The 72,089-nt window shown below is 33.3% G+C and overlaps 2 protein-coding genes and 1 long non-coding RNA gene across 7 annotated transcripts; 1 reads left to right on the top strand and 2 right to left on the bottom strand.

Moving 5' to 3' along the window:
- Window positions 1-13,371: 13,371 nt before the first annotated feature.
- LOC128280514 (uncharacterized) lies at window positions 13,372-14,837 on the top strand. The gene is made up of 3 exons (XR_008270605.1): window positions 13,372-13,454; window positions 13,916-14,002; window positions 14,629-14,837. It is a non-coding gene; the product is annotated as an uncharacterized LOC128280514 (long non-coding RNA).
- A 5,493-nt stretch (window positions 14,838-20,330) lies between these two features.
- LOC108457157 (CRM-domain containing factor CFM2, chloroplastic) lies at window positions 20,331-27,817 on the bottom strand. Of its 4 annotated transcripts, XR_008270899.1 has the most exons (15): window positions 27,019-27,817; window positions 25,711-26,239; window positions 25,505-25,635; window positions 24,425-24,721; window positions 24,186-24,342; window positions 23,744-24,036; window positions 23,498-23,557; window positions 23,331-23,387; window positions 23,165-23,251; window positions 22,675-22,920; window positions 22,403-22,601; window positions 21,655-21,785; window positions 21,344-21,565; window positions 21,090-21,197; window positions 20,331-20,674 (listed from the first exon to the last, which is right to left on the bottom strand). XR_008270899.1 is itself a non-coding variant. In XM_017756040.2 (14 exons), the coding sequence occupies exons 1-13, from the start codon at window positions 27,703-27,705 to the stop codon at window positions 21,356-21,358; spliced, it is 3,084 nt and encodes a 1,027-aa protein (XP_017611529.1). In that variant the 5' UTR covers window positions 27,706-27,817; the 3' UTR covers window positions 20,785-21,197; window positions 21,344-21,355. The 4 variants fall into 4 exon arrangements, 3 of the variants coding, with proteins under 3 accessions (XP_017611529.1, XP_017611530.1, XP_017611531.1); XM_017756040.2 differs by lacking the exon at window positions 20,331-20,674 and having other exon boundaries at window positions 20,785-21,197; XM_017756041.2 differs by lacking the exon at window positions 20,331-20,674 and having other exon boundaries at window positions 20,785-21,197; window positions 22,708-22,920.
- Window positions 27,818-61,697: 33,880 nt separating this feature from the next.
- On the bottom strand, window positions 61,698-65,229 carry LOC108455929 (protein NRT1/ PTR FAMILY 5.9). 2 transcript variants are annotated; one of them, XM_017754505.2, is made up of 5 exons: window positions 64,865-65,229; window positions 64,606-64,760; window positions 64,307-64,524; window positions 62,741-63,255; window positions 61,698-62,654 (listed from the first exon to the last, which is right to left on the bottom strand). In XM_017754505.2, the coding sequence occupies exons 2-5, from the start codon at window positions 64,658-64,660 to the stop codon at window positions 61,814-61,816; spliced, it is 1,629 nt and encodes a 542-aa protein (XP_017609994.1). In that variant the 5' UTR covers window positions 64,661-64,760; window positions 64,865-65,229; the 3' UTR covers window positions 61,698-61,813. The 2 variants fall into 2 exon arrangements, with proteins under 2 accessions (XP_017609994.1, XP_017609995.1); XM_017754506.2 differs by lacking the exon at window positions 64,865-65,229 and having other exon boundaries at window positions 64,606-64,856.
- Window positions 65,230-72,089: the final 6,860 nt, after the last annotated feature.

Raw genomic sequence — 72,089 nt, 5'->3', positions numbered from 1 at the left:
TGATTTTCCAGTCATACATAATAATCAGATCATATTACATGACATTAACTATATTGTCAATAACCAGAAGTTTACACAAACAAACAAAATGTTCTGACAAACAGACGTATATTCAGATGTGAATAGATGCACAAGTCAAAATCCCACCCCACCAACCAAACACCACTTCGTCCATCCAGCAAACCATATAAGGGCTATGGTAAGCCCGTCCACCATGCACACCACATAGAACTATAATAGGTTCATCCACCCAACACACCGTAATATGGAACTATGCCACTTGAGTAACTGTATACAACTGAGCTGATATACGTATAGGATAGTGCGGTGAACCAGTTTACAAAAGTATCGCAGTTAAAACTGCTAAGTCTATCTTCCTTCTCTTCATAACCAGATCCCAAAATTTTCATGCTATGCAACGATGCACACATTACGCAGACATTATACAGAAACGATGTTAACAGTTCCAGTTGAACAGATTCAGATTTGATTACACTTGTATTCTAATATTCAGTTACAACAACAATAATAAACTCATACTTATTAATCACATAAACGAGCAATAAAATTAAAGCCTATAATATCACATATATACACAAAACAAACTAAATCGAGTCTCAAACACACTTATCGAGACTTGAGCAAGGGTCAGATTACACAAAAACATATAACAAAAAATTTATGACTCAAAACAAAAATTCTGCAAAATAGGGCCATGGCCGTATGCCCCAGCCGTGTGGAAGTGCCCAAGCCGTGTGGGGTGCCTACACGCCCATGTGAAGGCCACACATGCTCGTGTGGAGAGGACACACGCCAGTGTAAGCACCTCTGTCCCTCACTGTTTGAGGTATAAAACCACACGGCCAGGGACATGGGCGTGTGCCCAGGCTGTGTAACTCATTGTTTTTGCCTAAAAAACCACACGGCCAAGGCACATGAGTGTGTGCCCAGGCCGTGTGGCAGGATATTGGGTCTGAAAATTGTTTCTGAGACCGAGAATGTTGATAAACTTTGATATTGGTTTCCTCAATGTACAAATGACTGGATTTGTTTATATGAGAACTGTCTGATACACTGAAACTGATCTGTGAATTACATAATGGAATGTGCACTATAATACCACTTTGTTATTGAACTATTTTATTAATTATGTAAGGTATTAGAATGGCTAAACATGTGTTACGGTAGTTATATTCTGCATTATTATGGGGTGGGATGTTGTGAAGGAAGAAGAAATCTGTTCTGAAATTGTGGCTATGCCACTAAGAGTATATCTGATTCTAGTGCTTGTCGCATTTTGAATTAGCAGCTAAGCTGTGTTTTTGTAAAAGTGTCAACGAACACTTAAGGGTGTGAATGGTTGGTTGGGTATTGAATGCCCTTAATAGTGTGTTGGGATGGCAGGAGATGGTGTGTAGCAGACAGGAATAGAAAAATTGCATCTGAATCTGATCGGTATCATATATGAACTGAAATTGCATATACGTATACATGTAACTGGTCTGCTCTAAATTTGAACTACCACTCCTCTGAAATGAATTGGATACTTGAATTTGGAATTTTCACTATAAATGAATTCTAATAAAATAAACTTCTTTTATGCACTGAGTTCACAACTCACTCCTTTATTGATTGGATTTCAGGTGGTTCCCAGTCTTGATCGGGTTAGGGTCACGAAAGCTCGGTCAAACCTTTATCTTTCTTTTAAGCATTAGTATTAGGGGTTATTGTTTTGTGATGTTATGGAACTTATAAATACTATGTGCTTTAAATTTCATGGTGATGAATGTTATGTAATAAATAGCCCAATTCGACTGCATTATGATAGTATGAACTCTAATACGAACGATGTAACTCTCCAACTTGGTCTGGACGTATAGACCGAGCTTAGGGTGTTACATCAAGATCAGTCTTACAGACACATTATGCCAAGTTGCCAGTAAAGTTCTCTAGTGACAACACTTCACCAATATAACACACATAGTATCCCCGGTAGACACATATCACCAACTTATACATACTTCTCTCAATCATGTATGTTTACCTATGACTTAATATTGTGCCAACCTCGGACTGATATTTCAGAAAATAGGATTGCATATAAACCTGCTCATGGGTTGGGCCACCCAGACCGACCTGAAGCTTGCCCGAAATATGGGAGGGTTTGGGAAAAAATATAGGCCCGAAAAATGGGACTGGACAAAAAAATAAAGGCCGTTTAAAAAAAGGCCAAGCCTCAGGTAAGGCATTTTTGGCCTGGGCCCCGCCCAACCCAAATTTACTAAAGGACAAAAAAATCTAGTTTTTTTTAACATTATTTTCTTGTTGTTTTCTCCCTATTTTGCTACCATTTTACTATTATGTTGCTCCTATTTTGTTGTTACTGTTTGGATATTGTATAAAATTTATTTTATTATTAATTTTGTTATTATTTTAAAGACATTTGTTAATTTTGTTATTATTTTAGAGACATTTGCTTGTTAAGTTGCATCTATCTTAGTGTTATTTAAGCATACATAGTTTTTAAATTTTATTTTTAATTTGTTGAGAAATATTTATTTTATTATTTTAGTATTTTTGATGTATTATATATATTTTAAAATTTTATAAAACATAATATAAAAATTACTATGGGTGGACCGAGTCGGGCCCAGGTTATAGTATTTTTATCTGGATCGGGCTTGGGCAAAATTTTAGGCCCATTTTTTGGGTCAGGCCTAGCAAATAGTCCTAAATTTTTAGTTGAGCCCAGCCGGCCCTGCCCATGCACACCTCTAATTTCATATAAATCATAATCATATTTATATTCAAATTCTTTGTTAAATTGAACACGTGTTCTCTCACAAGGTTAAGCCGTGATCTGCTAGTCTGGTTTGCAATAAAGCTGCCCTACTAGAGGTATCATAAATAAAGCTTTTTTCCACATTTTTACATGTCACAAAAAGTCTAGTACTAGGCTCACACACAAGGTGGGTATTTTCACCTCGATTGTGGCCATGCTCATACATACAACATTGGTTTATTACACACACATCAATTCACAATACATAGACCTATCTTCAAAAGAGATAACTTACCTTACACAACCCACATATCATTGAATTTTCATAACTCAAAGGAAGTAAGAAGGAACTCACCAGAAAACTTCAGAATAGAATCTACTCTACTGGTTATTTGCCTTAATTGCTTGAACCTTCACTAGCTTCTTGAGCTAAATAAGAAACAATTATAATCATTAGACCATTTCCTACTAAAATTTAATCCTACATGCACTAATGCAAGAACGTAAATCCCCTCAACAACCTAAGGGCTTTCCCAGAAATTACTAGAAAGTTGGTACGTATCAATGGCGTTTACTAGCTACAGATACCTTCCTCGTCTTCTCTAGCAAAGATAACTTAAAAATTTCCAAAGGCTCAGGGAAGAACTTAGAGAAAAACAAAGGTGAAACATGTCGATTATAGGCATCCTTATATAACACAGGCAACGGTGATAAAGCTCAGTAGAAGGGTAAAAAAATCTTGCTATAGCCCTGTAATCCGAAAATAGGCTTGCCTAATCATCTACCAAACATAACCATTACCATTAATCAACTTAGTGAGTAGTAAATGTTGCTTGTACACTAAAACAAACCAACTAAACCAGTCATTCAACTACCTAAACATATCAACTGTCATCTATAGCACTCTAGTTCAATTCCAACTAGGTCTTAACTAAATTCTAGTGATGGTCATTGAACCATCATTTTCTCACTAAAGCACGGAAAATAATTCTATGACTTCGTGAACTAAGAAGTTCGCCCAAAGTATCTAGGGTTGGAGGATTATCTCACAAAAGATTTTGCCAAGTGGAGAATTCCAACGATGCATTTCTCACAAAAGAATCCTCGTGTCACGCCACCCAAAAATTTAACGAACCAGTCTTTAGTCTAATCCTTTTATTATCCTTGATTTATACAACTATACGCCAATCAGTATCTATATGGTTTATGCCCGATGGGTTGTTACATTTAATTACTGTACTTATTGATAACAGAGAGCTATAGAAGGGTGGAATTAAGATCGGTTTCAAAATCGAAGCTCAAATTCAAAAGTTATAGCAATTTCGATTTTAAAGACTAAAGTGAATTAAATGCAAAAACTTGAGAGAGCATTCACAAAATGAAATTGAACTGTAATATGCCTATAGTAGGATGATATAAGGTATTTGGAATTGATAAATTGAAATGAATTATCATATAGATTGGGATTTAAGCCAATCAAAGGAAAATCTAAGAAAAGATAAAATTACAGATTAGTCCTCGCCGTTTTGCTTCTTGTTGTTTTTTCCAGGTAATTTTATATGGAATTTAATATGTTAGTTCTTATTATATTTGTATTTAATTAATTTTCTTGTTAGTTGAAGTGTTGTGAAAATAATGATTTTTGGCATCGAATGGACTAAATCGTAAAATATGATGTATGTGACAAATATGAACTAATACGAGTTACGGAATGGATATAAAATGTTTACAGGATTGAAATATGTATATATATGACAATGTTATAGATATTTAGTTGGTATGAATACAATATTTATGCCCGTGTGAACTTAGTAAACGATTAAGATACGAATGGCACGTCATTAGGGTTCAAAAATGAAATCGGGTGTTGGTCAAGGATTTCTTTATCAATGGCTAAGATCCAACATGTGTTGTAGATTCTCGACAGCTTGAGTGAGTAGCATTGAATAAAGTTTATATAAGCAACCTTGATCTATAGCTTGTGTGAGCAGCCCAAATATCACACTTGTGTGAGCAAACCGAATATTATAGCTTGCGCAAGCAAAAATAGTCTTTTGTATCCAAAGTTAATTTACTATAGTTCTTTACGCGAAAACTAGTGATTAATGGAAATGAAGTGTTTGGAACGATTGAATGTGAACTCATTTGTAACGTTTATGAGATGATCTTGGTTTGAATGGTACAGGATGAAAGAATATGATTATATATGTATATGAATTGTATTATATGATTACATTATGTTAATGAACTAACCTATTGGTTGTTGCGTGTGATTGTATAATGATGCCAATGAAATATTGTGCTATGTGACATTGTGATTTCAATTGTTAATATTGTTTTAATGTTAAGGTAAGTTACGTAAGTTTCATTATAGACTTACTAAGCATTCGAAATGCTTACCAATTGTTTTTCCCTTTTCTATAAATTGTTGGTTTGTAGAACTCATCGATCGGATCATCTTGAAGCTCATACTATCCAACTATCGATTCGGTAGACTTTTACTCATTTTAAGCTTGATTATGTAGCATGAACATAGGTGTTTATATGTGTTACTTGTAAATTGTAACACCCCCTAACCCTTTATCGAAATAGAATTACAGAGCATTACCTGTTCACTATGGTTTATAACACGAATCAAATAAAATTAAACATTGTATAGTTTAGTAATATATCTTATTAACCCCTTTTATGTACATTCAAGGCCTATGGAATATATTAATAACAAACCAGAACTCAATCAGAAGCTTATAAACTTATTCATAAAATTTCCAAGATTTCTCTTAATGAACAGTACCATACACCCGTGTGGTTAAGAGACACGCCCGTGTGTTTCTATGACATGCCCGTGTTGTCACCCCATGTGACTCACACGGCTAAGACACGCCCGTGTCCTCTACCTGTGTACTTCTCTGACTTGTTGCTCATTAACAAACTAGTTTGACAAGGCCAAAACACACACCCGTGTGCTTAACCCATGTGGATTTATTTTCAATTCGAACCTAGTGCAGTTTTCACACGGCCAGGCACATGCCCGTGTACTGTGGCCGTGTACTACACACGGCTGAGACACACGCCCGTGTCTCTACCCGTGTGGCGATACCTGAGCATTCTGTTTGCCAAATTTTAAATGCAGGGGAGACACAGTCTACTCACATACCTGTGTAAGGGCGGTGTGTCTCACACTGTTTGATCACACGCCCGTGTGCCAGGCCGTGTAGACTCAAAATGAACTTTATAGTTCAAGTTTACCAACCCTACAAACTTCAATAACAAGCAATTTAAAATCCAATCTTTCAACCAATCCATAACATGATTAAATACGTCCATTTCACATTAAAATCATCAATATTACAATCCTACTCAAGTGTATTAGTAAGAGTTTAACATAAAACTTCCAGACAATGTGCTTTGGTACTAATTGAATCAATTCAAATTAAAATATATAAAAGACTATATCATAAACACAACTTTTCATTTATGGGCTAACCATTATCATTCTTACACAAAATAACTTCAAAAGACAACCTAGGTACATGCCATTTCTCAAAATAAAATACGTAACCGAGTATTTGAGTTCGGGCTTGGCTTGGATGCTGGGTTGTTAGTCGCTTTCGTACCTAACCTGCGCACGGAAACAAACTGTACGCAGATTATACACTCAGTGGTATTTCTATAAACCAACACTTAAATCATTATTAACACAAAATGCATTTAAGCTATTAACTTCTAATCTAATAGCATTACTTATATTCAAAGTTCTTTCTCAGTGAAACATTCAGTTCAATTATATATCAATCAATAACAATCAATTTCCAGTACAGCAGCACAGTCGTTTAGATGCCCAGTACGATAATTACCCCTATTAACATAAATTGGACTTTGGCGGATACACGAATCTAACCAACACACCAGTACGGCACATTGTGCCTCATCGGCTTTGTCAAAGTAAACAGTAGCAGTACAGTACATAGTACCTCATCGGATTAAACTGAAGCATTGAAAATAGTACGACACACAAAGTGCCTCATCGACACAAAGTCGAAGTAATAGTACGACACTATTAGTGCCTCATCAACCCATGGTCGAAGTATCCCAGTACACTTCCAATCCTATGGTATGCCAATTATATCCAGCCTAGCCTGACACTATTAATAGGGTATTCATTTCACTTTAATTTTCAAATAACAATCAATTTACATTTCAGTTTAGATATTCACAACTCAAATCAATTCAATACAATAATAACAATACTTACCTCTATATTACTTATCATATATATATGTAATAAATGCAAAAATAATTATTAAGTTTGGCTTATAGAAATACAAACCGTAAATTTTTCGGATTATTTTTCATCAACTTTCTCTTTTCCTTTCTTTTTCGATGTCTCCGGTACTACGTTAGCTACAGAAATTAAACAATTTATACTATTAATACAATAAAAATTCACAATAAATAATTAAATTTCTATTCAATTCAAACCTCAATTTTCAATTTAATCCTAATTAACACTTTTATTTCTATCGCTCAATTCATACTTCATTACTATTCAATTTCCTATCATATTCACCTTAAACATTAGATATCCATGGTAAAACCCTAGTTTCAAGTTTCTTTCAATTTAGTCCCTCAAACACAAAACTTATAGCTTCTTTTACAATTTAGTCCCTTAATCAATTCTAAATTGAAATTTATTGAATAAAATCCCTAATTCAACAATTTGTTCAACATAACCCATGTCTAAAAATCTTATAACTTTCAAAATTTCTACTTACATCAAGTAATATTTATCTCTAAGACTCCAAAAACATCAAAATTATAAAGAAAGGGACTTAATTGACTTACCAAATTAAGCTTAAAGCTTCAAAACCCAAAATTTCCCTTTTCTTTTCTCCTTTCTTTTTCTCCCAATTTTCGTTCCCCACTTTCTGTTTCTTTCCTTTGTTCTTTTTCTTTTGTTTTCTTTTATTATTATATTATATTTATTATATTAATTTCTTAAATACTAAGTATATAATATATGTATATTATACATATACATGGAATAATATTTTCCATACATTTGGCACTATTCCTTTTTATGGGTTATTTGCTAATTTAGTAACTTCAATTTTCTTTAGTCTATAATTAAACTTTTACACTATATTCAATCTAGTCCTTACACTTAATTAACCTTAATTCAAGTTAATTCACCTAGCCAAAATCTAATTAATCACCCAACTAACATTCATAAATATTTCTAATAAATATTTACGAACCCAATTTTCTGAAATAGTAGGCCAGAAACTCGATTTCTGATACCCATAAATTTCAGGTCATTACATAAATGATGGTTTAGTTTACGCCTTGGTTAATGTTTGATTTTGGAAAGCAAATGTTCATATATGCAATAGTGAATGTTTTGGTAACTTGTGCAACTTTGTGTTTGATATTTAAATGGTAAAATGAGTATGGAATGAGGTAGTATATGTGATGGTAAGAAATGGAAAATACATTGATGATCATGTTGAATTGAGTAAGCAAAATTGATATGTTTTGTTGGTCAAATGAAGACATGTTGGATAAATTGAATTGAAATGATGTTATAAGGTCTTTTGTATGCATTATGGTATGATCTTGTGCAGGTAAAGGTGTGCAATTATCCTCCAAATGTGAAATTGGTTAGGTTGACATCGAATAAGTACCAAATGGCCTAACTTTTACCAAAAATAGAGTCCACGTTGATACAAGCAACTCTCCTCGTCGCAAAATTGGTTGACAGTATGTGACGTCCCGACGTCGAAAGGCGGGATGTCACTACGTGACAAACTGTTTAGCGACATCATGATGTGGAGAAGGTGATGTCACGATGTCGGTATTGAATTTTTAAAACTTTACAATTTGGTCCTAATTCATGCTCGGGTCAACAAAAGAGCTTTCATAAGCTCGATTAAGGCTTGGATTTAGTTGTGAATCATATTATAAATGTGTATAAGCCATAAATATTTGTTTGACTAACATATTTAATGTATTTTGATGGAAGTTACTCCGATAACAGATGTGACATCTTGTAGCTCGGACCCGGCGATCAGGTCGAACAAAGGGTGTTACAATAGAGAAGTAGATGAAGAATTTTGTCTGAAAACAATCATCTATAGGCGATTGATTACAACTTATTTCAACCATAAACGTAAAAAAACAAAGAGAAAGGGAAGAAAATGCAGAGAAATGTGGATTGCCCTAAAATTCCTAAGCGAAGAACCCTGAAATAAGGAAAAAAACAAGCAATAGAGCAAAAACCTCAGGAAGAAAAAGCATTTGAAGGCCAGCAACATGGCAACAAAAAACCAAAGAGAAAGATTTGAAAGCCTAAAGCGACAAAAATAATTTTAATGTTGTAGAAGAAGAGAGTAGATAGGGTTTTTTCAAAATTGTAAGCTTCATCATTTGGATAGTTCAATATTCACAGTTAATGACACTTGAACACATATACCATGAAAAGTTACAATTCATCATTACTTCGAATCCTAATACACGATTGTTCAAATTTTCATTAAATACAAATGTTTTAGAAGCTTTGAGGAAATCTTTCACCTTAAAAAAATACTCAATACGTACACGGAGCAACTCCAAGTCTTCTAAGCAAATCATTACCATACCACCCACTATTTTACCACTAGTAGAGATTGTAGATGGTAACAAGGCAAGCCACTTTATAATCAACCCTTTGACTAGGGGAAAGGGGACAATTGTTATACCCTTACCCAGCTTGGACACATGGCATCATGAGAAGTTACTTGAAAAGAACCTGTAGACAATCCTCCACCTCGCACCACTTGGCTGGTTACTGGGTGAACGGCCACCCAGATAGACTACAAGCCCTTAGGCCACTTGTTTTTAGCATGAACACTTTCATCTCCAAGAAGGACCACCTAGGGACCACAAAGGCATAACAACTCCGTACTACCTCAACAAGGAGAATGTCAAAGCAGTAACGTGCTTGACAACAATCAATGTGTAACAAACCTATCACCTGGCCAACCATATGTTCTCCATCACCTCAAGATTGTTGGTGACATGGCATAAGTTAAAAAGGAACCCTTTGCTTATAAATACCTTGAAGAACGAGGAAAAATGAATCATATCCTTGACTCTCTTACTAGCCTTAGTCCTCTATCTTCCTCAACATACATCCTCCTCCTTCTTCTCTACCTCTTTACACTTTTTGACTCTCAACCTGTTTAGGAGAACCGATCTCCTTTGCACCACTACTTTCTTTTTATTGTCTCCTTTTTTTTTTGATAAACAGTATCAACAAATATATATTATTCAAGAAAAATAACTAAACTAAATATAACCCAATAACTAATAACCTAATTAAGTCGATTAAGTCGATTATTGAACTCTAATTTGATTGGTTCAATTTTGTAGATTATGGTTGGTTAAGTCAGTTTAATAAAAAATTGACTAAACTGACAAAAAAAAAATCAAATGCTCTCCCCCAATTGAAAGTGTAAATATGTGGAAAAAGATGCATGAAAATGGAGAGGAAAGTGGGATATCTTTTTATATCTCTTTATTACCTAAAACTTTTCATTTTCCAACAACTTTTTCGTTGTTACTATTAATTTGGTATTCATTTTCCAACATATATTTATCTGGTATTTATTCTTTAAGAATTAAATAATACATTTTATATATATAATTGAGTTGAAACGATCAAACTAAAAGTCAATTGTAACACCCCTCGCCCATTTCAAACGACTAATATGGATGGGAGATGCCATCGAAGCATATACAACTAAGAAATCTTGGATTTATTTAAGAATTGAAAGTTTAAAAAAATATATAAAATAATTAAAATATGTTTTAGAAAAGATTTAAAGTTTTAAAAACAATCTAAAATTATTTAGGATTTATTTGGAGTTAATAGGAAGTTATCGAAACTCAAAATGAGCTTTGAAATGTCAAAACGACTTAAAATAGTGCAGTGTTGAAACAAGCATAACTAGGATCATTTGACGTTGCGACATGATTGACTGAGTTAATGGGGTCACAACGTAAGAAAACTGAAGTCGCGATATCATGCACCGAGTTTGGGACTTTGCAACTCTATGGTCGCGACGTCACGATGTGACTAACTAAGTTCGCTAAAACACTTAAAAATCACTCTAAAACCCAAACATCACCATATCATTCCAACATAAATCATGTCATTATAAATCAAAACTTAAAATCATTTAAGCTTAGAAAAACGTAGCATGAACACATCCAAAACAAAAGATACATTTTAAAAGAATCACAAAACATGTAACACCTTGTACTCGACCTAATCGTCGGGTTCGAGCTACAAGATGCCACATCCGTTTCTAGAGCAAATTACAATAAAATATATTTGATTTATATCATTAAAAATTTAAATATGAGTAATACATGCATAAGATATGATATGATATATAATCATCTACAAGTCTTATACTAGCTTACGAAAGCTCTTATGCTAACTCAAGATCAAATTAAGACCAAATTGTAAAGATTGCAAAATATTGGGTTGAAGTCGCGACTTTAGGGGTTCCTTGTCACAACGTAACTCACTGACTAGGCCTCGTCGATGTTAAGGAGCTGACATCGCAGCGTGACCATCTGTTTCCAAAAGGTCTAATTTGGTACATATTCAAGTTAGCCAAAAATACAAACCAAATCTTCCATTCATTCAGTCATGCATAAGTATCATAATCCAATGTTCATTCCTAATCATTTAACACAACCTATACATATACATTCATCAAACACCATTCCATTTTATTTACCGACAACACTTTCCATATACCAACTCAATTCATCCACTTAAAATCATATGCGCATATCAACTTCATTTCAATAGTAATAATCTCAAAATATAATTTGGACAATACCATTATGTCATATCTAGCTAGCCATTACTAGCTTAACTTCAACATGATTGAATTATACAAAAATTGACTCAACCTAGGTGCATACCATATATTTAACAAAACAGAACTATACAAACATTGTTGAGTCAAGGTTTATTGTTTGGATGCTCGATCACACCTTGAAACTTTAAAATTTACCTATACCTGCATATAGAGAAAACAAACCTTACGTTGAGCAACAAAACTTAGTGGTATTTCCATGATTCAAGTCAAAGTACAAGTTTAAAACAATTGCATACATTATTATAATATCATCCAACTCATATACCATTTATGCCATTTCTCAATCAACACATCAAATATGCATATACCATTAAGTGTACCAATTTATATCATATGAATAAACCATGCATTACCTTAATTTAACCTGTAACATCTTGATTTTCAGTGGTGTCGGAAAAAATGGTTTCGAGACCATAATTTCGATAAAATACTTTGTGAATATTATTTAATTAGTATTTTTATGAGGTCTCTAGAGTCATATTAAATTTTGGTTGAGAAATTTATTTGTTTGGATAGTTTAATAAGTAAAAAAGACTGAATTGTAAACACTACAAAGCTTGAGTAGTTAAATTAAAGGGACTAAATGGACAAATTAACCATGAAAAATTAGTTAGTGGGATTTTATGAGGTTATGTTTAATAAAGTGGTTTAATTAGGTTTAATTAATGATTTATTAAAGCTTAATTAAGAAAATTGAAGTATTTACAAAAAATGCCATAAGTATATATATTAAATTAAACCTAAATTTTTTTTAAAAAAATCTCATTTTTCCTCATCTTCTTCACGGAAAAGAAAGGAAAAAGCTAGGGTTTTCCAACTTTGATTTTAAACTTTGATTTGGTAAGTGTATTGATGTCAGTTTTTAGTAATTTTTATGTTTTTGAGTTCATATTAGTTTGGTCTATCTAAATCAAGGACCAATTTGTGAAACTGTTAAATGTTATAAAAGTTTCTATTGATGAATGAGGCTATTTCTTAAAGCTTATGATGAAATATGGAGGTTTATTGATAGATTAGAATATTTTGAAAAGTGATTTTTGATAATTTTGATGTTTAGGGACTAAATTTGATTAAATGATAAATTACTTGTACTTGAGGTGAAATTATTGCAAATAGAGATTTATACGAAGTTATAGAATATTTGGGTATTATGGGTGTTTAGGAAAAATTAGTAAATTGCATTATTAGGGCCTAAAGATTGAATTGAATAAAATGGAAAGTTGAGGGGCAATTAGATAAATTGCCAAAAAGGATTTAGTTGCATGATAGGATCTATAACATCCCGAAATAGGGCCTAAACGGAATAGTGGTTGCGAAACCACAAATCCGAGGTAAAAAAATTTATTTTATTATTATTTTGAGGTTCATGGTATGATTGCATGATTGTGTGAAAATTTCGTGATGAAATTCTATGCATAAAGTGCTTAAGTTGAGGTTAGGGACTAAATCGAATAATTTGCAAAACTTGCATTCTAGAAGTTTTTGGTATGAAATTACTTTGGAATATTAATTAGGAGGGTTTAAATAACAGTTTGACCAATTTTAAGTTCATGGACAAAAATTAGGACATGGAAGGAATTTTTGAAAGTTTAGTAAGGAGGGGTAATTTGGTCATTTGGATATTAAATGAATTAAAAAGGGGAAAAACAACACAAAAATGGTCATCTTCTCAATTAGTTTCTGCCGATTTTTTCTCTCCTCCATAGCTGGGGTTTCTTCAACTTTCAAGCTTCGTAGTAAGTGATTCCAAGCCCCGTTTTTAATGATCTTTACGTTTTGGAGTCCCTTAACTTGATTAAGCTTATTCTAGCAATAATTCAACCTAGGGTTCATATTTGGAAAAATACCCATGGCTGAAATTTGTGTATTTTGGTGTTTTATGATAGAATATGAGGTTTTAAATTATGTTAAACAACTTATGCTACTCGGTTTTAAGTGAAAACGAGTAAAAGGGCTTAAATTGGAAAAAAATACCAATAGTCATAAGTATATGTTAGAGTGTGATTTTGATATTTCCATAGAAGGAAAAAGCATGTCATAAAACATAAGAAAATAGGATGAAGTTTAATTTACGAGCCTTGGGGAAAAAGTGCAAATATGTGAAAGTTTAGGGGTAAAAATATAATTTTGCAAAAGTTTGGGTCAAGGACTGTTTTAATAAATGTGAATATTAAATAAGTTAAATTTGCTATTATAGATCAAGAAGAACGAAATTCAGGAGTAGATCGGGGAAAAGAAAAAGTAAAGGACTAAATTGTAAAGTTTAGTCACATTTTGTATCAAGGTAAGTTACAGTAAATAAATGCAATATTCTTTTATTTTACATTATTATTGTCAATTTCCAGCATTTATATATTTATGTTATGAAAATATTTAAAGTCGAATTTAAGGTGAAGTGATAGAGGAAAAGTGTTAGAAAGCCCCGGTTGAACCCTAGGAATATTAGGATATTAGGGTTGACAGGACAGAACAGAAATGATCCATGTAAGTCTATATTAGAAATATGGCTTTGGAGACTGGATTGAGCCATGTAAGTCTATATTATATATGGCATTGGAGACAAGAATAATTGATGTAAGTCCATGTCAAAGACATGGCATTGGCAGGATATTGATAGACAGGAACGACCCTAGTGTCCTTAGTATTTCGAGTGGTTCAACGGGTCAGGATACGAGTTAAATTACAGTGAATTAACAGAAAAGGAAAAGTAGATTATACTTATGAAAAAGGAAAAGTCAGGTAAGAAAGAAGGTAAGGGAATAAAGAAGAAGATAGAAATTGAGAAGTAAAGAAATTTATGGTGTTAGATGATATTATGCATAATTATCCATTATGTTGAATGTTGTGATTTATTTGCTTGTAAGCTTACTAAGCCTAGTGCTTAATCTTTTTATTTTCTTCTTCTTATAGTACTTATCTAGTCACTCGGGGATCAAAGGAAACGTAGGAGGCCGATCACACTATCAAAGAAATAACTCGGTATAACTAGACGTTTTGTTTTGGGTATGGCATGTATAGAAACTTAGCTACTTTTGGTATAATATGAACAATGAATGATGTGTAAATACTTGCTAGTGATTAGCTAATAAAATAGCCGATGATATACATGTTTATTAATAGGTATGATTGAATGATGATTATCACATGAAAATTATGAAAAATGTGAAAGTAACCTAAAAACAGATTCAAGTAACAGAAATGACGTAACTTTGAAAAATCACTAAAAATTGTAGAAACATAGTTTGAAGATGAATAATATATGAAATTAAATATTATTATGTATATTTTCTTATGGAATAAGAAAAACAGGTAAAGGTATTATATTTTATGAGATATCTGAGTTTTAGTGAAACAGGGTCAGAGCGATTTCTGGATCCCCTGTTTCAACTTTGGAAATTCACCATAAATAGTACAAAACTAATTAGAAGGTGTAATTTATATGGTCAGAATCCTTGTTGAATATAGTTTTGGGAGAAACAACGGCTTAGTCATATGAATTTTTTACAGGAATAAAAATGGTTCGTAGTAAGAATAGGTTAGTGTAGTCGAGTTTTGAAACAGGGGAAACTTTAACTAATAAACTGTACTAATTGGCCAAGTCAAAAATTCTAGAAAAAAATTAGTAGATAGATATATGAGTCTAGTTTCAGGAAAAATTTACGGATCTTAATTTTTAGTTTTGAAACTCGAGAAATGAATTTTTAAGCAACCATGACGCAGAAAAACAGTTTATTCTAAAAATTAAAATAAGTGATTTAGAGTTGTTTAAAAGGTAAGATAAGTTTAGTAACACCTCAAGCTTGACTCCGGTGACGGTTTCGGGGGTGGGGTTGTTACAGGATCAACTTGTGTTGTTATTCTAATTGATGGAATGAAATTATTATTTTTATATCAAGAACGTGCTGATAATCATGGAAAAGGTAAAACTGCGGAATAGTCCCTATTTTCTAGAATCACCTGCAAATTAGTCCGGTAAGTTCATATGTTTATTTAAACTCTTAAAATGCTTACATTCTTGTTAATATGCTCTTAATGAATGTTGTTTCATGTACTGAAAGTACGCTCTATCGAGCCAAATCCTATTGTTATACTAAATGAAGCTCAATCGAGCAAATCATATCGTTATACTAAATGGAGCTTAACTAAGCAAATCTTACCGTTATTCTGAATGATGTTCAATCAAGAAAATTCTACTATTATACTGAGTGAAGTTCAAACGAATAGAAATTTATGGATATACTGATGAAAATCTCAATCGAGCATTGCCCACTAAGTATATTGAACTATTGAATTGGTTGTAATTACTTTTATAAGCTGCATATAATGGGAATCTCTATGCTTAATATTGATTAAATCTATGTTTGATTGGAAAGATTTATAAATTTCTAAACTTATTAAGCTTCATTTAAGCTTACCTATAATTTGTTCATTTTGTAGATCATATTTTGAAGGCTAAGAAGATCAAGTCAACGCTAGGAATCACACTATCTAGGAATCTTGGTAGACTTAATTTCTCAGTTTTGGTATATGGCATGTACTAGGACTATATGTATTGTTATGTGAAATGTCTAGCTTTTGAGTAATATGTTGTGATATGTTGTGCACTTGAACAACTTTTGATCTCTTACTTGTTACTTAAATGTGTTTTAAAGGTCATAATATGAAATGATATGCTATGAGTTATCTTGAGCTTGTAATGAAATGGATGTATGGTTATAGAGATAAATATGTTTGTGGCTACAAGTTGGGAATGATTTGTGACAAAACATATTGAGATGTCAAGGTTGATAAATGCTTGATACATGGAATGAATATATGATTATGTTTGAGTGTGTTTAAAGTTGAATTGCACCTTCCATATGTGTATTTTGAACTGTGTAGGTGCCTGTGCAATAAGGGAGTGAAATTGAGCAAGAAATAGGTTATTTTGGGTTCACACAGCCTGAGACACGGACGTGTGACTTAGCCGTATGAGGCACACAGCCTTGCAAAATGACGGTGTGTCATCTGAAGGTCTTTTGTATGCAAGTTAGTGAGTTACACGGCCTAACACACGGCCTGGCACACGGGCGTGTGGGGCATCTCAAAGAATTACATGGTCTGACACATAGACGTGTGACACTACTGTGTGACCCTACCCAAAGAGTTACACGGGTGAGGACACGGGCTGGGACAAGGCCGTGTGTCCCTTATTCGAAAGTTACACGGCCTAGCCACACAGCCGTATGACTCCTGTTTTTCAAATTTTTCTTTTTTCCCTAAAATTCTGGTTTTGTCTCGATTTAGTCCCGAATTGCTCCCAAGCTATTTTTAGGGCTTCGAAGGCTTGGTTTAGGGATGAAATATATGAGAATGGATGGTTTATGATATTTTTTTCTTGAATTTATTGAATGTTTGATGTTTAAAGATTCCAATTGATTGGTAATACTCTGTAACCCTAATTCGACAATAAATATGGGTTAGAGGTGTTACATAACCATTCCAAATGAACATACCATACTAACATACTAGTATCAATAATGCTTACATTTATATTCAATTCATAACATTTGATCATTTCAATATATCATTTTTTAATCGAATAGATTAATTCACTATTTTTCATATATCGTAAATATGCATTTGTAGTATTACCAATTCATATTTTCAATTCATTTAGAAAATTATTTAGCCAATTTACATTTATATTCTCTATTAATATGACTTGGACTTGAATGGATATACAAATACTAACCAACACACTAATTTGGCATCTAGTGCCTCATCAGAATGTCTGAAGTATATAATTTGCATCCAACGCTTATCGATATAACCAAAGTAAAAGTTGTGCGCAACACTCATTGAAACGTCCGAAGGAAAATGCGCCCAGCACTCATTGACATATAGTCAAAGCAACCCATACTGAATCTATCCTATGACATGCCAACTATATCTGGCTTTGCCCGAACAGTTAATAGGGTAATCAATTTTCCAATTTCATCATATAATGGAATTCACATTCCATCAGTCTCAGTTCATCATCATTTCACCATTTAAACATATCATATAACATTTTCAATTCAATTCCATATCAAATATCATAGATCAATTAAGTCATGTTATTTTCTACTCTATTCAATTCAGTCCATATCTTGATATCCAATCTAAATCATAGCAATTCAATTCAAACAACCATTATCAACTCACCTCCAATTCACATTCAAATACAAAGCCAAGCACAATTTTCAATTTATTCAATTTAGTCTCTAAACCTAAGGCAACTAGAATTTTCACAATAGAGCTTTAAATTAAAATCTGATTTCACATTTATTCATTAAGGATATTATACTTTCTATTCCTAGCATAATTTCATAAAAAATTCATTTCATTCAATTTGATCCCTTATGTAAAAAAGTTAACAATTAAGTTTATTAAGCTTTACAATTTAGTCTTTTTCATAATCTAAGCTTAATTTCTATCAATTTCAAGCCTAATTCATCCAATTCTCAACAATGGTAATTTATCAAAATTTCACCAATTGAACATATTGATACATGGACTAGCTAAATCAAACTCCCATGATAAAAAAATCTATAAAAATCAAAAGAAAATGGCTAAGGGACTTACTTGAATTTTGGTCGATTGTATTGAAGAAATTTTGAAATTTTTCATGGCTCTCATCAATGGTGGATGGTGATGAAGGATGAATATGATGTTTTCATCCTCTAAGTTTTCTTCTATACTTAAGTTAATTTATAATTAATCTTAGTTAATTAATGTGATTGTAGTTTACTTTACTTAATTGTTAACTAATTAAGTCATCATCCACTTTCCACCATTCCAAATTGGTTTATTTATCATCTTGATCATTTGGATAATTGCTATATAAGTTCTCAAGTCTTAGCCTAATTAAAAATCTATAGTGGTTGAACTCTTACAATTTAGTCTCTAGACCTTAATTAACTACTTTTTCGGCTAAATTACTTAACTGAATTTCAATATATTTTTATATTAACTCCGTAAATATTCATATTTAATATTTACTGACTCGGTTTACGAAAATAAGGTTCCGAAACCACATTTTCCAACACCACTAGAAATTGGGTCGTTACAAAAGAGGCTCAAGTTCATCATTTAACTTTACACATGCCAATAATAAAATATGAATGGTATTTAAACAATTGGATTACAACCTTAGAAACTCGATGGATGATGCGATGCTCCCAAGCCAGCACCATGACTTCTTAGTAAGTCCAAACCTACGCGTTTTAAACAACTAACGTGTGAGCTTAAAAAGTTTAGTAAGTAGTTAGGGATAAACTTACTTATCTTAGTCCTTATTAGCGTTGAGCCCATCCTATGGATTTCATGCTAGTTTTATTGAAGCCATATTTTAGTAGTATTGGTTGTTTCATTTTAATTTACCAAAGTGTAAGGGCTCAACTTACATATTAGCAGTTTGTTAACCAATTTATTTAATGAAAATATCTATTCAAGACTCTCAAGTAAAGTCCATATTGTATCTTGACATGTTCTTTCACATTACTCATTTATAATCGTTAATCTTTATGTGATTTATATACATCATTTTCATTTATTTGAACGATGGCATGCTTAAATCATCAATTTCCTTAATATCATTTAAGGTAAGTTCACTAGGCCACACACTATTAAAGTTCATTATCATGTGAAATTATCTTTTACTTACCTATTCATTTAGCTATTTTCATCTCTTTTAGTTACAAGACATTTAGTTCATGACACTTACTATTGCTTTTAGCCATCTATAGTAACAGTTAAAGTTTATTAACAACATGGAACTCATTTTCGCCCATAGTAAACTCTAGTAAAATCGACTCGGATACATAGGACTCCCTACCACACCAATGAGCACCGAAGTGCTAAACTGTAAGTTAGCACAAATATCTCTCTACCATACCAAAGAGCTCATAAGAGCATAAACTACACCATGCCAAGATGCACGTAAGTGCAAGGCTCGAAGGCGATATAAAGTGCACATAAGTGCAAAAACTCCAACATGTCAACCGTATCCTAACATATCAGATAAGGGCACTTTAAGTGCCTCCACATAATCATGTTCAAAATCATATTAATATAAGTCTTTTGGGCATGTACATTTCCACATGTAGACACCATAAGTTCTTTTCATATACTTACTCATTTTTTTATATTTTTTTAGGCATTGTAAATATATCCATTTTCATATAATAGCTCCCAAAAGTGTAAAATCCTATTTCCATTGTTCTTTATATTTTACATATCAATTCTCATATTTTAACATGATATTGACTAAAAGCATAAATTCACTAAGTTAGACCAATTCAAGTTCATAATTCATAATAAATCTTTAATATAAGTCGAGAGGTGATAATTACAATTTTGCCCTTTTCTAATTAAAATGGAAAAATTACAATTTAATCATTGTACTTTTGAATTTCTTTCAATTTAGTACAAAAGTGATTTCTTTTACACTAACATATAACCCAATATGTTTCCATGGCAAATAATCATTGATAGCTCATTTTTCCATGTTAGTCAAATTTTCACTTTAATCCTTAAACTTCTCAAAATTTATAATTTGATCCTTTTGTCACATTTCCACTACTAAATTCTTTTCAAAATTTTCCAATCTCAATTACCAACTTTGATTCCATAAGATTCCTTTATCCAATTCATTTTCCAAATTTTCTCACTGATCCACTATATACAATATCGGAATAGTGTCAGATGTCCAACCGAAAATTTTGAGATGTTACATCAATGGTCTAACTAGTTTAATTATTGATTCAATTTTGAAAAGCAAGGTTGTGCCTCAACACAAAGAGACAAGGTTCTTTACCTATCCTTTGTCGATGTGGTTGATAAACAATTACCCATATAATTAGTATCCTTTTCAACACTCATACAAGTGTGACCCATGTCTCGTTCAATTGCCATCCCGACCAAATTTGTCCCACTACACATTACAAAAGCATGCTTAATATGGAACCAAAATCATATTCACGATAACCAGCCAGCTTACTCAACGCTAAAGAATTTTTAAAGTCTTGAGGCTGATAAACATGCTTCATGGAGAAACATATAACAAGGATTTTTATTGTGTTTCTAAAATTTTATACTTACAAATAAAAAAGTTAGACCAAGTCTCAAGACTCGGATCATTTAATTATATATGCTACACAGGGCAAAGCCAACACTTACTGACTAAACAAGCTGAATATCAATTATCAACCTTGTTTCGCAATATTGGCTTTATTGACAACAGGACATGAAAAAAGATCCCTACTGTTGTACCATCAAGATGTCAATATGGTATTTACTTTTGTTGCGCATGTAGAAGTGACTAGTTCAAAAGCAGTGAGAATACGTACACCAACTTGCTTGATGAACATAACTGGAGAATGCGGAGAGCAGTATCGAGGCAGCTTGACCTAGACAAGTGTTCCTATGTTCCAGTTGAAGGACCAATGAATATATGCCTGCAATGGTTATGGCATAACAAGATATCAATAACAGGCTAGATTGTTAATCATCTGAGTTGGACCTGCAAATTCACTAGGTGCTCAAAACAAAGTCTGCAAAATGAAATTTAGCTAATAAACTATAACCGCAACACCGTTTTAACCTTCAAAATTTGTCAAGGTGCCTCTTCCTCTTGGTGGCATTGCAAGCCACATTCAAATTTGATTGCAGCAATAAGTTCGGGGGACACAGCAGGCTGATTCTGAACCGGTGAATCTTTTACATTCCTCTTATCACCACGGGCTGGTTCATCATTGGCACCCCAACCTCGATATAGTATGACTTTGCTAGGTTCTTGAGAAACTAGAACTGCACCAGTTGCTTCCTGTGAATTTAATATAGACAGCTTTTCTCGTTATAGATTTAGCTTAGTTAGGACAACAGGTAAAACAGTTGGAATCCAAGGGAGCAGACCTGCAGCTTTAGCACCACTTCCTGCACAGAGGTCCCTTTAGCCCTCCCTTTCACATTCACTATAGCAAGAGGATGTTTTTTAAAGTGTGTGTTGATTGTTTTCGCCACACCGGTCACAATGTTGCTCCTCCCTGAAAATAAGGCAATCATAACACTAAAATAAGTTTTCCTGATCACCATGAAGACAAAGGAGAGAAATAATAGAGTAGGGGTGGGACAGGGTGATTGTTGATCAGCATTGGCAACCAGTGACTTTGTTGACACACTATAGTCTAATATCTTTAGCTATGTTGCTCGTACTCAGGTTCAAGTATTGGATACAAGATGTGCCTTACATGAGTATGGTCCGATTTTTTTATGTTTGTGTATTTGGAAGATCCTTAGAGGCTGTATCCCCATATTGATGTGTCAGAACAGGGGCTTTTCAAGAAAAATGAAGACTCAGAGAAACATAGATCTTTAGTACAGAAGAAACAGCATCACTTCCTCAGCAAAAGGCATCGATGATAAGATAGAATTTTGAATGTCACTTCAACATGTGTATATTAGTGTTAAAAATGCAGCAAGTTATGCAAATAATAGTGAGCACCCTAAACAGAAACAAAAACTAAAACCTAAGCTAAAGATACAGCTAAACACTTGGAGCTCTAATCGCTGCAGGTACTTGCCATAAAGCTCAAACCACAAAAGATCACAGTAGAATCAGTTAATGCGGAAAATCAAAACAATAGAAGTCAGAGATAATCACCAACTGCGAGCACGGGACGTTTCTTCATATTGAGAGCTTGCTTTCGTAAAAGAAGTCTTTCTTTGTTAGACAGAAACTTTGCTGTTGAAGCCATTTTATTCGACACATTGTCAGCTGCTGGTGAAATCAAAACATCCAAATTTTTGCTAGCAGATTCGACCATTGATTCCATCGGCCCATTATTGTAAGCATTTTCTTCCTGCTTAAAACAGGTGGGAAATATTAGGAACTTACGAAACATAAGAATATTAAAATAACAAAGGAGCATGTACCATAAGGTTATCATGGTGAGATGAGGAGTCAACCATTTCAAATTGAGAATGCAAAGCCCTCAATTCGGTATTATGTTTTCTTCTGTTCACAGATTCTGATGAAAATTCAGATTCTGTTTTATGATTCTCGACCCCATCATGTATTGAAGATGGTTCCACAAGCACTTGTTCAGAAGGCTCGCTAATACTAACTGCAGCAATCATTCTATCATTTTTCATGGAAGTTGACTCAGGTTTGTCTTTTGCCTTTCATAATCAAATCAAATGCCATTTTAGATGTTATATAAACTAAATGCGTTTAAATTTTAAATTGAGAAAAAGAGTGCAATGAAACTTCCAAATAAAATTAGTGCACTGGCATTCACTGCTAGGCTAAGCAAGGTGTTCAAGAACTATTTTCTAATCATAGTTTAACAACAGAATCACAAACTTTGAAAAACAAAAGCTAACTCTTTTGCATTTTCATGCATTTCATACTTAAACTACGTACCTCTAAATGCCCTTCTGGAGATGCATGATATTCAATATCTGATCTAGCAAATTTGACTGACTGCAATGTCTCCATTTCCTCTTCTACCTTCAATGTGACAGAAAAATGTAAATTACTTAAAAATAAATAAATCTACTAATAAATAGAAAATATGATGTAAGCTCACCGATGGCAATCTTGATTGGTCAGCAGCTAGCTTGTTACTCGCCTCTTTGTCTACAACCTGTGTCAAAGAAGTGTAACACAATTTATATAAACTGATTGGATACTTATAGGATGTTTGAGGTAAAGTAAATAACTGAACCAATGAAAAATATAGGGTGACTATCTTACCAATTGGTGCTTCAGTTCATCTATGTTTCTTGTAAGCTTCAAAATATGTAGTTTCAAAGACTGCAAAAATCAACATAAACAAAGAATAAGGAACCAAAAAATGTTGAAAGGGTATACAGTCTTTGAGAAGGTACTTCCTTTTTCTTCTTTCCCATTTCCCAACAGTCTTTTAGGTCATTTTTTCTTTGAGCTTGAAAACTATACGAAAGTGTAGGAAGTATACAAAACAAAATAACTAAATTTTACCTTATGCCGCTGTTCCTCTAAAGAGCGCTTCATTGCCTCTCTTTTAGTAAGAAGTGTCTGAGGTCTCAGACAAGTAGGCCGTTCATAGTTCTTTCCACGATAAAAGATGATTGCATAACCCTTGCTTACCCTCTCCACAGCCACTAATATTCCACCACTTTCTGCCTCTAATATTTGCGCTTCTTGGTGAACAGCTTCAACATTTGTCTCCTTAGAAATTATCTTCACAAGTTCCCTGTACTTCCAATGAAGATGCATATTTTCGACTGTTCCATCAAATACTCCCCGTCTACCTAAGCACAAATGATAAAAAACGCAAATCTGAGAGAGTTAGGTTGATAGGTGGGTGTAATTTGAAAGTGCCCTTCAGATTGCCTCCCAAATTAACCCATTGGATCCACTATTTCAAGATCAAAGGCTTGAACTATGCGGCCAAACTCACCCAATAGGAGGAAAGGCTTCATTCTCAGGCCAACCTTCCTAAGCATATATCTTTCTTCTCGAGTTATACCCTCTTTGTCAATTTCAGATTGTTGAGGGATCACCTCCTGCTCCAGCTGGGCTAGAAGTTTCTCGGCCTTTGCTTTCTTCTCCAGTGCCTGTATTGGAAGAAATGTTGCATATATTAAATAAGATTTCACCACGACATCAGCCAACAGCAGCAACTTAGCAGAATAGTACCATAGATAACTTCGAGCTAGTCCTTTTAATAGTTGCTTCAGTAGAGTTCAAGTTCTTTCGGACACTGAAAACATCACTTTTGTGATCCTTGGCACTATTAATATCATTTTCAGAGGCAGTTTTAGTACCCTCTCCATTTACCTCCTGCATGGTTTTTCCACTCTGATTCTCCGCATGAATTACATGCTTTCTCCGCTCTTCTATTGCAGAAGAAACAGCAGAAGGCAGGAAATCTTTTCCCCTATATAGGACAATAAAGTCCTTATCTCGTGAGAGCAAAGTTCCTCCAGTCAGCCACTGAAACAAAAGTACTTTTGATTAATAGAAGGCACTGACAAAACATACTGCACCATGAATAGTTCAACAACTAACTACAGTGAATAGGTTCAAATATAATTATTTTATAACACCCTTTTGATTAAATGAACTGTAATGTAGTAAGAAATCTCCATGATGCAGCCAAAGAGAGACTAACAATTAAGGTTTTACTCAACAAATCTCAGCACTTAATATTATTTAAAATCTAATGTTCAGTTAAAAATTTCGACATTGAAATCAACATGCCAAGCAACTAAGGTCCAAGGATTATTCATTGAGAGAGGCATGAAACATCAACAACAAAAAAGGTCTCCTTGGAAGAAAATAGTGGCGAAGTCAAAGTGCTAATTGAAATATAGTACAGTAGCTAAAAGGATTTTGTTAATACTACTAGTAAAGAGAACATATGCTCTTGCTACTTTGTCCACTAAAATATTGAAGGGGAAAAAAGGGTGGCAATCTGTTTTGGACTCTCATCAAGGCAGTTGTGGAATGATATTCAGATGAAGACCAAATATGACTAGCCAAAGGCAGCAGCACAAGTGCTTGAACCTTAAATAAACAGAAAGAGAATGGAATGTTGTTTTATCACAGAGTGGACAATAATATATGTTTAACTACTCTTATACCTATCTCTTGCCATAAGTGAATCCAAATTCAATCCTTTGAATGGAACAATACATCTCAAGGATGCCCCAAACCACCCACCATGCCACACACGCACACCATAAGAGAAAGTAACATGTACAGGTTATCACTAACCTTCAACTCTTCTGCCATCAATTCACTATTTGTGTTCTGTACGCCTCTCTTTACAGCAATTTTGGCAATCTCACATTTTTCCCAGAGCTTGATAATGGATGCAGCCAATCCCTGAAGTTTTCTATTTCTTCCTGATATGAATGGAAACAAAAGTAAAATGGATGTACATCAAATTAATATAAGTAAAAATTAGGAGTTAGATCTACCTAACGCAAAATGACAGGGCAAGGGTCGACCAAGTCTTCTTAAAGTGGTCATTTCATCATTTGTGAGCAGTGACTTCACACCATAAGGAAGAAGGCGGAAAGGTCTCCTATATCCAGGAATAATAGCAGGTAGGAGATCACCGTCAACTGGAAGAGGCTCATATCCCCACCAGTCCGTAAACCTTGGACCCAATCCATCTAACAGGCGGTCAGCTTCTGCAACAAGTTCTGCCTCACCTGGCAGTTGAAACCTTACCCTACTTGGAGAGCCAACACCTTGGATTAGTGCTCGTTTAGTCATTTTGTCAGTTGCTTTTGGAGTAGAAGTTTTTACACCATTGAATTCAGATGAGCAGCTTTCTGTTTCATCGAGTTCCTTATTAGCCACATTTGTATCTGGTGAAGCATTGGATGAACTGTCATGTGTTCCTATTTTATCAGCCGAGAAATAAGGATACTTGTAATTGGCTCCTCTATATAATATTATTTTACTTCCAGATCTCCATATAACCAATCCTCCAGTTTTTCTCTGAGAATATCAATACAGAAACCCAACATTAGAATCCTAACATAAGCTACTAAGGAACCAGATGAATTAATACTGTTATATGCAGAATCTGCAAATCATTTAATCCAATTTTATCCGCCTAAATGTCTTCCTATAAGATCTTCATGAAACCATTAACAATGGACTGGAAGTCTGGAAGTTAAACAGAAACAAAGTATCATGGTTATTAAACTGTGAGATTATCAAAACACAATTAAATGATGATAAATCTTTTAACAAATAGCATTCAATCTTCAATACTAAAAGAATGTGCAGTTTCTCTTTCAACCACATCCCTGGTGCTTAACACTGTGTCATGTTTATTAGATGGCATGATTGTTGAAACATAATGAAATGATGACAAAGCCTTTAACTATATTCGATAATAAAAGAATTTACAATTTCTCTTTCAATAATCCAACCACACTACCACCTCAATCAATCCCAAATCTTTGCCTATCATGCTTATATTTTAATTATCACAAGTTCATACCTACTGTATGTTAACAGATGACACCAAGCAAATCATTCAACATCCAGAGGAACACTTAAAATCTTAGACTTTGAAACTTTTAACTACTCAAAAATGGGAATTAAAGGATGGCAAATGATTGCATCAAATTTGGTAGTCCAAGTGGAATCATATTTGCATTCATTCACATAACATAAAAACCTTAAAAGCAAATCAAAATAACAACTTCAAAGCAAAGTAAAACAAGTAAATTGATTGATAAAAACAAAATAAATGAAAAACAACGAACCTCCAAAACCTCATGAGTCCTCTTCATATTCATTTTACAAATATCCTCACAAACAATTCTAACCACTTCACTCTTTCTCCACCTTTCGTGGATCCCATTCACAATTCCCTCCGTAATCCCAGCTTTCCCAACCTTCAACTTCCGTTTCTCACCAATTCCCACCGTCCTCAACCGTTTTAGCTCCGCCGCAGACAGCTTCAGCTCAGCCAAACTTGGAACCACCCTCTCCTCCTCCTTCACCCTCCCCATTTTCTTCCTCTCCCTCTTCATGTCCCTAAACCTTACCATCAAGCTCCCCGGATCCGAACCAGGGTCCGGCACCGGGTTCTCCGGTGTACTCCAGCTTGTATCAATCGTATGTCCGACCCGGTACTTTGGTAACTTCTCTGGTAAAGGGACAAAGATTTCTCCGGGGCACCCGGACCCAGATTCGGATTCAGGTTGTGGCTTTGGGGTCTCAGAGAATCCAAGTGACCGGAGCTTGTCAGCAATCCGTTGGATGGCAGACTGAGGAAGGGCTTGATTCTCAGGTCGGGTTATGGAGCTCCGGATAAGGAAGATATATTTACGGGGTTTTAGAGTGGGTTTAAGGTATTGAGGGGAGAGTATCGGAGGTTGAATTAGGGTTGTTGGTAGGAGAGTCAAAGGGGAGTGCTTGTTCATAGAAAGTAACATTTTTTTTTTCATGGGAGAGAGAGGCCAGAAAACAGTACTCAAAGAAGAGCGAGTTATTTGAGACAGAGTTGTGTCATCCTCATATGGCTAAGGCTAACGTTAACTATCACTGTTTGAAAACACAGACAGGATTTTATCTACTTGTTGAGCGGGTAATTTAAGGTCGTTTTGGATTGGGCCGACCCGACCCGAAGTGATTCGGGTTAATTTTTTATTTTTATTTTGGTAACAAGAAGGAAGGCATTAACAAGAACAGAAGCAGTAATGGGTCTACGAGCATCCTGTTCCAGCATTTGTAGCATCTCCTCCATAGGTTCTTCACTCAGATAAAACCCATAGCTGTACCTTAGAACCTTTTAGCTATAAAGTTGGCCACTTTATTAACTCCTCTCGGAATATGTTGAATATGGATGCTCCAATGGCGCTTGCATAAATGTTGTATATCCTTGGCCAGCTCCAAACAAGGAAGAAAGTCCGTACCGCTGTTGATTAAATCCACTGCTTCCTTACAATCTGTTTCAAGGATCACTTGTCAATAACCACCATTCCAAGCAATTGACAAACTATCAAAAATACCTCAGAGTTCAGATTGCAGAACGGTTCCGACCCCAATGTTTCGAGAAAAGCCCAGAATCCATTCGCCTTTATCGTCCCGGATAACACCACCTGCAGATGCCATACTATCCCAATCAATTCTAGCTCCATCAGCATTAATTTTAACAACTCCAGTAGGAGACTTAGACCATGTAACTGAATCGGACAACCTCTTAGAACCAGCAGCATTATTAATCGAATAGAAGTAGCCTTTAGCCATGCATAAGCTTCTTTACACCACCCCCCCCTTGGACTTAAACATTTGTCCTGAAAAATATACCAATTCCTTTGCTTCCATATATTGAAACAAACAGAAGCAAAATATGGACCCCAATCCACCTCCCTTCTCAAGATATTCCAACAATTTGCAATGCCACCTAAACTCCAACTCTCTAGATCCGCAGCAAAGAACTTGTTCCTCACACTAGTTGGAACACATTGATCCCATGCTCCTATAGCAGCAAAGTAGTCTCTGAGAACGTGGAGGGTCGTTTCAGTAGAGCACTTACATGTTGGGCAGATATTAGAATCCGAAATACCCCTCCTCCACAATCGTTTGTTATTTGACAATAAGTGTTCCTTAACAGCTATCCAAAGGAATTGCCTAACTCTCTACGTGCTTTGAACATTCCAAATCATCTTCCATTTCCCATTTTTGGGCTCCCAATTGGCACCAATAAGCTTACAAAGCGTGGAAGCCATTGTGCACAATGCATTCTATGTGTCTTACCAAATGCAAAAATCATGGCCTGTAGTAATTGAAGGAGGTGTTACTGAAGCAATCTTAATCATTGTTTGGTAATCAATGAAAGGCACAAGGTTGTTCCAGTCCCAAGATCCCCTCGAATCCACATAATCACTAACATGAGTTGATCCTTGCATCATCGTTGGACCCTGAAACTGCTCCATCAAAGGACCCATACCTGAAATCGAATTGTCCTCCCAAAATTTCACTGATCTACCATCTTTTATAACTTGTTGAGTTTTTCACGCAGGAAGAAAAATAGATCTATTTTACCCGGATAAAATATGAACAATTTGTTGAAACTAGAGCAACAAAGTAATAAACCCGGGTAAAGTATGTGTTAAGTTTCAATCAAATGATCAATGAAACAAAACAAAGAGATTTTGTGTTTGAAAGCTCAAAAAACAGAAGCAAAATCGAACGAACAAGATGAGAGAACAAGTTGGCTATGCTTGTAACAGCCTAATTTTCAGTGGTGTCGGAACAGTGATTCGAGATCACTAAATTGACAAATGAGTAGGAAATATTATTAATTTAGTGAGTATAAATTAAATGTGAAGTTAGGAAAAATTTTGAAATAGTGAATAGTGTATTAAAAATAAATATTAAAATAATTAGAATCGGAAACGAGGTATCGAGACCTCGATAATTTTAAATCGAGTCATAAATATTTTTATAAATATTTATGGAGTGTTAATATGTTAGTATTAAAGTTTCGTCAAGAAATTTTAAAGTTCTGATAGTTAATTGAACAAAAAGAACTAAATTGTATCAAATGCAAAATTATGAGAAATGATTAAATAGCTTAATTGATAAAAGAAAGAGGGTTTAAAAGGAAAATAGACCCAAAGTCTATTTGGGCTGGACGGTAAGGGCATGAAATCAGCAAGAAAATAAGGAGAATTAAGGGCAAAATTGGAAAATTGTAAAATTTACTTAATAAAGTTAGGACTAAAGTGGAATTATCGAGATTTCTCTTTTTTTTTCTGCATTCTCATCAGAAAAACGCCATGGAAGAGTTCTATTAAGCTGGTTTTTCATATTTTTACTTCAAGTAAGTTCAATTCTTAATTATTTCTTGAAATTTTTGTGTTTTTGTGACTTTTACAACTAGGTCCTATTGTTGAATTCATTAGTTTTTGATTCTATGAAAGAAATTGAAGGTTTCTATACATATGTGCTGGAAGTATATGATGATTTGGCATGGAATTAGAACTTTAATTTGTTTATATGTTGATTTTATTGTAAGAATTGAATAGAAAGTGAATGTTTGGGACCTAATTATAAAAGAGTTTGAAGTTAGAGTTTTATGTGGAAATTCTGAATTTCAATAGTTATGAAATAACTTATAATGTTTAGGAAAAGTATTAATTGAGAAAATTATCTTAATTGAGGGGTTAATTGAGCAAGGACTGAATTGTATGAATTGTGAAATTTGGGGCAAAATAGAAATCAACATTTTGCACTAAAACTGTTTTGAACAGCAGCAGTAGTCTAACTTTGAAAAATCACCAAAAATTGTAGAAATGGAATTACAGGATGAATAAAATATGAAATTAAATATTATTGAGTTTAGTTTCTTATTGAAGAAATAATGTAAGCAATGGAATTGTAAATCATGAGATATGATAAATTTTATGAGACAAGGTCAGAATGATTTCGGGTTCCCCTATTCTGACTTTGTAAAATCATCAAAAATTGGATAAAAATAATTAGGGGCTTAAATTTATATGTTTAGAGTCATGAATGAGTCTATTTTCAAGAGAAACAAACAGGAACATCATTCGAATCCTGTACGAGAAGATAGTTAATTTTAAGTGAAGAAGGGTCGGAACTATCAGACAGCAGAACAGGGGAGACTTCAATGAATAAACTGTATTAATTGGCCCAACCAAAAATTATGAAAATTTTATGGTAAGAAGATATATGATTCTAGTTTCTGGGAAAATTTATGGATCTTAATTTTGAGTTCTGTAGCTCAAGATAAAAATAATTTAGTGACTATGACACAGATGGACAGCTTGAATACTCACATAAGTAGATAGTGAAAATTATAGATAATGTTACCTACAAGTGTGTTGTTTATACTAAGGATGTGGATGGAGAGGAGGAGGAGGAAAATATACAAAAATATATGAATGACTCGTGTATAAATTGATCACATGCCCGATTATAATCGATAAGTGTTGAATTAGAAACGATATAATGTTTTTTTTGGAATATTTATTACGAAATTATGATTATCGTTATAATACAAAAATCGAACTTGTGAGTTTATATAACTAAATTTAGTGACCATTTGTTAATATTATTAAATTTCAATATTATTTTATGAATGGTGATTAATATTTATGTATGTTAATTGTTGAAAATAAGTAAATTATGTACAAAAGTTATGAAATTAAACTGAGAATTTCAGAGGAACGGAACGCAGGAAATGAGTATAATCTTTCAGTGAAAAAGATGAATTGACGGTAAATTACCCAAGTAAACCGAGATTCAGCATTTGTTGCGAATTCTCGTGTTTGCTTTCCGTTAACTCATATGAGCTTTAGTTAACTTTTTTTGTGGTTTCGATTCACTCGATGAGCTTGATTAGCTTCGAGCTTCATTAGCACTTATGTGCTTGATTAGCCTCCAAGCTTCGTTTAGCACTTATGTGCTTGATTAGCCTCCTAAGCCCGTTTAGCACTTATGTGCTTTAGTTAGCCTTCGGGCTTCCATTTAGCACTTATGTGCTTCAGCTAGATTTCGGGCTTCAGATCACGATGTACTCAAATCCGTAAGCTATTCCTTAGATGGACAAGTTGGTAAGTCGTAAATGTAACATGTGGAAAAAGAAATGTAAGTAATGTTATCGTTATTATTATTGAGCTCAATTATGTGATTTTATCATTCAGAGATTGTGTTTGACAGGATATGTTAGTAAATTATGAGTATGTGAATCAAAGTGACAGAATTTAAACACCTAATGAGGTTAAGCTGATTCACACGAATTTGTCATTTGAAATTGTGATTGACAAGAAGAAACAGTGAATTACATGCTTATCAATGGTTACACATAATTATCTGAAAAACAAGAAAAATGACGGTTATTGATATATGAAAATGTAAGACATTGATATATGAATGTGGAATATGTTTGATAAATGTGTTCATTCTTAACTATGGAATTATGTATCTCATGTGTGCTATTTGCATAAAGATGATATTTCAAATATTTTGGTGAGTAAAGCTTAAATATGGAATAGTATGAAATCGAGACAAGTTGTTATGAAAATATATTTAAATTATCTGTAAGTGTTTTGTACTCTTCGGTAATGCCTCGTACTCTGTTCCGGCGACGGATACAGGTAGGGGGTGTTACAATGCTTGTTACTCTAAAGTAAAAAATTACATGATACATAAGTAGATGGGTTACATAGAAAGAAAACAAAGCTTGCTTGTGCAAGTATCTAAGCTGTAAAATCAGCATAATGACATCCTAAAATGACTACTAAATCAGCTCAGAGCATGATTAATCTTAGCTGAACATTACATAAAAGGATAACAAACAAACTAATAAAAGTCAGCTATTACAAAAATGGTTTTTCAACCGACTTACACCATGGACATTTCAATGCCTCAGTTGGACTGCTTGGTCACTTATATGCTCGTGCATGATTGCATGGTAGCATGCATGTTGCTGCTATATTTGCCACCTTTGAACACTCCTTCTTGGCTACAAGGCAGCAAACTCCAATCTCTTTCCTTAAATACTCGAACCTTCCAGCAGCCAATGGTTTGGTCAGAACATCAGCAAGCTGATCCCTCGAACAACAATGTACCAAGCAGATTTCCTTAGCAAGTTCAGCTTCTCTCACAAAGTGATACCTGATCTTGAAATGTTTTGTTTTGCCATGGAACATAGGGTTCTTGGCAATAGCAACAGCAGACTGGTTGTCAACCTTAATTTCAGTTGCTTCTATCTGTTTAGCATTTAAGTCATCCAATAACTTTCTAAGCCAAATGGCTTGGTTAACAGCAGTAGCAGCTGCAATATACTCAGCCTCTGCAATGCAAGCGAGAAAGTCTAAATGCAACATTAGCAGCAGGACAGATCATACTTTGTTTTTCACAATCAAGTACTCAGAATATATTTAGTGCTGCAATTTCAATGGCAGAAGCAGGAGGGGTAGGGCTTATTTTTGAGCAATATAGGAGTGATGGACTTGAGTCATGTCATTATATACCATGCATTAAAGTAGATTATAAAGTAGGAACTCAGATACTTTCCTATATAAGAAAAACAAGGTATACATAAATTAAGAAAGTGAAGAATCAATATATATAGTATAACTTTAGCACTTAAATTCCTTTACCTTTTCCACCTCTCTTTTAAGGTATCCAATTGCCAAGTTAGGTATTCCAAAGACAATTATAGGGAAAATTGAGCTACTGTTTGTTGCTTCTTTGAACTCCAACTGAAAACACTTGAACCTAGACTGAAGAAGTAGCCTGATGTGCTCTTCATGTCATCAACTGAACCAGCCCAGTCACTATCTGAATAACCAACAAGTTTCAGCTCCTTTGACCTTCCAAACTTCACACCAAAATTCAAAGTCCCTTTGACATATCTTAGGACCCTCTTTGCTGCTTTAAAATGTGCAACATTGCAGCAGTGCATGAACCTTGAAAGTAAGCTAACAGCATATAGGATGTCTGGCCTTGTTGCTGTTAGGTAGAGCAAGCAACCAACCAAACTTCTGTACCCCCTTTCATCAACTCGATCGTGCTCACTTGTGCTTGACAACTTCTCTCCTAGTGCAACTGGTGTGCTAGCAGGTTTGTACTTTAACATGCAGAATTTGCTTAAAACTTTTAGTGCAAAGGCTTGTTGGCTTATAAAAATACCTTGTTCTTCCTGATTTACCTCCATACCAAGGAAATATGTCATCAAACCAAGATCAGTCATCTCAAAAATATCTTACATTTGCTTCTTAAAGTCTTCAATCAGTTCATCTTTGCTGGCAGGGACTAGCAGGTCATCAACATACAATGACATAATCAGCAGGGTCTCCTTTTCATCCTTCTTGACATAAAGAGTGGGCTCACTTATGCTTTTTGTGAACCCGAGCCTTGACAAGTAGGCATCTATTCTATCATACCAGGCTCTTGGAGCCTGTTTCAGGCCATACAAAGCCTTTTTGAGCTTGAAGACCTTGTGTTCTTCACCTAGGACCTCAAATCCTTCAGGTTGCTCAATGAAGATTTCTTACTTGAGAAGTCCATTTAGAAATGCTAATTTCACACCTAATTGGTGCACTTTCCACTATTTTTGAGCTGCCAAGGCAAATAGCAACCTTATAGGTTCCAAACTTGCAACAGGTGCAAAAGTTTCAAAGAAATCAACCCCTTGCTGCTGACTGTAGCCCTTCACAACTAACCTGGCCTTGTGTTTGTTCAAAGACCTATCTGAATTTGTCTTGGTCCTGAACACCCATTTAACACCAATGACTTTTCTATTTTCTGGCCTATTGACCAGCTCCCAAGTGTCATTCTTTTGAATCATCTTCAGTTCAGCCTCCATAGCCTCTTGCCACCATTTCTCTTTTGCAGCTTCAGCATAGCAGGATGGCTCAACTATGGTCATGGCACACCTTTCATAGATGTCTGCCAGTGTTCTAGTGCCTCGAATAGGTACATCATCATAATCATCTTCAATAACAGCTTCAGTCTCAGCAGGCTGCAGGTCAGGACTATTCTGATCTTCCTCAGGCAGGCTTGTATCTGTTCCATCCCATTTCCAATGCCCTTCTTCATTAAACTTTACATCTTTGCTCACAATGATCTTCTTGGTCGATGGATCAAAGATCCTATAACCCTTCTTCACACTGTTGTAGCCTACAAACACCCCTGGCATTGACCTTTTTTCAAGCTTAGTCCTTTTCTCAACTAGAACTAGTGCATAGCACAAACAACCAAATACCCTCAAGTGAGACACTAATGGTTTTTTTCCAAACCAAGCTTCAAAGGGTGTTTTTCCTTTCACTGCATTAGTTGGAAGTCTGTTCAGCAAGTAAACTGAAGTGTTTACTGCCTCAGCCCAAAAATTGTTAGGCATTTTAGCCTCAAACAAAAGGCATCTGGCCATATCAAGAACTGTTTTGTTCTTCCTCTCACAGACACCATTTTGTTGTGGTGTGTAGATGGTTGTTAGCTGATGAAGAATTCCAGCATCATCACATATCTTTTGGAATCTTTGAGACACATACCCAGTCTCATTATCTGACCTTAAGCATTTCAGCTTACAGTTGGCTTGGTTTTCAGCCAAAGCCTTGAATTTGCAAAAAAAGTCAGCAACATCTGACTTTTGCTTCAAAAAAGTTACCCAATAGAACCTAGTGCAATCATCAATAAAGAGTGCAAGGTACCTGTTCCCATTTGGGGAAGTGGTCTTCATAGGTCCACAGATGTCTGTATGAACCAACTGGAGCCTCTCTTGAGCTCTCCATGCTTTGTTGGCAGGAAAGGGCAGTCTGGTCAGCTTGCCAAGCTGACAAACTTCACACACATCCTTTTTTGGCTCAATGTAGGACATATCTTCAACCAGGCTCATTTTGTGCAGTAGGCCAAGTGACTTGTAGTTCACATGGCCTAGCCTCTTATGCCACAAACTTGACTCATCAGCCTGAGCCACATGTGTCTTTGGCTCTAGCTGATTTACATCCAAAGTGAAACTTCGATCACTCATGGCTACTGTTGCTAACATTTGGTCGACAGCATCTTTGATCACACACACCTTGCCTTCAAAAATGAGAGAGTACCCCTTCTCCAATAACTGACCAACACTCAGTAAATTTTGGTCAATTTCAGGTATATAAAGAATCTCAGAAATAGTTTTGTTACCTGACTTTGTACCAATCACTGCCTTGCCTTTGCCTTTGGCTTCTATGAGCTCAACATTCCCTATTCTGACTTTGGTCACAAAGGTGGTGTCTAGCTCCTTGAACATGCTTCTGTTTGAAGCCATGTGATGAGTACACCCACTATCAATTAGCCACATCTTGCTAACCTTGCTCGAGCTTGTAAAACAAGAAGCTGTAAAGACATGCTCTTCCTGTGTTTCAACATCTTCAGCAGTCTGAGCTTGATTTTGATGGTGTAGCTGTGGTTTTGGTTTGTTTTTACACACCTTTTCAATGTGTCCAAGCTGTTTGCACCCTTTACACTGAATGTCAGGCTTGTACCAGCAGTATTTTTCAAGATGATTGGTCTTCTTGCAATGAGCACAAGGAGGAAACTTTCTTTTGGTGGTTTCTTTCTTGCCTTTGTCCTTCTTTTCTATCCAAGGCTTCTTGCCTTTGAAGTTGGAGCTCGAGTTTGAGCCTTCTCTGCCTCTGGCCTGAAAGGCTCCCTTAGAATACTCCTCCATTCTGTTTGCTCTTCTTTGCTCTTGTGCATAGAGAGCATTTATCAAATCTGTCAATAGAATAGTTGATAGGTCCCTCGAGCCCTCTAGGGAAGAGATATTTGATTCATACTTCTCTGGCAAGGTTTTTATGACTTTTTCAACTACCCTTTGGTCACTAAAATCATCCCCAAGTAATCTTATGTTGTTGACAGTGGCCATTATCCTGTCAGCATACTGCTTGACAGTCTCTGACTCCTTCATCCTCAGATTCTTGAAGTCCCTTCTCAAGTTTATTAGTTGTTGTTGCCTAGTCTTCTCAGATCCTTGAAACTCCTCCTTGAGTTTGTCCCATGCCTACTTTGGACTGTCACAGGCCATTATCCTTTTGAAGATCACATCTGAAACTCCACTTTGAAGGCATGACATGGCCTTGTACTTCTTTGCACAGCCTTCATTATATTGCCTAATCTGAGCAATGGTCGGGTTTGCTCTTATGGGAGGTGGCTCAGTGTCATTTTGGACCATATTCCACAGGTCATGTGCCTGTAGGTATGTCCTCATTTTCACAGCCCAGATACTGTAATTTTTACCAGCAAAAACAGGTGGTGGTGGTGGTGAGAAGCTCATACTTGCAGCAACTAAAAAACAGGCCAACGACAATAGCTCCTACTTCTTTCTTTCAAACATGAGTCAGCCACAAACTGTGCACAACCAGGGCCCTCAAAGACAACAGGCTCTTGATACCATTTGTTGAGTTTTTCACACAGGAAGAAAAATAGATCTATTTTACCCGGATAAAATATGAACAACTTGTTGAAACTGGAGCAACAAAGTAATAAACCCGAGTAAAGTATGTGTTAAGTTTCAATCAAATGATCAATGAAACAAAACAAAGAGATTTTGTGTTTGAAAGCTCAAAAAATAGAAGCAAAATCGGATGAACAAGATGAGAGAACAAGTTGGTTATGCTTGTTACTTTAAAGTAAAAAATTACATGATACATAAGTAGATGGGTTACATAGAAAGAAAACAAAGCTTGCTTGTGCAAGTATCGAAGCTGTAAAATCAGCATAATGACATCCTAAAATGACTACTAAATCAACTAAGAGCATGATTAACCTTAGCTGAACATTACATAAAAGGATAACAAACAAACTAATAAAAGTCAGCTATTACAAAAATGGTTCTTCAACCGAATTACACCATGGACATTTCAATGCCTCAGCTGGACTGCTTGGTCACTTGTATGCTCGTGCATAATTGCATGGTAGCATGCATGTTGCTGCTGTAGTTGCCACCTTTGAATATAACCCAATGAATTCATTCACGGATTAACCCCATATATTAGAAAGTGAACTCCAAACAAAGAAGCAAATCGGTTGGTCACTAGAGATAGGGCATCCCTCTTCAAACTTATATTTACTCCTTAAAACTTATTACTAAAATGCTTCCTTTTTAGTAATAAGTTGAAATCCTTCGAAGAGAAAGGCCTTATTGTGGTCATCTAATTTTCATAAGCCTAAACCCTCTCGTTAGCTAAAGGCTGGCAACAAAAATTCCAAATAACCCCAAATAAAACCATGCACTGGTTTTTCGACAGTATTGCACACCCCAATTAGAATCATGGTAGTTTGGATGAAGTAACTAGGATGTTCATCAAACTAGACTTAGCTAAAGCTACTCTTCTTACTAAATAGAGCTTCTTAGCTTCCCATCCTAAGAGCTTGGTACAAACTTTATCAATTAGAAACTGAAAAGTGGTATTCTTAACTCTTGGTGAAAAAAAGGCATACCCAAATATACTCCTAAGTCGTCTACTATTTGAAAACCCAGATGTTGAGAAATAATTGATGCAGTAGAGTTTGAAATGTTTGTAGAAAAAAAGACCTTCGATTTGCTAGCTGTAACATCCCAGTTTTTGCTAAATCAGAACAGTGGTTTCGGAACCACAAATCTGATATTGGAAAATTATTTTAATATTATTTTTGGTATTTACAGCATGTGAATATATATGTGTGAAAATTTCGTGAGCTAATTTTATTGTTTAATAGCTCAATTTTAGAAAAAGTACTTAATCATGTAAAATGCAAAAGTTGTATTCTATTTGATAAAGGTGTCTAATTGTCATGGCTTAATAAATGAAAGGTCCTTATATTATAATTAAACCATTGATAGTGGAATTTGACATAAATGGACATATATTAGGTGATTTTATAATGTTTTCATTAAGGGTAAATTTGGTATTTGATTATTAAGGTAATTATTAATTAAAACAAATCAAAATGGTAGCCATATATCATCTTTGTTCCAAAGAATTTTGAAGAAAAAGAAATTCATTTACAAGCTTTAAGGTTCGGCACTTTTAAACCTTGATTAAGGTATGGTTTTTGATTCGTTTTTGATGATTTATATATTTTTGTGATCGTTGCTTTGAGTACTAGCTAGCTCGTACCCTAATTTTCGAATTTGTTGATGATTTTGTGAAGTGCCATTGATGAATGCTTGAGCTCTTGAATGTTTGATGATGGAAAATGAGTATTTGTTGATAGAATATCATGTTCTGTAAAGTGATTTCTAGTGAAATTGCATAAAAAGGATTAAATTGTGGAAAGATGAAAATGTGTGGTTAATTGCATGAAATATTGATAAATATGGGCTGATATATGCACTAGGAAAATTCAGCTAGCATGTATTTGAAAGAAATTGTGTAATTTTGTGTATTTATGAAATAAGGACTAAATTGAATAAATGTGAAACTTTAGGGGTTAAAGTGTAAAAATACCCAAATAGGTATTTTCGGATGGAATTGAATAAATCAATGAATAAAAGAGTTAATTTTGAATATATATAGATCAAGAATGAAAGAAATCGGATTTAGATCGAGGGAAATCAAAAGTTATCGAATAGTCGATCTGACCCCTTTTATTCTGACTACGAGGCAAGTTCATATGCAAATAAATGTATTTGAATTGAATTATATATGTTTTATTATCATTGAATTTCTATGAATGTCGAACGAGCAAATAAGAGCATGAATCGACAAAGTTACTACATCTGAAAGTCCCGTATGAACCTTAGGAATAGTATAGGATATGAATGTCATGACATTAGGTTATCGAGATGTGATTACATGCAAGACCATGTCTGGGACATTGGCATTGTATTGAGATTACGTGTAAGACCATGTCTGGGTCATTGACATCGTTAATTGATTTCGTAAAAGACTTTGTCTGGGACAGTGGCATCGATATGAGATAACATGTAAGACCATATCTGAGATATGGCATTGTACGAGCTTATGTGATTTCTGAGCATCCTTAATGATTCTGAACGGTTCAATGGGCAAAATCAAGTCGAGAAAGAATATGTGAATGAGCTAAGTAACTCAGGTACGTATAAAATTCATACGAGTATTGAAAAGGGAAAGTATTTGATGAACTTGATTAAGACATTGAATATATGTTCAATGAGAAAGGTTTGTAAATTTGAATGTGATTAGCTATGTTTAGCATATTTGAATTGATATGTAAATATTCATCTGTTGATTTTACTTTTATATGGCTTACTAAGCTTTTAAAGCTTACTTTGTGTGTTATTTCCTTGTTTTATAGATTATCGAAGCTATCTCAAACTCGGGGATCGTCAGGAAATGTCATCAAACTATCGATCATCTTGTTGGTACTTTTGGAGCTTTGTATATATGGTATATGACATGTATAGGTTAGTGTTATTTTGGTATGTTTTGAGCTATGATATTAGCCATGTGATTTGGCTTGTTTATGATGTAAATGTTGGTGTGTATTCGGCCATTTAAGTTGGCTTAAGTATGTGTTTGATGAGTGATATAAGTGATGTATATAATGCCTTATATGTTGGCTAGATTTGGTATGTTTGCCATAGTTGTTGATATAGCTAAATGGTTGTTCACTTGGATAGTTATTAGTTAATGTATTAATGCTTGGAATTTGACATATTGTGGTTTGATCTTGAGATGATAATATGGTGTGTTTTGTGATATAAAATAGGTGATAAGATAATTAGTTATTGCATTTGGAACTTATGTAAGTTGTGATGATTTTGGTTTAGTGATTTGGTATGCTTTTGAATATAGAATTGAGTAATTGAAATGGTTGTGGTTAGATGGCATGTTATGGGTATGAATTGGCATGTTTTGACTGCCTATATATGTATTAAAATGGTACTATTTTGGTTACTTTGTGTGCATGAAAGAAGGGTGGCAAATTGGCTTTATAAATGGCCAATTTTTGTCCACACGAGCTTGTGACTCAGCCGTGTGCGACACACGGTAAGGTTGCACAGCCGTGTGTCCCCTGGGGTACCCTTTCAAATTAAGTCAGTATACCCTAGAGTTTTGGCACGGCCTAGATACACGGGCGTGTCTATTGGCCGTGTGAGACACACAGGCTTCGCACATGGGCGTGTGTAGCCATTTTGAAAGGTATACGGGTTTGACACATGGGCGTGTGGTCGACTGTGTGGCCAAGTCAGTAACCTCCCTAATTTTCACAAGGCCATGGTACACGGGCGTGTCTCCGGCCATGTGGTGCAAGTCAGTATTGTACGCCTTGTTTTCACACGATCGTGCCTGGTAACCGTGTGAGGCACACGGCCTATTTACACGGGCGTTTGTAAATGTTATTGGTTTAGTCCCGAACCACTTCTAAGCATGTTTTAAGGTCCCATAAGACCTTATAAGGGACAATGTGAATGAGTTGAATGGATTTTAATTGTGATTGCATATATGTATGTGAATGAGGTGTGTTATCCGGTAATGCCTCGTAACCCTATTTCGGCATCGAATACGGGTTAGGGGTGTTACACTAACATTTATTTTGTGCTAGAAAAATAAAAGAACCGTTGCAAAATGGACCTCATGGGTAAAGCCTGATAACTGTGGCTTCACCAAATAAAACTAAATCATCTGCAAAAGATAAATAAGAAAACAACCATCTTTTTCTACATAAACGAATAGGTTTCTACAACCCATTCTCCTCGGTGTCACAAATACTATGCCCTAACCTCTCCACCCCAAGAACAAGGAGGTAAGGGGGCAATGAGTCACCTTGTCTAACCCCCCTTGATGGAACAAATTCTTCAATTAGCGCACCATTCCATGGCAACTGCATAGAAGTCGATGAGATACAGTGCATAATGACCCTACGCAGATTGCTTGGAAAACCCACATCACTTAGGCAATTTTGTATGAAATCCCATCATACTCTATCATACACCTTTTCAAGATCAATTTTAACTGCCATCCATCTAGTATTACCTTTGAGAATGAGAAAAGAATGAATTACCTCTTGGACTAGCAGAATGATGTATGTAATTATTCCTTTTAGCCACAAAACTAACTTGATTAGAACAAATTAAAGTTGGCATGACTTCTATAATTCTATTAACAATTACCTTCGTCAGATTCTTGTAAATAACTAAACACGGGTTTATGGGTTTAAATTGAGAAATGACCTTTGGAATAATCACCAAGAGAGTTTTGTTGAATAAAAGATACACCCAACCTCAACAACATTCCGAACCCATCTGAAAATTGAATCACCCACAATCTCTCATTCAAATTGAAAAAATTACGCATTCAAACGGTTAATACCCGAAGCCTTAAGAGGAGCCATATCAAAAAGTTTTGCCTTTACCTCCTCAAACAAAACCTCACATATAAGTATATTGCAAACACTATCATCCACATAAAGGAAACAAGTTCGGATAAGGAATCTCCCTTGAACAATACCCCTCAACGAAATATAGATGCTTGAAAAAAGAGGTAACATACTGCTTTATTACCCTCCCATCATAACACCAATCCCGGTCAAGTTTCAACGAACTAAACCGATTATGGACCTTCCTAGCCATTATGCACCCATGAAAATACCTAGTATTCCGATCACCATGAGGAAGCCACTCCCACCTTGATTTTTGGCTCCATTACAACTCTTCATAGTCTAAAATTTCTTTCAACTTTAACAATATCTTCTTTAATCTCAGTAGACCAGATAAGCACCGCCTCTCAATCGCCCCTTGAACTCATTTAATTCTCCTAAGTATTAGTGCGTGAGGATAAAAATAAACTTATGAGAAATTAAATAAGGTTTCAAGGCATGTATCAATACCACTTTCTTTAATGTTCTATGCGCCCCCATCTATATTATGGTATGCAAAAGAGTTACTGGAAAATGAACCTCAAGGATGTAATACAGTCCAATGACTATTTACATTTTGCACTGGCAGAAACAGTGTAACACCCTATACCCAACTCAAACATCGAGTCTGGGCACCAAGTGTCACAATTAACTTGAATATCTTACTGAAATTTCTAACTTGATTTACATACAGACTTGGATAATACAACATTATACATCTATTAACTCTATTAAACCTTTACAACATCATGGATAACAACAACATTCAATTTTAAATTTGAATTATATTCTATACCATATAATACTACATTCTTACAGTCATTCTTCCTCATTTACCATGAAAAATTATTTACAAATTGTAACTCAAGACTTTATTGCAATTACACTTGGTTAATTCTCGAGACTTGGCCTCTAAGGAAGCCCCACTATATTCATGAACCAGCCACCACGCCCTTAGCGTGAACCTGATAGTGTCTGGCTTGACCTTCCATGTGACCCTTGATTCAATCCTTGTCCTTGCATACAATACAATACAATCATAAGTTCAGATAAACTTAGTGAGATTTTGTACAACAAAAATCAAAGACCCTTAATTTTAGAGTAAATAAGAATAAAAGCATAGAATTAAAAATCCCATACAAAACTTAGGAGATTTCGCAGTATGACTGGCGTATCCAACACTCATGCGTTCACTAAACTAATCGTTGGCGAATATTTCGGCAAATCTGATCAAAGGCACAGTTTTTTTAAGTAACCCCTTTCTAGGGCTCAACCTTATCTAGCTCCCTCTTAGGCTCCCATATTACCTTTCTGGCTTGTCTCATCAAAGATACCATACACCTGAATATACGGTTTGATGACTACTTTAGCAGACTATAAACTATACCACCACAAGTGTAACAGCCTATTTTTAGGGTTAATCAGAATAGTGGTTTCGGGACCACAATCCAAAGTAAAAAATATTTATTTTATTATTTTAATAATTTTTACAGCATGATGGAATGATATTATAAAAATTTCGTTAAGAAATTTTATCGTTTAAATGTTTAATTCGGTAAAAAGGACTAAATCGCGTAAAGTGTAAAATTAAGGTTCTACTTGTTAAAAGCACTATATAGCTATGAACTTGAAGTATGGGAGTAACTGCATGGTAATTAGTCCTTTAATGACATAGTGGAAGTGGTTGGCTTGGAATTTTTGAAATTATTAAATGTTTTAAAGGTTAAAATGGTAAATAGGTAATTAAAGTTAAAAACAATAAAAAAAAACCAAAATTTTCTTTCCTTTCATCTTCTTGCCGAAAATTTAGAAAGAAAAACAGCCATTTTTATGGGTAGACATTCGTCCAAGCTTCTTTTATCAATTAAGGTACAGTTTTGACTCGATTTTTAATGATTTCTACATTTTTCAGCTCGTTGCAGCTAAATCTAGCTAGCCCGTACTTTCGTTTTTGAAACTGTTATAGATTTTGAATGATTTCATTGTTGAATGCTTGGTTGTTTAGATTTTTTATGATATATTACTAATGTTTGAAGCTAGATTAACAAGTTTTATAAAGTGATTTTTGACAAAAATGTCAATTAAGGACTAAATTGAGAAAAATGTAAAATTCATGGTTAAAAGTGTGATTATTTTGAAAATATGAGCTTTTATGAAGCTATACAAAACCCAGCTAGCATGGGTTGTCCTTAAATTTCATGAATTTGCAATTTTACGAGATAAGGACTAAATTGTAAAAATGTAAAATACAAAAGGTAAAAGTGTAATTTTTCCAAAATATGTATAAAGTGTAAAATTGAATAGAAATTAAGTTAATTTTCTGAATTTTATATATTATTTAGATCAAGATAAGTCGAGATCGAGCTTAGATCAGGGAAAAAGGAAAAATGGACGAATAACCAAAAAATTCCATCTAAGCAACTTGAGGTAAGTTCGAATAGCTAGAATCGAACTATTAATATTTGTAATTGTTTAAAATGAATGTGTATAAGTTGAATGACTAACCCAATTGAAATTCAAATTACTGATTATATGATTAAATTTCTATTTACATGAATGAAAGTGAAATGCTACAATTGTTATATCTGTTACATGGATTCGGTATGATAATATGCATTAGGCATGCGAATTAAGTATTTAAATTTATGTACTTAATTGAATTGAATATATATATGGTTTGATGAATTGAATTATTGATCATTGAATGCTTAAATGATAAAGTTGGATACTTACTGAGCCCCGTTTGAACCGTAAGAATTTGTTAGATACGAGTGACATGTCACTAGGGTTACCGATTTGGTCGAGCTCCTATATTTTTTGCGGACTCACCACAGCTCGTATGAGCTTACCGATATATTAGCTCGTAAAAGCTTACTGTTTTTAGCTCATTGGAGCTTACCGTTTCAACTCTTATAAGCTTATTGTTCAGTTCGATAAAGCTTACAGTTTCAGCTCAATAGAGCTTACTGTTTATCAACTCAGGATGAGCTTACTGATTATGGCTCGAAAGAGTGGAAATGATAATGAATTGATGGATTTTCTATAAATACACTAAGTGTGTACCACCCGACTATCTATCCATATTCTACATAGTTCAATAGGCACAATTACTGTTAGTGATCATATGAATAAGATATGTGTTTATATGGATGAATTACTGTTAACATTGATGAATTACTGTTAATACGGATGAATTACTATTATTACTGATGAGCTACTATTTATACAGATGAACTACTGGTTATATGAATATATTACAGTTTATACGAATAAAAATGAATTGCCATAATGTTATGTGAATTACATGGTATTGATGATTTTATATGCTTATGCATTTAGAAAATTTGGTTGGATTGTATTGAAATGGTAATGTAGGTTATAGTGTCGTACGAACAAATGTTATATATGTGAATTGAGATATAGGTGGTTTAACCACATATATGCCTATTAGTGTGCAAAATACAGAATATTCGATGTTATTTCTATGGTTCAACGGAGAAGATAATGGTATGAGAATTGATATGATGATATGAACCAGTTCTTTTATACGTGACATGCTCGACAAGTAAGTGATATTTTAATAATTTCATATGATATGTAAGTGAAAACCAATGAATACATTCAGGAATTTCCAGGTTGTTATTGTATTACCTGTTGATTTTGATAGAGCTGATTTATATGTCCTCATGTTTCTCTAATTCTGAATTAATTGTTCAATTGTATATAGTACATACTAGTCATACTAGCTTACTAAGTTTATTAGCTTACTCTGCTTATTTTCCGTATTGTATAGTGATTTGAAAGCTCGCTCGAGTTGGAAGTCATAGAAGATTTCATCACACTATCCAGGAGTTGATTTGGTATTTTTGAACTCTTTGAAATTGGTAACATGGCATGTATAGTCTAGTTGATGATATGAGATATATGCATTATTTTAGCTATTAAAGTTTATATGCATTAATGTGTTTAAGCCATGTGATTTGGCTTAACTTGGTTAAATATTGGTTATGTATATGTGTACTAATTATAGCATGTTTTGGCAAGTAGTTGATGAGATGAAGATATGCAAATTGTTTGAATTATTGAATAGATTATATGCATATATTGGCTTACAAGTCATAATGGTTTGGTATGTGTTTGATGGCACAAATGGTATTGATTTGAGTATATAGATGCTTGGATTTTTAAATGACACATAATGTGTTTTTGAAATGGTTGTTTTGGCTGCCAAATTGAATGAGAGTATGGTGTTATATGTATGCTTATAGGTGATTGAATTTGGGTGAAGAAAAGTGGCTTAAATAAGCCTATTTCTTGTCCACAACGTTGAGCACATAGATGTGTGACTCGACCGTGTGTCTACTAAAGCTTAGTTAAAATAAGTCAGTAAGTAACATGGCCTAGACACACGGGTGTGTCTATTGGCTATGTGTGTTGCACACGAGTGACACACGAGCGTGTGGTCGACCGTGTGACCCAAGTCAATATGTATGCCCTGTTTTCACACGACCTACGACACAGGCGTGTTTGGTGGCCATGTAAGACACACGGCCTAAGCACACGAGCGTGTGACCTCTGTATTCAAGAAAATTTTCTGAGTTTTCCAAAAGTTTTCAAATATTATCGGTTTAGTCCCAAACTTCTTCCAAGCATGTTTTAAGATCTCATAAAGCCTTATAAGGGACAATATAATTGTATATGAATGATGTATGTGTTTGAATGTTTAAATGTTTAAATGTATGAGATATGTATATGTTATGATGTGATAGTTCGGTAATACCTCGTAACCCTATTCCGGCAACGGATAAGGATTTGAGATGTTACATTTATTGGTATCAGAGCTACGATTTAGTCGTTTCCAGGACTAACGTAGCATATGTGAGTCTATTTATACATGTCATATTTAACCTGTAATAGTGTGATATCTCCTGACTCTGATGAAAATTGTTTTAATTAGACAGATGTGCTTTCCAACCGAGGTAATTCAGATAATACTGAATGTGGTACTCAAATACTCGAGTAAAATATGTTTATGATGAGTCGAAACTCATAAAGGTACGAATGGTAGTTTATAATATTATGTTATTGATAAATGTTATGTCATATACAAGTATATGTAAAAGTCAAATTATAAGGCTTTACGACCTTCACCCCCTTACCAGTATAGAGTTATAATGAAATTTACCAGATTTGGATCAAATAAGTTCCCAAGTGTGAAATCAAAGAGTTCAAAGATTGAATGATTTATAACGTCGTCAAATATGTGAAAGGGTCAAAAAATAAAGACAGTTCTAGAAGAGATAGTAGATTGCTCAGAAGATCATTCAGATTACGCAATGTCATTGTTAAAAAAAAAATTTACTTCAGTTAAATGAATTATTCAGGTATGTTAATTAAAGAATGTATTACCAAAATTTCTTCTAAATTGATTTTCATTAATGGATGAGATAATGTGGGATTAGTGATGACAGGATTAGACAGTGAAATAATGTTTGAATTGTACTGATAGCTGATTGCAGCGATTATAGTTGAAGTAAATTGCGATGATTTCTTTTGGGTATTCTATGTGTTCATCTATCTTCGGAGTATTCTATCTTTATCTGGTATTCTATTACATTGTGTCGATAGAAGGTCGATGGAAAAATCTGTATGATGTTGGTATTCTGTTTCTATTAGTTATTGCTTTGTTGAATATACATGAAGATCATATTGCTTCTGTTACCATTGATTCCATTGCATATAAGTGATGCTTTACTTCTGGATTTTCTCTAGGACATCATCAAGATATTTACCATCTGATATGGGTGCTTTCTCAAAAAGTTCAGTATAGTATTATATTTGGGATTACAGTATCTCAGCTTTCTTATGATTTTATATGGTTATCTATGAAAGATATTTATTGAATGGATATAATTATATTTACTTCAATTATAATTTCTAGTTTGATCATAGTAACGTTGCTATACAAATCTCGGATTTATAGAGGTCGTGACTCTGCATTGGTTGTTATTGGAACTATATTTGATTTTCACTTTTGTTTCAAACTGCATTGTTGATAGTAGAGATCGACTCATTTGTTTAATCTGATTGAAATATCCACTTGAAAGGTAATTGAATTTTGGGTACTTGAGTTTATCTGTAGGTTCAGAAAATAAATCTTGTACGCTCACGGGTGAACAGACAGGTAGTCTGAATGAAGAGTTCATATTCTAGAGGACATGGTGTAGAATTATAACTATCGGATCAGATCTAATTCAGAAATGATATTGTAAATTAAAGTTATTCTGATGGAGAAAGTTATTGCATTTGTGAATTCTGAATGGTTTGATACTTGCTAATAAAGTTATTAACGATAGAAGGATTTTGGATTAGCGATTGATTATCATCTGAGGAAAGTGATTGTAGTCACAGGTATTGAGAGCATAAAATTTTTGTTTGCTTTACGGGTATTGAGTGTAGTTACTTTATCAGAAGGTGATTCGATATTAGCTAAGTTAAAAATCTAAATCGATGTTTATTCAACAAGTTTGTGGGACTTGGAAATAAGGCAGTGAATTGCAAATTAAAAGAGTACAATGGGAGACGTCTTCTGATTCAGAGTTTTTTATTAGAACTAATGATTACTTGTTGTTCCAAAATAGAGTTTAAGTACCAAGAAATCCATAGATTTTACAGTGATTAATGCACGAAGCTCACAATAGTAGTTTGCCTATTTTTCCAGGAAAAAGAAGATGATTAATGGTCTAAAATTGTTGTATCGATAGATAGGTGTGAAACGAGACATTTCTAACTTTACGCTTAGAAGTTTAAAGTATCAGCAAGTTAAACTGATTGTTATGTACCTTCAGGACTGTTACAGTCTGAGATGATATCTAAGTGAAATGGGATAATATTACGATGGATTCTGTATTGGGATTTTTCTTATCACCTAAAAAGAAAGATATTATCTAGATTACTGTCTAATGTTTAAAAAGTTTGCATATTTATTTCTATACGTACAAATTTCTCTTTTGATAAAATTGTTGAGTTGTACATTTCATAGATTTTCATATTATACAGTGTGTCAGTCTCTATTATTTGGGAACCCGAGGTTTATAGTGTGATTCAGTAGAAAACTACAGTAAATTTTGGGTACAAGGTTGAGTTCCAATACCGCATTTCATCCTCGAACTGAAGGATTAATATGAGAAGTGATTCAAATTTTCTAAAATATATTTTTCTACTATGTTTTAGAACTTGAAAGCAACTGAGAAAGATATTTACTGTTGGTTAAATTTATATAGTAATAGTTATGAGATGAATATTAAGATAGCATTGTATGAGTATGGTATGGTTGCAATTACTGAACTCTATTATACTGGATCGAATTATGATAAAAGGAATTACGGGTTCAATTTGATTAAAAAGACTGAAGAGAAATTGAAAGTAATTCACGACAGTCTAAAAGTAGTTTTAGATTGACAGAAAACATATGCGGATTTTATACATTGAAGTATTGAATTTTAGTTAGAAACTAAATATTTGTGAAAGTATTGCAGTGGAAATAGAATTTCTCGATTTAGCTATAAAGAGAAGTTGAGTTCATAATTCATCGGGCTGTATGGAATTATCATCAGAACTTGAGAAGATTCGTAATGTGTTTCTTATATAAATGATTTGATGATACAAATAAGATCATTTGTCTATAATATCTCTTTCAGAAGTAGAAACTCAGCTTGATATGACGTATATCAAAGAACAAATAAAAAAATATTAGCTTGTTAGATTAAAGAGTTGAGAAATTTGTAGCTATGTGAGAAATCTTTAATCTATTCTCTGATAAGATTTTCGGGGATGAAAATCCCTAAGGGGGGAGAGTTGTAACAGCCTGTTTTTAGGGTTAATCAGAATTGTGATTTTGGGACCAAAATCCGAAGTCATAATATTTATTTTATTATTTTAATAAGTTTTATAGCATGATGGAATGATAGTATAACAATTTAGTTAAGAAATTTTATCGTTTAAATACTTAATTCGGAAAAAAAGACTAAATCACATAAAGTGTAAAATTAGGGTTCTACTTGTTAAAAGCACTATATGGCTATCAACTTGAAATATGGGAGTACTTGAATGGTAATTATTCCTTTAATGACATAGTGGAAGTGGTTGGCTCCGTATTTTTGAAATTATTAAATATTTTAAAGGTTAAAATGGTAAATAGGTAATTAAAGTTAAAAACAATAAAACAAAAGCCAAAATTTTCTTTCCATTCATCTTCTTGCCTAAAATTTAGAACGAAAAACAACCATTTTTAGGGCTAGACATTCAGCAAAGCTTTCTTTTTCAATTAAGGTATGGTTTTGACTCGATTTTTAATTACTTCTACGTTTTTGAGCTCGTTGCAGCTTAATCTAGCTAGCCTGTACCTTCATTTTCGAAACTGCTATAGCTTTTGAATGATGCCATTGTTGAATTCTTGGTTGTTTAGATGTTTTATGATAGATTATTAATGTTTGAAGCTAGAATAACAAGTTTTATAAAGTGATTTTTGACAAAAATGTCAATTAAGGACTAAATTGAGAAAAGTGTAAAATTCATGGTTAAAAGTGTGATTATTTGGAAAAAAATGGGCTTTTATGAAGCTATACAAAATTCGTCTAGCATGGGTTGCCCTTAAATTTCATGAATTTGCAATTTTACGAGATAAGGACTAAATTGTAAAAATGTAAAACATAAGGGGCAAAAGTGTAATTTTACCAAAATATGTATAAAGTGTCAAATTTAATAGAAAGTGAGTTAATTTCCTGGATTTGATATATTATTTAGATCAAGATAAGTCGAGATCAAGCTTAGATCGGGGAAAAAGGAAAAATGGACGAATAACCGAAAAATTCCATCTAAGTAACTTAAGGTAAGTTCGAATAGCTAGAATCGAACTATTAATATTTGTAATTTTTTAAAATTAATGTGTATAAGTTGAATGAATAACCCAATTGAAATTTGAATTACTGATTATATGATTAAATTTCTATTTACATGAATGAAAGTGAAATGCTACCATTGTTATATATGTTACATGGATTCGATATGATAATATGCATTAGGTATGCGAATGAGTATTTAAAATAATATGCATTAGGTGTGCGAATTGAGTATTTAAATGTATGTACTTAATTGAATTGAATATATATATGATTTGAGGAATTGAATTATTGATCATTAAATGCTTAAATGATAAAGTTGGATAATTACCGAGCCCGTTTGAACCTAAGAATTTGTTTGATACGAGTGACATGTCACTAGGGTTATCAATTTGGTCGAGCTCCTACATTTATTGTGGACTTACCACAGGTCATATTAGCTTACCGATATATCAGCTCGTAAGAGCTTATTATTTTTCAGCTCATTGGAGCTTACCGTTTCAACTCGTATGAGCTTACCGTTCAGCTTAACTGTTTATCAGCTCAGGAGGAGCTTACCGATTATGGCTTGAAAGAGCGAAAATGATAATGAATTGATAGATTTTCGATAAATACACTTAGTGTGTATCACCCGACTATCTATCCATATTCTTCGTAGTTCAACAGGCATAATTACTGTTACTGATCATATGAATAAGATATGTGTTTATATGGATGAATTACTCTTATTACTGATGAACTACTATTTATACGGATGAACTACTGGTTATATGAATGAATTAAAATTTATACGAATAGAAATGAATTGCCATAATGTTATATGAATTACATGGTATTGATGATTTTATATGCTTATGCATTTGGCAAATTTGGTTGGATTGTATTGAAATGGTAATATAGGTTACAATGGCGTACGAACAAATGTTATATATGTGAATTGAGATATAGGTGGTTTAACCACATCTATGCCCATTAGTGTGTAAATACAAAATATTCGATGTTATTTTCATAGTTCAACGGAGATAACAGTATGAGAATTGAAATGATGATATGAATCAGTTCAGGTATACGTGACATGCTCGATAAATAAGTAATATTTTAATAATTTCATATGATATGTAAGTGAAAACCAATGAATACATACAAGAATTACCAGGTTGTTCTTGTATTACGTGTTGATTTTGATAGAGCTGATTTATATGTCCTCATGTTTCTCTAATTCTGAATTAATTGTTAAATTGTATGTAGTACATACTAGTCATACGAGCTTACTAAGCTTGTTAGCTTACTCTGCTTATTTTTTGTATTTTACAGTGATTTGAAAACTCGCTCGGGTTGGAAGTCATAAAAGATTTCATCACACTATCCAGGAGTTGATGATATGAGATATATGAGTTATTTTAACTATTAAAGCTTATATGCATTGATATGTTTAAGCAATGTGATTTGGCTTGACTTGGTTAAATATTGGTTATGTATATGTGTACTAATTATGGCATGTTTTGGCAAGTAGTTGATGAGATGAAGATATGCAAATTGTTTGAATTATTGAATAGATTATATGCATATATTGGCTTACAAGTCATAATGGTTTGGTATGTGTTTGATGGCACAAATGTTATTAATTTGAGTATATAGATGCTTGGATTTTTAAATGAGACATAATGTGTTTTTGAAATGGTTGTTTTGGCTACCAAATTGATGAGAGTATGGTGTTATATGTATGCTTATAGGTGATTGAATTTGGGTGAAGAAAAGTGGCTTAAATAAGCCTATTTCTTGTCCACGCGGTTGAGCACACGAGTGTGTGACTCGACTGTATGTATATTGAAGCTTAGTTAAAATAAGTCAATGAGTTACACGGCCTAGACACACGGGCGTTTCTATTGGTCATGTATGTTACACACAGGCTGACACACGGGCTTGTGGTCGGCCGTGTGACCCAAGTCAGTACGTATGCCCTATTTTCACACGACCTAAGACACGGGCGTGTCTGGTGGCCGTGTGAGACACACGACTTGAGGAGAAGGGTGTATGACCTCTATATTCAAGAAAATTTTTTGAGTTTTCCAAAGTTTTCAAATATTATCGGCTTAGTCCCAAACCTCTTCCAAGCATGTTTTAAGATCTCATAGAGCTTTATAAGGGAAAATATGATTGTATATGAATGATGTATGTGTTTGAATGTTTAAATGTATGAGATATGTACATGTTACGATGTGATAGTTCGGTAATACCTCGTAACCCTATTCTGGCAACGGATACAAATTTGGAGTGTTACAACAAGTGCGGGTTCTTTCCCTAATCCCTTTGTTTTATGCCAAACTTAATATAGTGTTCTTATAATAACCTAGAAATTTTTTTCTTATGGCTTAGCTCATGCTTGAACCCTTCTTCTAAAGAATACCCATTTACTGACAATCTCATTTTTTGTCTTGAACTTGAGATTTGGCTGATACATAATCACCCCGTTCTTTATGGTCTTGTACTCATAAAATAGTATCGTAATACTTCTCCACTTCAGACCATTCTACTCAGATACTCCCTGCAATAGACAGTTCTTGGTAGACAAGCTTTTCCTTATATTTCCTTTGACGGTTTCCACGTTTGATAGTCCCAAGTGGACTTCCCTCTTAAAAGAGTCTTAGGCGGACTTTCACTTTTCTAGCGACATCCTTTTCAACATCACTTCGGATTTCAAATCTAAAAAGCCATTTCGTAAGCACTTAGCTAGTGATGGTTTTATACCAACTAAGGCGAATACTTATTATAAATACCTTGAAGGAAATACCCTTTCCTTTCACATGTGTCGCGTTTAAACGCTTCTATCGATTCCTCCTATCTTCACATTTTGGCAGATCCTCCTATTTAGCAAGCTTACTCATGTTTTTAAACGCACCATGTTCATCTTGTCAAACAACTCATTATGTGAGATGCACAACATCCTCTCTTTTTATGCCATGACAGGCTTCCATGTCCATTGTCCTAGCAGATTCCATCTTTGCAATACTTTGTACTTGTTTGCCGCTGTATCATACCATAACTAACTATGGACTTTTATCGAAGAATCAATAAACCCCTTTCGATATGTCACCTCGAAAGACCTATATATCATTTACACAGTGTCACCTCAAAGGACCAATTGATAATCGTCGTCACAATGTTGCCCCGAATGACCAGTCGATAACCGTTGTCATAGTGTCACCCTAAAGGACCAGTCAATAACCATTTATAGGTTGTTGCTAAACTCTCTTAAATCCCATAACAATTCGTCTATTCCTTCATTACGCCAATTTTCCTATCTTCATCTACCCCATCAAAGTAGCTCCCTCTGAACACCACGTTTTATAAACACAGATTTCATGCAAGGTATTGTACTTATTACTATAACATAGAATACATCACTTATCATTACGTTAATACACAACCATTGACATCCAGTGAACATACTTGCAAGAATACACATACTTACATAGTATTATGCATACACAACATACTCATTCACAACCATGGAATTAAATAGACTCAGAGCAAACACAGACGTAGATCATACAAGTAACACAACCGTGGAATTAAATAGAAGATAGAGTCCAGAAACTCACCTTAAATCATTTTTCCTTGCCAACTTAGCTTGTCCAAATGGTAAAGCCTTATTTGTCCTGGCAACTAAGCATGACAACCATATATATATATATATATATATATATATATATATATATATATATATATATATCGGTTAAACCAAAGGCGTACAAACCTTAAAACCATGAATCCATTATTATACAGAAGCCTTTTAGGAATCCTTACTTCTCTTTTTCTCTAATTCACGAATACAGTGAGACTTAGGAGCATACCAGCTTACTAGATTCTCTATTTTCTAGACTTGAGTCTCATATTTGCCACCCCATGCAAGGGATTCTTTAAGTTTCTCTTTTTCCGAGCAACCGAAAAAGATGATGCAGATGAGAAATTATAAATGAAACTGGGAAGAATTTTCCTCTATTGAATAAGGCTTCTCACCCATATATATAACTCTTCTTGCATGGTGACTAAGCCTAAATTAAGCCATCCATCGACAATCATTTTGTTTCCCAACCAGTTCCAACTTAATCAAACTAGAATTGAAACTCAACTAATTACCAATCAACCACTAAAATTTCCAAATTTCTCAGTAGAGCCTATCAACTTACCATTTTATTCATTTAACTTTTCACTCTCCTTTAAATTCGGGACTTTAGTGAAACCGGGTGTGAGAAAGAATCCATTAAGTATTGAGCGGAGCATAGCAAGGATATCAATTTCTATTAAGAATTTTTGTAGTAATATTAACTAATTTTAATTTCTTTGTGGAAATGCTTGTAAAAGGGGAAACGACTAATCTTGGTAAGCTGGGTAGAAGATGGATGGAGAAGAGGCTGAGCTAGGGTTTTGTTTAGGAAAATTTTTGGTGTTATTTTCTAATTGGGCCTTTTAGGTGTAGGCTAATTTAGGAGTTTCTTGGTTTTTTAAGAGCTGCTTGTTTTTTTCTTAGGATTGTAAGATACATTTTGGGCTCAACCTTCTAAATGAACAAATTCCCAGATTTAATTGTCAAAAAATTATAATACAACATAAAAAATAATTTATTGTAACTAGTTATTCATATTTTGATACATGAAATATAAATTTTAAATATTTTTAGGTTAGAATATGCCATAAGTTTTTGCATTTTACAAAATTTGGAATTTAATCCCTATACTTTTATTAATTTTTTATTATTTATTTTCACATAGCACAACAAAAGTTATATTTCAATAATTTAATAGATCATTTAAAATTTATTTTTATTCAAAATTATAGGATTAAGCACTGGGAAAGTTTTCTTCTATTGTTATTTCACAAATACAAGCCAAATTTGTTTAAAGAAAATTAAAAAAGAAATCTTTAACCCTTGAATGAAGAAGGGAAGGTGTTCAAAATTCAGCATGAAAATTGAAAAAATAAGTGTTGAGGGTTGGGTTGGTGTGTTAAATTAAGGTAAAAAAGTAACTTATGACCAAAAATCCTTTTGGCTAGTTTCAAGTGCTTATGCGGTTGAATGCAAAATCACTTTTGACTCCAAAAAGCACTTGTTTAGTATTGCTTCTGGGTTTAAAAGTGTTTTTAACTCTTAAAGCACTTTTCATAAGCAATAAGAAATGCAACCTATATCCAACCATTGAACTAAAAATTTGTCGAAACTAAAACACTTTCTTTACGCTTTTCTTTTCTAATGTGTATATGACTCCACCTGAAGGCTTTTATGGTTAGGTGATCTCCAATCTTCGATGTCATCATAAAATTTGCTAATGGGTGGTACACCTCTCCTGGCTGTTCCTTGGCAATGATGATGAAGACTATGGATTTAGAACTTTTGTTGGTTTTTGATGTTTGAACAAGGGTTAAGTTCTTGTCAAGTTTATTCCTATTCTTTTATCCTTTTCATTTCCTATTGTTGGTCATTTTTAGCCATTTCTGTTTAGTCCTTTGTGACCATTTTGGTTAGGCAAGTTGCTTCTCCCTTTACTAAAACGAATATGAATGTTGTTATATCAATTTTATGTTTGCGAGTCTTATTGGACCACTTGAAAATCTTGTATTTAATGTTCCTTATGGAATTTCCTTAATGAAAAGTTTTTTATTTCAACCAAAAAAAATTTAAAATTTTATGATCCATCCCCTCCAAAATATACCATTCAACTGAGGATCTTTTAAAGCTAAAAATTTACTTAACAAGTAAAACTGAATATTTATTTTAAGCTTACTTTTTTATTTTTTTAAATGAGAAAATTATTGTATATAATGAAATTTGAACATTTAGGAATTATACAGAAAAACAAAATAAAAGAAAAGAGTAAAACATAAGGAAAGGCTTAACTACTAAATTGACCCCTAAATTATATATTTTTTCTCAATTAGATATCTAACGTTTTTTTTTAGGGGGGAATGTTAGAAATGGTACCTAAACTATCAATTTTATCTTATTTACGCAAAAAGTGTACAACATACAATAAAAACGTGACTTAATTATGAGATAAATTGACAATTTATGTGCCTAACTGAATTGCAGATCAATGTGTTTGCTTTAAAGAGACGGTTGTAAGGCTAAAATTTTAATAGTGTCTATTTGTTTGATTGGATTTAGGATTGTGGAAATTGAATTGACCTGGATGATTGTAGTATGCTTGGATTAGTAAAGGCATGAAATGTTTGAGGACAATAATGGACTAAGTTGGGGGGCTTGCTAATGCTATTGAAAGACATATTTTTACAATTTATTTTAACTAATTTTTTATAAGACTTCTATTAATTTTGACACTTTATTGGTAATTTTCTATATAAGTACGATATTATTGAAAAACAAATCGAATTGTAAGTTATAAGGAAGATTTGGCATAGGAGCTAAAGTGGTGTTCAAGACTCCTAAAATTTAGTTATTTATTATTTTTATTGGGAAAGATTAAATATGATAAGATTAAATTTATTTTAAGAGCAAATAAAGCTTTTTGCTTGACTTTCGTTATTTTATCCTTTCATTTATATTCAGGTTTTATTTGTAGCATCCTCTAAATCTCATTGATTGTAATAGTGTTATTTTGAGTAAATACGAGTTGAATTTTTCAAAATAAATAAAATGTGATTTATTAGTGTTGGAGGAGAAGGTAGTAAGAGACCGAAGAAACTTGAAAAGATTGATATATCAAGGAATACTAATCTAGGGTATAGAGTAAATTGTGAGGTTTTACAAAGTTTAGGGGTCAAAGTAAGAAGTTTAGTTGTGAAATGTGTAAGAAAATGGAGATAAAATTTTATCAAGAGTAAGTGGATAAGTATGATGAATATATTTTATTGTTGTTATAATTTTTTTATTTTATATTATTATTAAAATAATGATGATATTTTAGAAGAAGTATGGAGAACATTCTCCATCTTCTTTATCGTTTCACATTACCACCATAGAAAGAAAGAAACATTTTCTTTCTTTTACAATTTCATCCTCCATCGTTATTAAAGGCCTTTCCAAGCTAAAAATCACCAAATTTTCATGATAAACTTTAGTTAAACTAAATTACCCACAAGCTAGAAAACATAGATTTCAAGTCTGAAGTGAAGTGTTCATACTTGAAGGGAGAAAATCTAGATAATATAATAAACTAATATTTTAAGAGAAAGACAAGAAAGAAGATGGAGGAAGTTTGACAAGGGGAAACGAGTAGACAAAGCTTGAAGGGAGTATAGTACAAATTTGTAAGTACTTTAAATTCTTTCTTATCTAATTTTATTTGCTATGAGAAATATACTAATAAACATGTTAATGTTATGAATTTAAATATATATTGATAAATAAGTGTTCAATCAAAGAGAATGATAAATGGATGTGTTTATTATTCGTAAGAATAATGGTGTTGAGTAAAGGATTAAATTGAAAAGTTTTAAAAAAATGTTGTATGACTATGAAATTGTGAAAACTAAATTGTATTTTTGATGTATATTGAGTTATACTAATGTGGAAGTACTTGTAGGCAAGTTTTGAACTTGTAAGATAGATGACATGTCATTAGGATTTTCCTTAGTGTGCACGTGAATTTAGCATTTTGGTGCTTGTGTTACAACACTTCAAGCGTTTGTGAAAATCTAGCATTTATGTGTTCGTGTAGTTTTTATTATATTCCGTATATCCTTGTTGTTCACTCAAGTCTACAATGAGCAAAGAGATGATAAATGAATGATAAGTGAGTGAAGAAAGTGTGGTAAGTGAAATGATGCTACTTAACCTTGTTGCTCATATCAGTCTTTATCTTTGAGTAATGTTTTGTAGCCATGCCCATTATATTTATTATTTAAGTATTTATTTATCAATTTACCATATTAAATTAAAATGTAAGTTAGAATTCCTAATACTTACTACACTTTTGTAAACTTAACGCGTTTATTGTTTTAAACGCGTTTATTATTTTAAACGTGTAGGTAAAGTTCAGTTGTAAACATCTTTTGGAGTGACTACTCTCAATCACATCTCATCACCAAATGAGCACTTGAAGTGTATGAAACTCATGAATTTTGGTAATTAGAGTGGTATGTACATATGATTAGAACCATTTGAACATGTGTAGTAAATTAGCCAAGTGGTTCCAAAACTATATCATGCATGCTTGATATGATTTTGTACCTTGAGGGGTACTTTTTTAGGTTGTTCTTATGTAGATGTTGCATGATGCTTGAGTGATATCTTGACATATTTTGAGTTTTACAAGTGTTAAGAGATGTTATGGAATGAATGGTGATAGTGTTGTCTTGATTTTTGGTGATTTAACAGGTATGAGGCAAACTGTCCCCAAGGTTGCAACATCACTAATCAATGTCGTAACACCACTAGCTAGTGTTGCGAAATTGGTTGTGTGTTGGCCCCAGTATTGTAACATTCACATACTAATGTCACGACATTGATCCTGATTACCCTATCTTGACTCAAAAAGGCCTTGAATAGTTCCTGTTTGTAACCAAACTTTAAAACAAGTCTAGAAATAACTTGAATAGCTTCAAATAAGCTCAAATATATTAAAAATGAAGTGTTTAAATAAATTTTCAATTTAAGTGGTTATCATGTCCAAGTGTGATATTCATTATTCAAGATATCGATTTAATCCAAATAAGGGGTGTTACATTTTTTAAAAAATTTTAAGAAAGAAAGCATCAGATTGCTTTAATCTCTGGATTTAGGTTTATTATAATTAATTATTATAACTAGACATTAGATGAATAAATGAAGAGGGGTGGCACAATAACTGCCAAAAAAAAAGCCATTGTTGTTGTTTTATATTTCTTTTCTTTTCAATAAAAATTCTTTTTAATTTTTTGTTCTTTAATTATGAGTAGCTAAATTTATCTAGCTAAAGGTTGATAATTAATTTAAATGTTTGAATAATGAGACTTTGAAATTGTATTTACATTCTACATTTTGGTATTCTTTAATTCTTTGGTTTATGAGGTAGATTCAATAATTTCACAATGTTGTTTTAGCATCAAATTGAGAGGGGCCCTTAGTTCAGTGTTGGACAACATATCATTGGTGAATTCATATGATCCATAATTGTAGTATTTGTTTCATTGAAGGACAAATTGACGTGACCAATTGAGTGAGTGATTGGATCCAAATGGAGTTAATGATCAAGTTTAAACAACCCACATAGTTGAGACCATTGATTTGAGCAAAGTCCTAGTTCGCAAGGCTGTCGAGGAATTAAATCGTGGAAGTTGATTTCAAAGTTATTCACTTGGTAAAGGTTAGTTGTCTAGTTATTCCCGCGATTAATTTACCTACAAAAGGGGTTTGAAGGTTATTCCTCAATTACTATAATCGATTTATTGATTGGAGGAAAAAAAATTCATTATCCAAGATTAGGTCAAAATCATAGTTAAAATTGTGCCTGAGGTTGGAGTTTCCATTTTATTGATTTATCGAGATTTAATTTCTTTATGCTTATTTTTGTTGTGTTTCATTTTTATTTAATATATGTTACTTATTTTTATATTCAGATTTAATCTCTTTCTGTTTCGTACTAGTTGACACAAATTGTAGACACGAAAATTCCTCAAAAAAAATTAATTATAAAAGATTAAATGAATAGAGCAAATTTAATTTCTTTTAAACATATACTTTTATTTTTAGATAGGTTACACCCTCATGAATCGTAATTTCCTCAAAATTAGTGTTATCTTTGCGGTGGTACCATTAAAAATTGAAAATCTATTTTCTCTTCCCAAACCACGGGTAGCTCATATTTCCCCAGGCTTGTACCAAACCAACTTCGACTGTCCATTTGGTCCTCCCAACTTCACCGCTAACTTCCATCGTCTCCACTAGCCTCTCCATTTCATCCATAACATCGATTAGTTGTGCCTCATTTGAAGTTTGTAAATGTTGCAGAGGACATGATTGGAAGCAATGTCTGACAAGACCACAACAGAAACAAATTCATTCGTATTCAATATTCTACATAAAATTCCCAATTTTCACTTTTGACATTAATGGTTTAAACAAATCCCAGCAATTTTACCTCTAGTCGCCCACGTGGTATTAGAGTCCACCTCCATTAGCTTACCAATCTCCACTAAGACCAATTCTTAAAAGATTCTAGCAGTAACCCCAATAAATGAATTCATAAGAGTGCCGACGTTGTCACTAGATGAAAATTTGGTTTCCATTTCTGGACTATCAAAGTAGTGGTCTGTAATTTTTCAAGCCCCCTCATCATAACTTCAATCTGTCTTCAGGTCATTCAAACTTCACCACATAGAACCCACAACCCAAATCAATGCAATCAAAGTCCCCTTCAAGTTTCCATAAAGTAATCATTCTACCCAGAAGAGTTTCAAAAGCAATCGATTTGCCTATCACCTTAATAATCAGGGCTTGCCGCCAAGGGCTTCGATTTCAAGTCCTTTCCAAACCTTACAGCCCAGATTTTATGACACTATCACTTTCCTCTGCACCTAAATAATACCTAAAATTAATATAGTTTCTCTCCAACTCATAAATAAGAGTAGAGTAAAATACGCTTTAGCGCACTCGAACTTATGTTCTCCTGTATTAATAACAATATCCATACCAATTAAATTAAAAGTCAATAATTATTGACATGATGATTTACGAACAAAAAGAATAAGTATGAATGCTATTTTTAAAAAGGAGGAGTACGGTTTCAATCCTTCGTGCTAAATTAATTTGATGAAATATTTACATCTAATTGAAACTATTGCATTTAAAAAAGATGAAAATGGAAATTTCAAGAGCTTATTTACGGTTTCCATTTTCAAGCTCAATCCTACTTTTATAGCATTTACAACAGATTGCATAAAACAGTAAGCTCAAAGCACTGGCAATGGCTAAAAGGCAGTAAAGTTTGTCAAGCCTATCCTCCCTCATGTCATCCGAGAACCAGCTTTGTCTTCCTCCCGAACTCGTAAATGCTTCGATGACCGATATCATCAAGGCGCTAAGGAAACTTCCGACGCCAAAAACGCTGGTATATAGAGCGAATCCCATCGTCCGCATACGGACTGGTACTTCGTTATAGAAGAACTCTTGCATGCCAACCACAGTGAAAATGTCTGAAATGCCTAAAAGAACATACTGAGGAAGTAACCAAAAGATGCTTAATGGCACCGTTTCAGATTCCTGGACGCCAGTTTCCCTGCTGATCTCGAGCCTCTTCGTTTCAACGACTGCAGCGATGATCATAGCGATGACAGAAAGGAACATCCCGACTCCCATCCTTTGCATTACACTAATACCTTTCTCGTTACGAGTAACCATCTTTGTGATCGGGATGAAAACTTTGTCGTATAAAGGCATCAAGAGGATTATAGACAATGTAATAGCGCTTTGTAGCGTAGCGGGAGGTATCATGAAGTTCTTCCCGATGTTTCGTTTCATTGTCATCCCTTGTTTCGTAAAAAACGTAGCAGGCTGTTGGAAAATTACTGCAAACACTAGAAGCATCGTCCATATAGGCAAAAGTCGGAGCACTATTTTCGCGTTTTCAATTAGATGAGTATTGGATTCAGACTCAAGATTTAAATCCGAGACCTCATTGATGCAAACCTTTTGATCGCAAAGAGGTCTCTCTTCAAGCCTATAAACAAGTTAGAAACTTAGAATCACCCTCAAAGCTCATGCATATAACTAAAGCATCCTTGAAATCGAATAAGAAAAACTCACTCTAGCTCGGCCATATTGGACTTGTCGTTTGGCAAGGCGATTCCACCATTGATTAATCTCGATGCCATCATTTTGATGACTCGAAGCATGTTGGGAAAGTGTTTATTGTACATGGTTCGGTCCGGTTTATGAGCGTAGATCCGATTACCGCATGTGAAAAACACGACCGATATAACCATGGCAAACATGGGGATGGCAAAACCGAGTACCCAACCTAAGGTATCTTGGATGTAGGACATAAGGATTACACCCAAGAGGCTGCCACTACAAACACCAAAATACCACCATTGGAAAAATAACCCCTTTTTTTTGGAGGTTTTTTTGTCATCAATTGTGCATGGAAGTTCATCATCATGGTCCAATTGGTCGGCTCCAAAGGCTTGCAGTGATGGGTTATATGCACCTTGGCCTAATGAAATCAAACAAAGGGACCAAAAGAGGAAGGCTGAGGAACTTGTGGTGCTTGGAGGTCTATATGTCCATAGCAAAGCTGTTGATGCCACTGCTCCAAGGCCCTTCAATTACAAAAGAAGAAAAAACTTTGTTACTTGGATCCATACGTGGGTAATTAATACTGGCATGTTTTCTCTTTGTTACTTTTTGATATTTTTTAAATATATTTGGAGGGTGATGTTTAGCGATGATACTCATATGGGCGGAATAAATTTTTGTCCACCTCAATCTCGATTAAATTCATCAATCTCCAACTTTATTTAATGATTCCGACTCCAAAATCATATATCCCAATTTCATCCGTTTGAAAATTTTATATCATTTTACGAAAGTGAATATAAAAATATTATAATAATAATATATTAAAATACTATAAATACTGTCGTACTAAAAGTCACACTGCATTTTGTCCACGCTACTAAAAAATGGGAAAATTTTTATCCATTAAATTAAAGAACAAGCTGGTTCTTTTATTAAAATTCTATCTATTTTGCTGTTAAAAATTAATCTTTATATGTTAATATAAAGTGTACAGTGAAATACCACATATTAATGTGGGATTATTCTATCAACTATTATAATCTTTAAGAACACAAATGAATAAAATTTAAAAAAATTAATTTATTTTTAATTTAATATATAAATATTAATAGAAGAGACAATAAAATTTGACTCATTGTAAACGGGCTTCCATACTACTTTTTACTATTAAAAGTATTATAAATTAAAAGAAAAAGAATTAGTAACTATAACAAGAGAAATAGATTTTAGGTAAATCATATCTCGATCCAAGTCCGAAAATTTTATTAAAATATCTGATTTGCCCCTCTCTAGAATCCAATTTTCAAAGAAAAGTAAACACCCAAAGTCGGATGACATTTTAATCATATCGTCACTCTCCTATCCAATTATAGGTACTTAGAGAAACATCAAGAATGAAAATTAAGTGGAAGTGATTAGTCAGGAATCCAACATTGTTTGGTGCCTAGTGGTGAATTCCAATTGCCTTTCATTGATAATAAACAAACCCAAGGATGTTGAAGTACTGCAATTATTATCACAACCCAAAACCAGAAAAATGAAGAACATAATTTAAGAAGAGATTTGACTCACCAAAACATAGAGGAAAGAGGAGGTCAAGATGGTTGAATACCTATCCCAAAATGAGTCAGCCAAGGGTGCTACCAACAATGGTACAATTGAAGTAAACCCACACCAACTGTTCACTGTTTTGGCAGCTGAAGAATTGCTCATCTTCACTACATCTGTAAGATATGTCACCAAATTTGATGCCACCCCTTTAAAAGCAAACCTCTCCATGCCAGCAATCACTGCAAAAATCTTAAAACTTACAGAAATGGAAGCTAGCTAAATTAAGAAATCGGGGGAAATATGCAAAAAGAAATGGTTACCTATAAGAAGAACACATGATTTACTAAGTCCTTGAGCTCTTCCTTCTTCAGCCATGTTTAAAGACAAAACAACCTGCTTGAGTGAAATTGAAATGCCTCTTTGAGTTTATAAAAGCTAGCTCTTAATTAACTGCAGAAATCGAACACCTGAAAATCTGACATATAAACATAAAATATAAACTTCTGAAAACTTCTTTAAAAAAAAAAACTATAAAATTAGAAATATTTATATTGAAATAAGAGGCTTCTTTTTCCTTACAGAAAGCTATGAAAGACTTTTGTTTATGTTGAGTCATGCGACACTAACACAGTGGATATACTCAAAAGCAAAGTAAGATCCCAATAGCAAAGCTTGTGTTATTGAAGAAAGAAAAAAGTTTAAATAAATAAAAATTAACCCACTTTCAGTTTTGGGGTTACCAAGAAAATGCAGGAAAAACTGATTTAGCAGTTAAAATTCGATGAAGCAAACACGTCTGCTTCATTGACACATGGAGTTGAATAGGTAAGCCAGGTAATCTCAGATATATGAAGTTCCCAATGTTGTAAGCAAGTAAAAAAAGCAGTTAATTATGGGTATTGAGGATTAATATATATCGAGCTCATCCAAGAGGATTCCATTGATATATCGATGGGGTGTTTATTCAAGATGATTCCTTTGATATAGTGATATGATGTTTATTTACTTCCCAAATAATTTGGGTTTAAATCATCGTCGTAGAAGAATAATAATTCTATTACCATGACGAGTTGTGCTTTCAAGGGTTTTTAAGAAGATTAAACTTTGCTTTTTTGTATTTTGTGAAATTTGTGTTGTATTTTAGTTTGATTGCTTTTATATTCTATATTTTTCAAATTTTAAACTTCCACTTATCACTAAATTATAATTATTAAATTAACAAAGTTAAGTTCTACTATTTCTGAAAGGGTAAACTATAAAAATAGTCACTTTTATTTACCTCAGGTTGTATTTTAATTATTTATATTTAAAATGCTATATTTTAGTCACTTATGTTAATATGTTGTAACATTTTAGCCACTGAGTCATTAATTGTCAATAACGGTGTAACGGTAAGCTGACGTGGCACGTTAAATCATCATTTTAAACAAAAATTTTAGGTTAAATTATACAATTTATCACCATATTTTTTTCTTTTATATTCTTTTAACTTTCCTTTTTTTTCCTTTACTTTTCATTCTCTTATGCTTCTCCATCTGTTTTCCTCCCTTCTTCATCTCTTTTAACATAGTTTCTTTATTTCTTTCATGTTAAAGCTTTTTTAAGTTTATGAAAAAATAAAAGGCAAAAGTTGAAACCAAAATAAAACTTGTTTCACATATTCTCACCCCACAATTACAAACATTCACCGTCCATCATCGCTTTAACGAACCAATTTGGATCTCTCAATGACCTAGACCACAAGTTTGTCTCACTGAAAGACCTCGCTAGTCGTGACTTATGGCAGTCCACCCTAAACAAAGTTTATCAAGCCCGTTCCTAACCTCCTAATCAACTCTCACGACCACCTTATCGATCTTACCTACAACATTCTCTCCCTCTCGGAACTACGTTGTTTCATGGATTCTTCAAATGATTTCTACACTATCAATGACTAAAACGACCATCATATGAAATTTACCCTCAACTTTACCCAAACCAATTTGGTTCCGTGCTCCCTTTTCTCTCTTTAGTTCATTCATGCTTGGCTTCCAATCAAGCTTGCTTGGGAATATCCAAGAAGTTTTAGATCAATTTTATCGTTTGCTTTATTTTATTCGTCAGAAAATAAAAGAAAAGGAAAGAATAATCTACACAATTCTACAAAATTTTGGAAATGGAAAAAAATTGTTTTGAATATAAAGAATTCAATTTATGTTTAGATTTGATTAAGGATATAATTTTTTTATATTGATTAGTTAGATCCAGTTTTGTTTCAAAATTAGGTTATATTCAAATTGAGATTTGATTAAGAATGATTGATATTCAGTTTTGAGTGAAATCAAATTAGGAATCATGTGAAAGAAAAAAGGACTTGGTTTATTTGATGGAAAAAGATCATGTTTCTGTCTGCAGTGAAGAATATGAGAAAAGTGAAAATTAAAGGGGAAGAAGAAATGGAAAATAAAGAAATAAAAATGAAAATTAAATTTTTCAAAAAAATAAAAGTATAAGGACTAGTTTTAAAAAATGTAAAACATAGAAAAACTACGTTAAAAGGAATGGAGAAGGGATGAAAACAAAGAGAGAAGGGGAAGAGAATGAAAAAAAAAGGGGGAAAGTTCAAAGAATATAAAAGGAAAAAAAATTAAATTGCTCAAAAAAATAAGGACCAATTGTATAATTTAACCTAAAATTTTTGTCTGAAATGATGATTTAATGTGGCACGTCAGCTTTTCGTTACACCGTTAAGGCAATTAACACTCAGTGACTAAAATGTTACAACACAACAACACAATTGACTTAAACGTAACATTTCAAATATAAGTGACTAAAATGTAACCTGAGACAAAAAAAAAGTGACTATTTTGATAGTTTACCCTTTCTGAAATATGACGTGTTAAACATTTATCATCATGTCAACTTGTTATTTCTACATATTACTCACTAAAAATCCAATTAATGGATTAACGATTGTCATTTGCATCTTGACTAAAATTTCAAAATTTGAAAAGTATAAAGACTTAGAATGATTCAGTTGGAGAACATGGACCAAATCTATAATTGTATGCATGATACAAGACTAGTAATTGAATTTAATAACACAGATTTAATTGCTTCTATTTGGGTCAGAACTAAAATTTAAAATTTTGAAAAATGAAAGAACTAAAACTGCCCAATTCAAAAAGTACAGAGACTATAATTGATCAAATTAAAATATAGGGATTAAATCCATAATTTATGTAAAAAGACTAATAACAAAATTTAACTTTTTAAGAAACCTTCAACCTTTGTCATTTAGTGGTTAAATTCAGAGAGCACTACACTATTTATTTTAAGAACATATTTAACTAGTGTAATTTGAGAGTAAATTATTTATTCATAAAAATTGATTTTACAACCCTCAATAAAAGAGGTTAAAGGTTGAGAGAATTCACATCAAGTATGCAAGATTAAGGTTACAACAATCTTTGCATTGTATGAGTTTAAATTCATGCTTTTATTGAGACTTATTAATGAATTCAACTTTGAGTAAGTTCTCAAATCCATAGATGGTTCATCAAAGTGCATAAACATCTCGTGTCCTTTAATCTTTTGTTCGTGGTTTATTGTTCCATTCTTGACTTAGATGGTTCACTAAACTGTTAGAAGAATATTTATGAAAAGTAGTTTTAAATACACAGTAAAATTTTAAAATTTTTCATCAAACTGGATCTTGGTTGTTTTTTTCATAGTAACAAGTCCCATCAAATTTAGTATATGTGCTTCCGAGCTAAAGAGATATGACGAATCTAGAATCTAGTGTCCAAATCCTTCTAACTTTAGACTAAATGATCTTCTTTGTTATTTTAAAACCTTCGGATGCTTAGAGAGTGGATTCTATTCAAAGAACCAAACACAAGATGAAAATTGAGACTTCCTTATGGGGAAAGTTGACTTTTTGTAGGAAAAAATCCAAAATCGAAAATCCAATCTTTTAAATTTGAATTATAATTTCTAAGAAGTAAGTAATTATAATCTCACAAATTTGAACAAGTATTCATGAGAAATAAAATTTATTTGAGTTTAAGAAAATAACCCAAATAAAATTTTCACTAAAATTCAACAGAGTATCATCATATATTTCCCTCATATTTTCAACAGCCTCTACTCCCTATATATAGAAAAAAAAATTGAAAAGAGTTCTACTAGAATAAGAAGAGGAAAAATAATAAGGTAGGTGACAAGCATAGGGATTTCCTCTCTCTCTATACCATTCACTTACCATTAATTGGTTTCCCTAGGCTTTTCATGTATTGGGTATAATTATAAGTGCAAGCTAGTTTTAAATTAAATCAAGTTAAATTAAGGTCATATAATTATCCAACAAAATTATTTGCTCAACCTAATTCTATTTCTATTAAAGTCATTACGACTTTACTATACTAAAATCTACAAATAAATAAATTTTATTGTACTATTTAGTAAAACTACGATGACCAATAATTTGATTTTCATTTTGGACTCAAATATTTAATTACATTCAATTAAATAATAATTTGGAGAAATTAAATTAATTTTGAAGTCATCTCTTGCTCCTTTGAGAAAATGTATTTACTCTGAATACTAACTCATGCAATCTTTTTCTCATATATTGTTTTTCATCATTCATCATAATGGTTCTTATTTGCAATCCCTTTAAAGTTGTACTGAGCTAGAGAAAAGACTGATCAGACATATATAATTAAGACTTAAATAATTTGTAATTAAGTTTTAATACTTTGTTTATTAATTACAATTTTTTAGTCATGGAGTCAATCCACTAAAAGTATCATGACTGATTCCCCCATTATATACCATTTCGAAAGCAACTAAGATTTTATGCTTTTGTCTAATGACCTTGTCATTTGTGTGTAACCCTCATAGGATATCTTTAATCTATTTAGGTTAAATTCATTCTCCTAATTAGATTATATTTTATCTCCTGGTCACCATTGCATCTTTCATGATGAAAAAGATCATTGTAGACAAATAGTAATGATAACGATTCGTCACTAACAAATGACCCGTGGCTACGTTCCTTTCTCATAATTCATGCAATGCTAGTGAGAAGATATCATTTACTCTTTAACTGATTTATGAATTCTACTATTGTAAATGTAGTCATGCTATACATAAGTCATACACCCAATATATTAACTTTCAACTCAAATGCCAAAAGCTTTCAAAATGTCAAAGTACATAACAATGTAGACATGGTTAATAATTTACTCAGGATTAATGTAAGTCACACCACAAATGTCACACAATGAATGTCATAAGTGAATAAATTCATAAACAAATCTAGGATAAATTCTACATGGGTCTAGTTCAATGTATTGTCAATCCAGACAATCATACATATGTCTTTACTTTTGGGAGACAAATCCTCTGATACCCAAGATAAGGTATCTCTCTAATTAGACTTATAAACAACATAATAGTCATCATGAATCAATTGTTCATTTTGATTCTTATAAGCTAAGAAAAATTTAGAATACCTACTAGTATAAGTTGTCTTCTCGAATCATGATCCTTTCCAAATTATGCAACTTAAACCCTTAGATAATATATGAACAAATATTTGTTTATTCATTTTGCTTTTCTGCAAAATCCATTGAGGGAAACCATACAAAGATATAAAAAATTTATTTATATGGAAATTTATTTATTCAATCAGTTCAAAATTACAAGTAGAATGGAGAAACCACAAGACTAAGGGCACAAATTGTAATACAAGCTACATAAACATTTCTAGTGGTCTTTAATTTTTTGTTCATAGTTTATTATTTCATTGCTTGTTACAACAATCAATACAACAACTTGTGTAACAATGTTGCAACTAGACATTTTTGTTGATATTAGATCTTACTACTAAAGGTAGTTAGTGTAATCTTGTATCTAGTTGATGATCATGGATTTCACGAAGGAAGGAAGCTCAATCTTACAGTTATCATTATTGGATGGTTCCAATTATGCTTACAAGGTACGAGATAGAATTCATCAAACTTATTTATTAGAAAGCTTAGTGAGCTATTTTAGCAAGTTAGGAACCTCCTTTGACAACTAGTTAGATGATACAAATCTATAAAATCTAAGGAAACTTAGACAATATAGCAAGATAAGATCACAAGTAAACTAGAAAAATCATAAATGCAATACATAATCTAATAGATCCTTAAAAATTGAAACACATTTCCAAACATGTATCTACTAATGAAGCTTGGAGGACTCTCAAAGCAACCTTTAAAGACCTTTTTAGTGAAATGGTCAAAGCTACATATGCTTTTAACCAGGTTTAAAAACTTTTGAATGTCAGAAAATAGAAACTCAACTGGATTTTTACGCTAAATTATGTGGTATCATTAATGAAAATTTTGCTTTTGTAGGCAATATTTAGAGGTCAAGTTGGTTTGAAAGGTGTTAGGGTCTCTACTAAAATAGCTTTCCATTAAAATCAAATCAATAGAAGAAGCAAAAGCCATCAAACTATAAGGGTGTATAAGCTTATTGACTCTTTATAAACTTTCAAGATGAATTTAGAACAAGACTTTAACAAAGTTTTTAGCAAGTTCACTAAAATAACAAGAAAGCATATACTAGTTGAGTTTCTTGTAAAAGCAAAGGAAATGATTATGTCACAGAGGATGAACCTAAGGTGAAAAAAAAAGGGGGACAACACAAGTGTAAAAGGTCTGGTCATATTCAAGCAGAATATGCAATATACTCTCAAGAAAAAGAAGAAGTCATTTAATTATATTTGAAGTGATAAGAAAATTGGGTGTGAAGAATATGACAAACATATAAGCAATTATATTACTGTTGCAACTAAGCAATGGTTGGTATGTTCAATGTTACAACATGTACAAAGTCGGTTTCAAAAGAAAGTAATGATGGTGATGAAGTTGTTGCTAATGTACAAGTGGACTAAACTTATAATAGAGATATGCTAGACAAGTTCCAAAATATTAAATAATCTTAATGAAAAAATATTTATATTGAAGTGGGAAAACCAAAGTTGACTAAACTTGTGGAAGATAAAAACATCCTCTTGGCAGAATGAGAAGCAAAGCTAAAAGAAGTTCAGAAGGAACTAATTGCTTCCCAAGTCATCTTGAAAAATTTGGAATTAAAGCATGAAACTTGATGAAATCCTTACTCCTAGATTGAAACAGGTAATAAGGTAAAAGGATATACAAGTAAATTTTCAACTTTAGCCACTACCTTTGTAAAACAAAAACGTACAACTGAACCACAAGCATCCAAAAAAATTAAGGAAAGACCATTACTATTGTGATTCATCATAAAAAGAATGGAAGACTACTATGCTATTACTTTGGTATAAGTGGACTCATTAAGCCAATGTGCTATAGGTTTCTTTGTGATCTAAGGAATGTATATTATGTTGTTCCTCATGTTCCAAGAAAGCAAAGAACAAAGACAGGATGTCAACAGAAGCAAGTGTAAAGGAAAAAGAACAAAAATGTTTTATAGTTGTTCATACATAATTGAAAGCCATTGCTAAAAATGTTTTGCATTCCAATAATGGGTGTTTAAGGTATAAGATTGGCAAGAAGGATCTCTTGAAGGATTTTCTGAATAGTTATATAGGTAGAGTTATCTACGGTTATAGAAAGAAAGGTAGATTTCTTAGAAAGAGAATTATCAACACTGAAGGCTTTCATGAATTGAAACACTTTTTCCTTGTTGAAGGACTCAAATCTAACTAATTAGCATTAATCAACTTTGCGAACAATGATTGCATATGAAGTTCACTAAAAAAAAGATGAAATATAATGGATCATGC

Source organism: Gossypium arboreum, chromosome 9, assembly GCF_025698485.1.
Source record: "Gossypium arboreum isolate Shixiya-1 chromosome 9, ASM2569848v2, whole genome shotgun sequence".
Classification (NCBI taxonomy): domain Eukaryota; kingdom Viridiplantae; phylum Streptophyta; class Magnoliopsida; order Malvales; family Malvaceae; genus Gossypium; species Gossypium arboreum.
Note: the sequence above shows the minus strand (reverse complement) of the source record. Positions and strands in the feature narration are given on the sequence as shown.

What these genes read in the sequence shown, in the direction of transcription:
- LOC108455929 (XM_017754505.2), bottom strand. Translation starts at nt 64,660, where the DNA reads ATGGCTGAAGAAGGAAGAGCTCAAGGACTTAGTAAATCATGTGTTCTT. An exon ending in ATCATGTGTTCTTCTTATAG is followed by an intron (nt 64,525 to 64,605) that starts GTAACCATTTCT and finishes AGATTTTTGCAG; the next exon opens with TGATTGCTGGCATGGAGAGG. An exon ending in TCCAATATGGCCGAGCTAGA is followed by an intron (nt 62,655 to 62,740) that starts GTGAGTTTTTCT and finishes ACTTGTTTATAG; the next exon opens with GCTTGAAGAGAGACCTCTTT.
- LOC108457157 (XM_017756040.2), bottom strand. Translation starts at nt 27,705, where the DNA reads ATGAAAAAAAAAATGTTACTTTCTATGAACAAGCACTCCCCTTTGACT. An exon ending in GAAGCCTTTCCTCCTATTGG is followed by an intron (nt 24,037 to 24,185) that starts GTGAGTTTGGCC and finishes ATTTGTGCTTAG; the next exon opens with GTAGACGGGGAGTATTTGAT. An exon ending in CTCACCATGATAACCTTATG is followed by an intron (nt 22,602 to 22,674) that starts GTACATGCTCCT and finishes TGTTTTAAGCAG; the next exon opens with GAAGAAAATGCTTACAATAA.